This window comes from Cupressus sempervirens, chromosome 10 (assembly GCF_028749045.1).
Source record: "Cupressus sempervirens isolate cs-2001-9-10 chromosome 10, ASM2874904v1, whole genome shotgun sequence".
NCBI classification, from domain to species: Eukaryota; Viridiplantae; Streptophyta; class Pinopsida; order Cupressales; family Cupressaceae; genus Cupressus; species Cupressus sempervirens.
This window is the reverse complement of record NC_143127.1, coordinates 260,257,090-260,329,178: the sequence shown is the minus strand read 5'-3', so window position 1 is coordinate 260,329,178 and position 72,089 is coordinate 260,257,090.

The window sequence follows — 72,089 nt, the reverse complement described above, 5'->3', positions numbered from 1 at the left end:
ATTATCTTCTATAAATGTTAATTTTAATGAAGAAACTAGGGCTCTCTTGATTTTTTTTCTTTTCCTAAAAGTTGGAATGGTTTGGTAATGGTTGAGAGTATTTTTTTTTCTAGAACTAATACCCTAAAATTTGATGATGTGATTGTCTTTATTCCAAGTGAGAAAACTCATAGGAAATGCTCAGGTGGATCTACACCACGAAGTGTTTTGAACGCACAATACAGAGGAAAAATAAATGAGAGGAAATAATTTTGGAAATCATGGTAAATCAAGAGGAAGATCAAAGGCGAAGAGGTCTCAATCAAGAGGACCAAGAGATTATTGATACTCTGGGACTCTAGGGCATAAGAAAGATTGTTGGACACGAGAAAAAAATGAAGGAGACAGACAAGAAGGGAACAAGGAGGGAAATGTGGTAAGTAATAAATCCAAAGAGGTTTCTTTTCTTCTTTATTTAGAAAGTATTGATGATTCATGGGTTTTAGATTCAAGGGCTTCATTTCATACTACTCCCCATAGAGGTTATTTTCTTGATTATGTCCAAGAGGATTTTGGGCTTGTTTATTTGGGGGATAATGAACCCTATTATATTGTTGGAAAGAGAAAAAATAAGATTAAGTTGTAGAATGGAAATCATTGACTACTACAAGAGGTAAGACATGTTCCAAGTTCGAGTATGAATTGAATTTCAATGGGTCAACGTGGTGATGAGGGTTGTATAATTACTCTCAATGATAAAAATTAGAAAGTTTCAAAAGGTTCCCTTATAGTAGAAAAAAGTGTGAAAGTAGGCACCTTATATCTTTGTGCACATGAGTGAGAAAGGTATGAAATTACTTCATTCAAAGAAAGTTTTACCTGGTTTGAAATGTGTTAATATGGATTTTTGTGAAAGTTTTGTGTATGGAAAATAAAAGAGAGTTAGTTTTGTGAAAAGTGGGAAGGAAAAGAAAAATGAGAAATTAGAGCTTGTGCATACAGATGTATGGAGACCATCTCAAGTATCTTCCCTTGGTGGCTATCATTATTATGCTACATTAATTAATGATGGAAATAGAAAAGTATGGGTTTATTTCCATACACAAAAATATGATGTATTTGTAACTTTTAACAATGGAAATGCTTGGTTGAAAATAAGACTGGTAAAACGATAAAATGTCTTAGATCTAATAATAGTAGTGAATATTGCAGCAATAAGTTTGAATATTATTTTTTCACTAATGGTATTCAAAGGTAGAAAATTGTTCCAAGGACTCCACAAGAAAATGGAGTAGTTGCATGCATGAATGAGACAATAATGGAACATGCAAGGAGCACGAGGTTACATGTTGGGCTGCCCTTAAATATAAGAGTGGAGGCTATCGATATTGTTGTATATTTGATCAATAGAGGTCCCTCTACTCCTTTGGGTTGTGGTATTCCAGAGGAAGCATGGACTTCTAAGAAGGTGATTTATTCTTTTCTCTCCTTTGATTGTAAAGCATTTTCACATATAGATTCTAACAATAGAACCAAGCTAGAAGCTAAGTCAAAGAAATTTGTATTTTTTGGATATGACATTGATGAATTTGGATATAGGCTTTGGGATTTTTAAAATCATAAAATTGTAAGAAGGGATGTCATATTCAATGAGAAAGTGTTTTACAAAGATCTATTGCAATAGCATAAGAATAAATAAATTGATTATGTAGTGTTGGATGATACTCAAAAGGATGATGTTTTAGTAGTCCCTCGTGCTCCACAACAACAAATACCACACACCCCAGTGAATGTTAGATGGTCAATAAGGATAAGTAGATGTCTAGAAATATTTTCTCCCTTTTTGTATTCTATTTTAATAACAAATCTTGGTGAACTTGAATGTTATGATGAAGCTATGTAGATGGATACTAAGATTAAGTGGGAATCTCAATGACAAAATAAATGGACTCCTTGATGAAAACTCAGACTTTGGATTTATGGAAGTTACCTGCAAGTAAAAGGGTTTTATTGAAAAAATGGGCTAACAGGCTAAAAGAAGAGGATGGAGGTAAGAAAAGATTTAAAGCTGGGTTAATTGTACAAGTATTTACATAGAAAAAGGGCATTGATTTTGATGAGATATTTTCTCTTGTTGTTAAAATGACTTCTATTCGCACAATTTTAAGTATTGTGGCTACTGAAGATTTTCATTTGGAACAACTTGATCTTAAAAAAAAATTTCTTCATGGTGATTTGGTTGAAGAGATATATATGACACAACCATAGGGATTTGAGGTCAAAGGTAAGGATAATTTAGTGTGTAGAATGAAGAAAAATTTATATGGCTTGAAGTAAGTACCTCGTACCTCGACAATGACATCTTAAATTTGAAAATTTTATGCATGAACATGGATACACTAGATGTCATTCAAATCATTGTTTTTATTTAAGAGGTTGGATGATGATTGATACATTATTTTATGTTTATATGTTGATGATATGTATCACATTAAGCGTTGAAAACAATAGTTAGCACATACATTTTCTATGAAAGATTTGGGGGCAAAAAAAAAAATTAATGGTATGAAAATTTGCAAAGATAGGAAGAAAATAAAATTGACATCATCTCAGACTAATTATATTTAGAAGGTGGAGCAATGTTTCTCTATGGAGAATGCCAAAGTTGTCAACACACCTTTGCCTGGTCATTTGAAATTGACTAAGGAGATGTGTCCAAAGACACAAGAGGAGGAGGATAAGATATTCAAGGTACCTTATGCTTCAGTTATAGGGAGCTTAATGTATGCCATGGTATGTACTAGGTCAAATATTGCACATGCAGTGGGAGTTGTTAGCAGGTATATGAGTCATCCTAGGATTGAGCATTCAAATGCAGTCAAATGGATTCTTAGATATTTGAGAGAAATATCTAGTAAGTGTTTACATTTTGGGGACTCTACTACTTATTACAAGTCTATGTTGACTTAGATTTCAAAGAAAATCTTGCTACCAAGAAGAGTACTACTATTTATGTATTTACTATTGGCAGGACAACAATGAGTTGACTTTCTAGGTTGTAGAAGGTTATTACTTTATCTACTAAAGAGATAGAGTATGTTGCTACCATAAAGGCAACCAAGGAGATGGTATGGCTTCAATTCTTCATGGAAGAGTTGGGGTACCCTCAAATGGATAATTATTTATTTATAGTTAGCTAGAGTGACATTCATCTTGTGAAGAAATCTTCTCTACATTCAAAGAAGAAACATATACAATTACAATACCATTTCAATTGGTCACTTGTGGATGATGGATAATTAAATTAGTAGAAGATACATACATATTATAATCCAATAGATATGTTTATAAAGGCAGTAAAAATAGAGAAGTTGAACTCCTTTTCATCTTTGGTTGGTCTTCTAGACTGAGCATAATAAATGATCAATAGAGTCCAGGATGGTTTTACATTGCATTGGGAGCTATAGGTTTATTGGTGTTATGATCACTCTGCAAATGGGAGATTATTGTTGTGGAGTCTAATAAGTATCCAAGTGAGAGATTATTGTGATGTGGAGCCTAATTAGACTCAAAGGTTAATTTCCCCCACCTTTATTTGGTATGGTTTCCCCCCAGATTTTACTATGAGGATTTGGGGGAGCACTCACAAGATGAGATCAGGTACTATTTTTTTTTATATTGGATGACTTATTCTAGCCCTAATTTTGTAAGAAAAAAAAAATTGTATAAAATGGCTTAGGGTTAGGGATTTCATGAGGTATGATGAGATTGTAGTTTCTTGAGGTTGTATTAAGCTATAAGGGATTGTGGATTTTAATTAAGTTGTAATCATTGGATAAGAATATTAGATTCAATGTTTGGTGGACATATCCTAGGGATTGGGTGAACCACATTAAATATTTGTGTCTTGTGTTCTCTTTTGTGTGATTTATTATTTTTTGATATTGGTTATATTTGCATGTAATTTTTGTTTATGTCTCGTTAATCCTAACAACTTGATTCTAACAATTGGTATTAGAGCCTAGTTCCTTAGAAGAAGTATTACAACTTGAGAAGGATCATGATGGATGAAAGAAAATTACAAAGGAATTTTGAGGTGGCACTTGAGGACTTAGATTAAAATAATGTAGACAAGGATAAGTTGTAGAATAATCTCAAAGATTCAGAAGATTACATAAGAAGGCTTAAGCATTAGATTGATTTTTCTATAATCAAAAGAAAGGAACTCGTTGAACATATGAAAGTTGAGGCCAAGGTAGTTAAGATTGAACTATCATCAAATCTTATTAGAAAAATTCAAAAGGAAAAAGGAGTCCCTTTAACATGAATTTTAAATCACTACTCTACATATGTCCAAAGAGATCAAAGAAGGGAAATAAGTAAGGGAAAACCTTGAAGCATCCTTAAAGATCAAATCCAAATAATGTCATGAAATGTGTGCTCAACTTGGACAGGAAAAGTTGGAACTTTAAGATTGAAGATCTAACTATCAGTAATTGAAAAGGTACATGAATATTGTCAAAGGTAAACTTGTTGAAGAAAATCTACAACTTGAGAAACTCTATTCAAGCACTGACAAACTTATTGAGCAGTTGCAACAAAAGAAACCTAAAAGTAACATGACTAGAATTGGATACTATAATGTTGAAAGTTCTAAGGCAATAAAGGAAAGAGAAATGTAAGATCATATGTAGTCATCAATTCAAAATGAGGCACATAGAGAGAATAGCAGTAAGATCAAAGGAAGATGTTATGCATGCAACAAATATGGACACATGAAGAAAGATTGCAATGGTAATATTGATCCCAAACCATTTTTTGGTTGACACATGAAGAAGGATTGAAAAGGTAATATCAATCCCAAAATATTTAATAATTTTTTCAATTTTTATCTCTATGGACATTAGTCACATAATTCCAAATAAAAATCAAATCAAAGGATAAATGAGAGATCAACCCTAGAGTCAATTCTAGAAGATGTATTGGTAACAACAATGCAATATCATCAACAGTTGCCTGTTATATGTGCAAAAAATTTGGACATATTGTAGTGGATTATAGATTATAGGTCACATCAAGGTGGTCCAAGTGGAAATTTAGTTGTTACATGTTTTAAATGCAATAACCTAGGTCATACAACTAGACATTGTAGATTCAATGGTTTGTTTAACAATACAAGAACACCTAATGTTAGAAGGAACAATAGAAGGAGAAGTAATGGATATAAAAGAAAGAATATAAGAACATCAATGGTACATTTGTGAACAAATGAGTGAATAATAATGGTGAGAAGGTATGGAAAGAGAATAGTGAAAATGATTCTAGAAGAAAGGAGGAACCTTTCAATTTAATTCTTCTAGTGCCTAGTGTTGAACCCTCTACATCAACTTGATTGGCCAAGCATTCCCTTAGGGGGAGAGTTTGAGAAAAAACCTTATGAAGACTTAGGATTTGTATCACATGACCTATTTGAAAAGCTTTATGTAAGAAGGCAAATGGATTTACAGGAAGGCTAGAGAATAAGAGAGAAGACCCTACATGATTTATATACTTTGATAAAATTTAAGGAAATGAATAGAATCCTAAAAAGGGATAAGGATAAACTGAGATTGAAGATGAGGATTATCAACATCATGGATAGAAAGTATGAGGAAATTGGAGAGAAAACTTAGAGAGCCATCTCTCAAGTGTTAATGGAAATTTATTGTAAGGGTGCACATGCACCTCAAGAAAAGGGAATCACTATTAAAGATCAGATAGTGACACCTACTAAGAAAGATAAAAATGAAACTGATGGTGCTAATTAATTCTTTTTCATTGTTCAACAAATAGAATTCTTTTTTTCTAGAATATCAGTTGCATTAGATACATCTAAGGAAGAGAAAGAGAAGAATAATTTCATCAGTAACTTCATTTCTAATGAAGAAATCACAAAAATAATACTTGAAGCACAAGATATGGTTGGAGAAGAATAAGAGAAAAACAAGGAGAAGGAGAAAGAGAAGGAAGATGTTATGACTGAAGAAGAAATCATCTAAGTTCTTAATGAAGGTAAGCCTCCAGTAATCATAATTGATGAGACAATCAATGATACTAAATAGTTGGTTTATCAATCTCCCAAAGTTGATGAACTTAGTGTTCCAATTGATAAGGGAATTGCATCTAAGATGGTAGAATACATAGAATTTCTCTTGGAGACTCCCATTACTTCAAAGAAGGTTGAATTTTTTACAAGATAGAGTTGTTGTTGCACCAAAAGATTAACATTTCAATGCATGATGCAACCACTAGAACTATAGAACATAGGATACACATAACCCATGTCAACAATTTTGAAGGGGAACATTGCCGGTTAGTCCAACAATCCCCGTAGTGGTAGTGATATGGCAGCCCTGGAGAGAGGCAAAGGCATGGGATGATTCCTAAGAATAACTTGGTTATATGTTTTCCTCTCAACCACTGATTAGTCACTTGATCCATGTGATTGAGAGATTTCCTTTGATGCATGTGTGGCAGCAGTATGGCCGACCACAGGATATTTCACAGAGTATTGCACCTATGCCTGCTTCACCATGGAGGTGAGAAGGGGTGGTTAGTGAGATTAGACCCTAGGAGGTCTATTATTGATGCACATTCCATCACAATAGTTTATTTGAATTACATGGTAGTAGTTGCAAATGGAGGGATGAATCTAGAGTATTGAGAGCATTATGTGGGTCATCCCTTCCCTTGATGTACAAATCTAGTAGGGATGGTAGTGTTAGTGCAGCCAATGCAGGCACCATAGTAGCTACAATAGCAAGGTCCAAAACAAAAAACAACACATTTCTTAATTGCTCCACATTAGATGAGAGTGGATCCAAGTGATATTGGTAGTGGGTCCAAGCATAGACAAGCTTGAGGTGAGATGGGTACCTTGGGTACTATTGGCGGTGATGCATAGTGGTAGCAGGTGGAGGACCAACCTCCACAGTAGGTAGAGAATGGAATGGGCAATGAGGAGATGCATGATCAACCTACTCCTAAGCCACATGGAGGAGATATCCTCGCACAAACCCAGGATGCCCTCAGGAGATCCTAGGATTGACTCCAGGTAGCACAATGATGGTTGGGAGAGCTACAGATCCAACTTGCAATGTGGAACACATGCTTATCAAAGTAGGATCAAGAGAGCTACGAGCTATGAGAGAAGCATTAGGATGAGACACTAGTAAATTTGGACCTAATTTTTTGCCAATGTTGGTCAAAATATTAACCCAGGTTCATCGCTATTTTTCTCGTTGAAATTTTGAAAAATATTTCAATGAATGTATTCGTCAAAATTTTGACCAACCTACAATTTGGTCAAAATAGTGATGAGAAAAATAATGATGAACCTAGGTCAAAATTTTGACCAACATTGGCCAAAAATTGGGTCCAAATTTACTAGTGACACTTGGATTTAGATAACGAGAGCAGCATACTACTATGAGGCTTATGTAAGAGTAGTTCCTAAGGTTGTAGAGCAAGTGCCATGATTTTTAGAGTATGTGAGGGCATCAGAGGGTGCATACCCTCTGGCTAGAGAAGATGCTCCTCTTCCTCTTCCTCCTCCTCCACCCAAGGATGAAGGAGATGGATGTAGTTATCTCACTCTCTTTTTTCTTCCTTTTGGTTATGTATTGTTTGATGTACCAACATCTTTTTGTATCTTTTTTGAGATCAATAGTGTTGGAGTAGCACTCATTTTTGTATCAATGTACATTTGACTCCATTGGATATATATGAGCTCTCATTTTTGTACCATTGCATATGTCACACTTTGTCTCTTATGATTGTTTGTACATGAGATGTATAACTAAATATTTGATGGACAGAAATTGATTTGATTTATGAATATGTAGTGTAGATGAGATTATGAAAATGTGATTAATGAGATATGATGATATGTGGATGAATGATATGGTAATGGAAAATGTATAAGTACTAAAATATCATGCAAGATTCTCATTTGTTACTCATGACAGGTGCTATGTGAAATTTAGATGAACCAAGAAAGGATCTGAATGCTTTTGCAGTAGAGGAAACATAATACTTGGAAGAAACTAATGACCTCTCAATTAAAAAGAGATAAGAAATGTAGTGATCAAAACTATACCCTAATGCAAGTTGAGTAGGAAATGAAACCCTATAGTAGATGTAATATTCCCTAGGACTAGTTACTAAACTCATAAAATTATCATCACAGAGTGTGTAGTTAGACAAATGTCATACAATTCAAACTGACATTGAAATCATGAGAATATACATATGAAATGTTTCTTAGTTTTTTTGAGATTGAATGTAAGCATTAAGGTACCAGAAATTACTAGAACATTTGTCCCTTTTAATGTAGTAAGCAAACATAAGCATCAAAGCATGAATGCTAGGATGACCAGAATGTTTCTTGCATGAAAAAACACTAGACACATGAGAGATCCTTCTCATACTAAGTAAGTATTCTCTCTACAATAACCCTTGCGTTCATAACCTAAGACAAAAATGTGCTAAGTATACCCGTAGTGACCCATACATTCACTTAATAGGATGAGTATCAATATTATACTGTAGCATAGAGAATTCACTCAAATAGTCAAGGAGAAGAACCAACCTCACTAAAGAGTCCATATAAAATGAGTCAAGGTACACATGACCATCCAACATGAGATAAAGGCTCTTATAGTGGACACCCCTTTTATATATATGCTTCAAATTATTGGAACTAAACCATCAAGCATATATATATATATATATATATATATATATATCATGCCCCCAGTCCTTTCTTCTCTTAGTCAAAATAGACATCCTTGAGTTTCTCAAAGGGGAATGATAAAGAGAAAGAAAAATAAAAAAAGAAAATCTCATCATAGCTCAAATAGTGTCAACATTTGTATTTTAGTTTTAGTTTCAATGGATTGGTGTCAAGTGTCAATGTTCAAAACATATATGTAAGAAATCTCTTTAGTAGGAGGACAATAGTAGAAAGACTTAATTAGGACAACTGGTGATTGACATTAGAGAGAAATATTCTTTGAGAAGAATCTTAGTTAGAGACTAAGCGACAATAGTAAAACATAGTTAGGACAACTGGTGATTGACGTGAAATAGATCTTCTTTGAGAGGAATTTCTACAATAAAGTAAGTGACAATAGAAAGACACAACTAGGACAACAAGTGACTAATACAAAAGAGATCTTCTTCTGGAGGAATCTCAATAGTAAAGTAAGCAACAATAGATAGACACAGTTTAGGACAACTAGTGACTGATGCAAAAGAGATTTTCTTTGAGACCATAGGGTGTTGCCCCATAGACTATGACCAATTTCATCCATATGCATATATATAAGAACCTTGAATGTGGTTGAGACAATATGCAAGAATGAAAGCAATAAACTAAAGCAAGATAGAAACTATACAGGAGCCAAAAGATGTGTTGCAAGATATAACATTGCAAATAAGAGGCACCTATTTACCAAGTTTTCACCTTCTTGGTAGAAGTTCTATTTTTTCTACCACAATGCTTGTTTTCCAAGTTTTCATCAATGGCACTGTTCTTTTTCTTTTTTTCTATTTTCTTTTTTTGATTTTTTTAGTTTGGAATTTTTCAATTTTTTTGGTATTACCAAGGTGCCTATTACTAGGTTTACACCAAGATAACAGATTTTTGTAGGACTTTCAAATATGTACAAAGAACTTTGAAAACATGTTAGTTTTAGAACCATTTCAAATCTTCGTACTGATCGACTCTTTGGGTGATTCTCCTTCAGTTATTGAAAGTTGATAAACACTAGATCCAAATACTGAAGTGACTATGTATGGACCAAGCTAGTTAGGTTCAAACTTCCCTTTTTGTAGTCGTTGTTGTTGATTCTTGGGATTTTCTCTAAGAACAAGATCACCCACTTGAAAATCACATGGTTTGACTTTCTTATTGCAATAACTTTTAGACATTCAATTTTGATAAGCTTGAAGATGATTAAATGCCACTTGTCAATGTTCATCTAGAAATTCTAGCTCTTGTAGCCAAGATACTTGGTAATCATCATTATTAATGAGGCCTTTCAAAGAGATTCTCAAAGTAGGAATCTTGACCTTAATAGGAAGCACAACATCTTCTCAATATACCAAAGCAAAGGGTGTTGTTCCTATAGGATTTCTAATACTTATTCTATAAGCCCATAGAGATGGATTGATTTGAAGGTGCTAGTCCCTTCCAACTTTGTTTACTTTGTGATGCAAGATCTTTAGAATAGCCTTGTTGGATTCTTCCACTTTTCCATTATCCTAGGGGTAATAAATGGAAGACTAGTGCTATGTGACTTTGAATTTTGGGCACAACTCTTTGAGATCCTTGTTTTTAAACTGTCCCCCATTGTCACTAATAATGGAGGATGGTACACCATACCTACATATGATATATTTGAGGATGAATAGAGCCACATTTTTTTCAGTAGCCTTAGAAAGAGGGAATTATTCTACCCAATTTGTAAAATAATTTGTAGCTATGATGATGAACTTGTGTCCATTCGAAGAAGATGGATGAATCTGGCCCACTAGATCAAAGGGCCATTGTTGAAATGGCCAAAGTGTGATGAATGGAATTAGATCCCTAGATGGAGCATGAATTAAATTTCCATGGAGTTGGCATTGATTGTAGGACTTAGCATATTTAATTTCCTCTTTCTCCATATCTTGCCAATAGTAACCAACTCTAATAAGTTTGTCAGCTAGTGTCAAGTCATTTGAGTGATATCCACAAATGCCTTCATGTACATTGATTAATGTGCATTTTGACTCATTAGGTTCTAAACACCTAAGGAGTGTACCATCAAGACCTCTACTACAAAATTCATTAGCAATGATGACATACCATGAAGCATTTCAAATTAGGTGAAACTTTTTGTTTTTGGTTAGATCGTCCTAAATGATCTAGTCACATAGGTAAGGATAGATATCATGGTAGCAAGATGAATCATGTCCTATAATAGAACAAATCATTTGAGATTTAGGTGAATCATAAGTAGGGTAGGATAATGTCTCCACCAAGAACTCATGTTGAAAGTCATTCTCTAGTATTTGTAGCATGGAAGCAAGAGTGGTCATTGCATTAGTCACCTTGTTATCTGCTCAAGGAATCTATTAAAAATTAATATGTGCAAAGTAATTTGTCAAATCATCTACCATTCTTTTGTAAGGTTGAAAATTCTCATCGTTTGTTTGATAAACATCATTGACTTGATTGATAACTAACTAGGAGCCACCAAAGATATTAAGTTCATCTACCCTCCATTCAACTACAATTTTCATGCCATCGATTAAGGCTTCATATTATGCAATATTGTTTATATAAGGAAATATAATCTTGTACACCTTAGGTAAATAATATTTCTATGGTGTTATAAATAGAAGTCCAACAGAAAATCCTTGTTGGGTGAAAGATTCATCGAAGAACATCACCCATGTTTGATTTGTTAGCAATAAAATAGATTCATCTGGGAATTCAATACTCATTGGCACAAGACTTTGCATCAGTGATTCTACTAATTGATCATAAATTGCTTGTCGTTTGATAGCTTTCCTTTCAACATATTCAATTTCAAATTCATCAAGAACCATGACCTATTTAGCTAGCATACCTATCAAATTAGCCTTGCTAAGAAAATATTTGAGTGGATCAATCTTTGCAACCAGTCATGTAGTATGAGTGAGCATGTAGTGTCTCAATTTTTGTGAAGAAAAAATAAATGCCAAGCAAGCTTTCTCTATAATGCTATAATTCATCTTATAGGAGATCAATGTATGATTAAAATAATAAATAGCTTGTTCCTGATTGTTGTTGTCTTCTTGAGCTAGAAAAATGCCTAGGGGTGAGTAGGTTGCAAAGATATATAAAATGAGAGGCTTCCCATAAATAGGAGGCATCAAGATCGGTGGATTAGAAAGATACCATTTAATTTACATTAAACTTTGATCACAATATTTGTTCCAGTCATATTTTACACCTTTATGTAAAGTCTTAGTAAAAGGTTGAGACCTATCCACTAATTGTGAGATGAATCTGTGAATAGATTGTAGTCTTGCTTGTAATCCTCTCATTTGACTAATGTTACAAGGGGGAGGCATTCCATTATACCTTGGAACTTTTCTGGGTCCACTTCAATTCCTTTTGTAGACACAATGTAACCAAGTGTCTTTCCAGATGTAACACAAAACACACATTTCTTAGGATTTAACCTAAAACCAAATTTCTTCATACGATCTAGAATGGGTCCCAAATCTTGAAGTTGATTGTGTCCTTGTGCAATCTTAACTAAGTTATCATCAACATAGTCCTCCATCATTTTATGCATCATGTCATGGAAGATTGTTGTAACTTCTCTTTGATATGTGGTGCCAACATTCTTCAAACTAAATGACATTTCATTCCAACAAAAATTAAGCCATTCACAAGTGAATGCAAAATTCTCCTAATCTTCTAGTGTAATTTTAATTTTATTATAACCAAAAAACCATCCATGAGTGAGTGCATTTAATATCATTTTGTCATGTCCATTATCACATCAATGTTGGGTAGTGAAAAGTCATCCTTGGGATATGTTTTGTTTAAATCTCAAAAATTAGTACAAACTCGGATAGACTTGTCATGTTTTGAAACAAGGATGATGTTTGAGATCCATTCAGCATAATCAATAGCACAGATGAAACTAGCTTTCAAGAGCTTTTCTGCTTTAGCTTTAACAAGATGTGTCATATGTTGATGCATTTTCTTGAGAGATTTTTTGACAGGTGTCACCCCTGGTGTGATAGAAAAATGGTGCATTATGAAATCTTGATCTAAACCTAGCATGTCTGAGTAGGTCCATGCAAAATTGATCTTCTTTTCTCAGAAGAAAGAAACAAATTCCTCCTTCTTTACTACAAATAAGGACTATGCAAGATGCATAATATGAGGATGTTCCTAGGTTTCCAAATTGATTGGTTGTGTTGACTCTATCAACACTAATGATCTTTCCTGAAAATCACTTGGAAGTGCATCAAATATCTCATCCTTAGGCACCTCAAAGAGGTTTTCACCTTTGGATACTTCTATTTTTACTATTTTTGGTTCTGATACTACCATAATGTGGTTTTCACCATCAAAACATCTTTTCTTTTAATTGTAGGACTAAGATACTTTATGTCAATTTCAGTCACATTAACACTATGTTCACTAGTGGAAGATGTTACTAGTTCAACAACGTGTAAGAAATAGGCAAGAGTATAGTCATTTTGGAACATTGGGACTTCACTAGATGTAGCATTAGAGTTCCAACCTATTAACTTAGGATAGGTGAGCAAGAGAGAAGTGGCAAGTTGAATTGCATCCATTGTATAGTCATCAAATGTAGTACAAGTAATTTGAGGCCTAAAGCAATTTCATCCAAAGGTGTTTTGGAAGTCCTTTGAGTGGTAAGAACATTAATCAAAGACTCATTTATATTAGGAGAATAAGACTCATCTAGCCAAACCTTATATTGCCCTTCTATTTCAAGATTATTTTCATATGTGTGAAGTTGATCTACATCCTTATCAGAAGTGGCCTCTAAGAGAGAATCAAATTCATATTCTCAAGAGTATGTGCTACATCAAGTTAGATTGTAAAATTCCTCAACACTAATAGGTATCCATTCTTCACTTTCATTATCATCTTGATTTTTATAAAGTTTTTCAACAATGGTATTATGACTACACTCACCCTATTCTTGTTGAATATCAGGAGTATCAGTAGTAGTTTTAGAAGAGTCACTGTTAGGTTCAATGATACTAACACTTGGTGCAAATTCATTTGGTTCTATTAAGAATGAAGCAAGATTTGGAGGAATAGGATAAGGAAAGTTATCCTCATCATTTGAGCTTTCCACTTGAGTGTCTAACCCAATTTGTGACTCATGTTCATTAAATGAAATCTCAGATTCTAGTATGAATTTATTGATCCCAAGATGAAAGGGAACTTTCTTGAAGCCAAGGCCTATTGTGTCACAAGACCTTCTAGGTGTTTCTTTGATTGGATTAATGAGTCCTTTTTTAATTCTGTAAAGGACCATTTCCTATGTAGTTGGGGAGTTTTATCAATTTGAGACCTAGTCCATAGTTTTTTAGGAGTTATCTCATGAGGCTATTCTATGAGATCAACTCAAACTTCTTTGTATAACCATATAACAATAGCTCTATTTTCATCCTCACCCTTTAGAGGTACAATGACCTTGACAAAAGCACCATTGAATATAGTCTTAGATGATACCACAAATGGTCACTTCACTTTAGATGGTCTCCCATAATGTTGGAGAGATTCAGGAAGAGATGTCAAAGATAGAATAGGTTCAATGTGATATTTTCCCATTCTAGTTTCCTGTTAACTTGAGTCTTCTCCATTTCTTTAAGTTTGTTGACATGATTATCTATTGACTCTCTATTAGCATAGACAAAAGTGTCAACAAACTTGAGCATATTACATGTGTAATTGGTACTAGTAGGTATAGTATCTTTTGATCCTTGGAATGGAAATGTGATGCATTGATAATATGTTGAAGTTACTGCTTGCATTTCATGAATCCATGGTTGACCTAGAAGTATGTTGTATGCTAAATGAATGTCAAGGAATTGACAAATAACATCCCTTTCTACGGGATCAACTCAAAGAGGCAACAAAAGAAGACCTAGGGGTTTACATTCTAATCCATCATGTGCTTTGATTGTTATTTTACAAAGAGGGTCAATAGACTCTTCATCATAACCCAATTTTTTGAGAAAAGTAGAAGAACATATGTTAAGACTAGCTCCATTTTCTATGAGCATGGGAAAAACACATTTTTGATGTATCATGACTTCAATGTGCAACAGTTGATTATGAGGATGACTCAAAGAATTATCATCCTCTTCAAAAAAGGACAAATAATGATGTGAGGTCAAGTGACCTACCATAGATTGAAACCTATCAAGATCAATATCTTGAGGTAGGCTTGCCTCAGCGAGGGCATTGTCAAGAATTTTCCTATGAGAAGGTGAGATTTGAAGTAGTTCAAAGATTTTTTTTTCAAAATTTGTTCATTGCAATTGGTCAAGGATACTATAATTTGTAGTTGTTGAGGATGTTGTTATTTTTGTATTTTTTCTAGACAAATCAACAATAGGGTTGTCTTTATGTGGATCTACCTCGAGAGTAGAAGGTGTAGGGCCATTAAGTATTATCTTGACATGAGAATGTGTAACAACATTAGCACAGGACTGGGACTATTCATAATCATATGTAAGTGATGTAGCACGTTTTAAGACAAATGAAATTCTAGGTTTTGTGTTATCAGTTTTTCCTTTAATTGTGATAACATCACAATGTTCAAAGTCCAAACACCCAACCATGTTGATCACATTATCATCATTGGTATATGTATAGTTGAACTTGTTATTATTTTTCTATTTAGAGCTCTCTCATTTTTCATAATGCAAGAATTGACACAAAAGTCTGCACCCTTGCTTGAGGAACTACTTCTCAAGAAACCTTGTGTAACATGGAAATGACCTCCAAGTGTGGGACTTTTGCTCTAAGGTTGAATCTCTAGGGAAGGCCAGCTTCTTTACTATCAAGGTGAACCTAAACTACTTCTTGAGAGGAAAACAGAGAAGGAAACAAAAATGAATTGCCAAAAGGTAAAGGGGGGTGATGCACCAAGATAGAAATGTGGTTACAACCCTATCCCTAACTACACTACACATCAATGAAAGCGCCTGAATACACTAGTCTTGGCTCTATTCTATCTCCAACAAACCACATTCAAGTTTAGAACTGGTTGACATGCTGAAAGGAAAGGAACTTCACTATACAACAATTGCTAACAGACTTAACACAACATATGAATCAAGAAAGTGGAAAATAAACATTCACTACAATGAAAATACATGCACCAGTAAATAGAATGGCAAGAAAAGGTAAGGAACAAAGATTTCATTAATGGAAGGCAAAAGTTGCAGAGCATAATGCTGTTGCAAAATACAAACGGAGAAGAAACTAGAGAAAAAGTATTTACAACTTGCCTTTATAGATCAGTCGTAACTTAGATCTAAACTATGGAGTTCAAACCCCAACCAAAGTGCAGCTAAGTTGTAGAGAACAACAATAAATGAATATCAGAACTAAATCTGATCATGAAATATAATCTATTGTGATGAAGTGATAGGAAGGGCAAAACAAATACAGCTAGTCGTAAGAAATCAAATCCATGAGATTTAATAATTACAATCATTAATGAGGCATGAAGATGCATAAATGGCATGTAAACAAGGCCAAAGAATATCATTCAGCATTAAAGAATAGTCCTTGTAAATGTCATGGCCGCAAAAAATAAATTTGCACCATTGTCAAAAAATGCGGGATGGGATAGCACACAAGTTAACTTGCCACAAAAATACAAAGTTGACCTGCATGGAATAAATTTAATTTTCCCCCAAAAGGTGTGAATCATCAATGAAGATCTTCATTCTAGAATAGATGGTCCAGATACTGGAAAAATCTCTCTAATAGATGAATAAAACTCAACTGTAGATCCAAGATCTTCCTTTATAACCACAAATGACTGAGATGCATTCATAATATATGAAAGATGCTTCTAGATCCAATGGCCATCGTATCTTCACAAGGGGCCCCAATAATAATGTGAAAATATGACCATCATCTGATTGAAAGCATCCCAAAACAAGAAGGATCCACCATATGGCATGAAACTATTGGTAGGCATATTTCTTGAATGTTTGGTTGAAGAGGTAGCAATGATTTCACAATTTTAGAAAGAGCAGCAAAGTCATTCTCCAAAATGGAAAAATTGGTTAACCCAAAATGTTAACACCTATAGGAAACATGTGTTAACCCAAAAATCAACACATGAAGGAAAATTGAGCCAACTCGGTCAATGAAAAAGCTAAACTAGATTGATGCATGAAGGAACTGAGCCAACTTGGCTCATGAAGAGACTGAGTTAACATGAGATGTTAACCCGACCAAAAGTGTATTAACTAGCATCAAAGAATCCAACCCATTGAAGATCTCTCAGATTGATTATCAATGATGGGCTAAATAGGGGGCAAAATTGGCCAATAAACTTGGTGACTCAAAGGGGATGCTAACATAGACTAGTGGCCTTAAGAAATCCATTGGGAATAGAGTCACTACCAAGAATTGATGTGTTATCCCACCTGGAAGTTCACAAATTTTTGTAACCAGAAAAAAAAAAATCTCTAGGGAGCTTCAGAAAGCTCAGAATGACTCCATAAAAAGGAGAAAATGTGCTAGTGCACTTCTTGGAAAGAAAAAAACTCCTACTCTACTATGTACAAGTACTTACAATACAAAAAATCAAACAAAGCCATTGACTGGCTTGGTGAAGTAGCCGCCCTTCCTTACAAGTTAGTTTTTCTTCCATGTGTGTGGGTAGTTAAAAAGACCAGCAAGCATGACGAATATATTATTTCATGGAACATCTTCCTCCCAATGCTAAAAACAATGAAGCTTTCCATCACTGGGGCACCTTGTTGAGAAAGATTTACTCATTCCTCCTTGTGATATTCATCCTCATGCTCAAGTGTAAGTTTGATCGAGGGAAACTTGCTAATTTGTTGCAGAGCTAGATACCTGATGGGGCATCCTCTTGATGGTTTTAGGTCTAAGAAATCAGCCTTGATCACTTGGTTGTGCTCTACAATGGTAACATCCAACTAATTTGGAAGTGGCACCTCCTCTTCTTGGGAAGAAATAATCTCCATGTCTTCTTCACGCTGCTCATGAACTATCTCCTTAGGAGCTATTGGTATGGTGTGAATCTCCTCTTGTTGTTGTTGAAGAACATTCTCTTCATATATAGGTGATGATGAATCAATATCTATGGAAGAGAGGATAGAAAACTCATACAATAGATCATCCTCATTATCGATATCCTCCATTATAGCTTCAATGACATGCATAGGTTGAGAGGAAAACTTATGCATATTAGCATGTTCCTCCTCACAGATAAAGCTATCCTTGAGATCCTCTTTTTCATCCACCATATCATGGAAGACTATCTACTGGAAAAATTGGTTCTCTTCTTTCTCAGCTTGTAGCAGATCCTCATTTTTTAGTAAAGGCTCAAAAGCCATGATTTTTTCCTCAAGAGAAGGAACAACCTTTTCTTCTTTTCCTTCCTAACAAAGGAGGCAAGCTCTTCAAATAAGAGGATTGAATCCTCTTCCTTCTTCTCAACCACTACCTCCTTTACCTCCTCAACATGTTGCAACTCCTCCCATAGAAGCTTTATGGGATTCTTTTTACTCTCCAAAAACTCCTTATTTGGACCATCAAGAGTCCAAAATACTAGTCCACCCTTAAGTGAAATGGTGATAGGTCTGGAAGGCTCATGACCAAGCCAATTTTCTCACATAAGGAGTGGCGAAGTTACAATAGCAAAGGCTCTTGTACTAGAGGGGGCTTCTTGAAGCTTGGGATGACAAATTTTGAAGAAGGGGTTGCCTCTATTTCCCTAGTTTGAAAATGAGCCAACTATAGCCTCACTTCCTCCTCTCTTATTTTAGCAACTTGCATAGCAAGTTTCTCCTCAAAGTGTCTCTATCTATTCCTCTCTTCTTGTTGTTGGAGTTAGGTCTGGTATGCCATCTCCTCCTACTGTCTCTCTATCTCTTGTTTCCTTGCAACCTCATCAGGCCACCTATCATAGGCCAGCAATTGCTCATCTCATTCACACAACCTTTGGTCTATTCTCATACTCCCCTCTTGGAGCTTGTATTCAATTTTCCTTTCGAACTTCAACATCATATCTTCAAGCTTCTCATATGGGGATGTTGGGACTGGTGGAGAAGGGGTAGGGGACTAGGAATAACCTTTAGCATACTGGCTATAACCAACTTGGGGCTGAGATTGAAATTGGCAATATGAGGGCTAAGGACTATAATTTTCATGATATGGGGGAGGGGGAATGGTAGCTACTTTTATGAAATGGGTCCATTGTTAGAGCTTCATAAAAGCTGCAATTTCATAGAAATATTTGAAAATCACAAAAGATCAAGAATGATCTTTACATACTAGCATTGTTTCATCTTAAAACCAATATATGTGCACTATATCTACCATGGTGTTTGATTGAATGCCTCCAAAGGCTGATTTCACTAAGAATAATACCCAAATTCTCAATGCATGAAGATTGGATTAGCTTCCAACAAACCTATGTAGCTGAAATTGTTTATCCCACTGGGTGTACGAAAAAATATTGACACAAAAGTCTGCAACCTTGCTTGAGGAACTACTTCTTAGGTGACCTTATGTAACATTTAAATGACCTCCAAGTGTGGGACTTGCACTTTGAAGTCAAATCTCTGGAGAAGGTTGGCTTCCTTACTATGAGGGTGCACCTAAACTACTTCTTAAGAGGAAAAGGGAGAAGGAAATAGAAATAAATTGCAGAAAGGAAAGAGGGGTGATGCACCAAGATAGAAATGTAGTAGCAAACCTATCTATAACTGCACTACACATCAATTAAAGCACCAGAATACATTAGTCTTGGCTCTATTCTATCACTAAGAAACCACATGCAGGTTTGGAACTAGTTGAGGTGTTGAAAGGAAAGGAACTTCACTATACATCAACTACTAATAGACTTAACACAACATATGAATCAAGAAAATGGAAAAGAAACATTCACTACAAGGAAAATACATGCGCTGGTAAATAGAATGGAAAGAAAAGGTAAGGAACAAAGATTTCGTTAATGAAAGGAAAAAGTTGCAAAGCATAATTTTGTTGCAAAATACAAAGGGAGAAGAACCTAGAAAAAGTATTTACAACTTGCCTTTATAGATTAGGAAAAACTCATATCTAAACTATGGAGTTCAAACCCCAACCAAAGTGGAGTTGAGTTGCAAAGAGAAACAATAAATGAATGTTAGAACTAAATCTAATCATGAAATACAATCTGCTATGATGAAGTGACAAGAATGGTAAAACAAATACACCCAAGCATAAGAAATCAAATCCCATGAGATTTGATCATTACAATCATTAATAAGGTATGGAGATGCATAAATGGCATGCAAACAAGGCCAAAGAATGTCATTCAACATTAAAGAACAGCCCTTGTAATGTGTCATGGCCACAACAAATAAATCTGCACCACTGTAAAAAATATTGGAATGGGATAACAGCAAGTTAACCCACCACGAAAATACAGAGTTGACCCATATAGAATAAATTTGATTTTCCCCCGAAAGGTGTAAAACATCAATGAAGATCTTCATTCCGGAATAGATGTCCCAAATGCTACAAAAATCTCTCCAACATATGAATAAAACCCAATTGTAGATCCAAGATCTTCCTTTATAACCATGGACAGTTGAGATGCATTCATAATATACCAAAGATGCTTCTAGATCCAACAACCATTATATCTTCACAAGGGGCCCCAATAATGATGCAAAAATACAACCATCATCTAATTAAAAACAACCCAACACAAGAAGGATCTGTCACAGGGCATGAAACTATTGGTTGACACATTTCTTTAATGTTTGATTGAAGAGGCAGCAATGATTTCAGAAAGAGTAGAAAAGTTATTCTCCAAAATGGAAAAATTGGTTAATGTAAAGTGTTAACCCTAGTAGGAAATGTGTGTTAACCCCACAACTCAGTACGTGAAGGAAAATTGAGCCAACTCAATCAATGAACAAGCTAAAATAGCTCGGCACATGAAGGAACTAAGTCAACTTGGCTCATGAAGAGATCGAGTTAACACGAGATGTTAACTTGACCAAAAGCATGTCAACCCACATCAAAGAATCCAACACATTAAAGGTCTCTAAGATCGATTATCAATGATGAGCAGAATGGGGGAAAAATTGGCCAATAGTTCCTTAGAGAATTTGTGATCTAAATTATTGTTATGTCCACCAACAACTATTTCACCATCATCGGTTAGGTTTTGAACCTTATGACATAGGTTAATATAGTTGTTTGTTTTGTGTCCCTTTTTATAATGGTATTCACAATATGCATTTTCATTCCACCATGTAGGTTATGGATGGGGATCATAAGGATGAGAATTATCAACTAGAGTAATGATCTACTTTTGAAGTAATGTTTTATATACCACATCTAGAGGTTCATCTAGAAGTTTGTATTCATTTTTTGGTTGAGTAACTGAAGAAGATTTTTTTTGTTTTTTTCCCAAATTTTTTGTTATCCAAATTAGATTTGTCAATGGTTTTAGATGCATTGATGTTATCCATAAGATTAAAAGCCTTCTTAGAAGGTTTGGGAGTAATATTGTCTACCACTCCATCGTGTACTACCTCTTAATTTTTATTAACATACTTGGATTTATCTTTTCTAGAGGTTGATCCTTATTTGATGTCCTTGTGAAGGATTAATTCACCTTTCTTTACCATAAACTCCTATATTCAGATACCTTGTCTAATCATGTCTTTGAATGTATGTGGAACTTGAATTTGGATTTTGTACCTGAAATTAGGTAAAAGATTATCTTTTCCATAAATATATCAAGTTTTTCAATTTTTGGGATTTTACATGACTATTTGGTATACAATTATCGCCATCTTTGAAGAAACATTAGGAAAGGCTCTCCAATTTTTTTTTAATGTTACACAAATCTCGTATGTTGACTGGATATTCTATATTGTGTGAGTATTGTTGAATAAACATATTAGCAATCTCATCAAATGTTTTAATTCAAGTAGGTAATCTTGAAAACCATTTCATGGCTTGACCACCTAGACTTCATGGAAATAATCACATAAGATATGTTTGATTGTGCATGAATTCCATAGACAAAGCACCAAAATCAATCAAGTAATCCTAGCAATCAGATGTTCCTAAGTACTTTTTGTGATTGGGTAACTCAACTCCTCGAGGAAAATGAGGCATGCACAAGTCCTTATCAAAAGGAAATGGAAAAATATTGTTTCATTGATTTATCCTTGTCTCGAAAAATTTGGGCCATTTTCTCTTGCATGGCTTGAAGTTGTTTTTGTAACTTGGAGGTTTTAGTTTCCTCTTCTTGTGTGAAAATTTCTTCAACATTAAAGTGTTGAGGTAGTTTTTCTCCTTGAGAAAGTTTAAGGAAGTATTTTTCTTTCTCAGCATGAAGTAAGATTTCCATCATTTTTTGGAAGTTTTTATCATTACAACATTTCTCAATGTCTTCTAGGGGTATCTCTTCAGTATCCTCATAATCATTTATATAGGTGTAAGGATCTTTCATCTTTTCATTTCTTTGGAATTCATCTCTATTTATTTTCCTACTGCATTCACCTGTTTCATGATCTTGATCTTCCATTCTAGGAGTATGGAGATTTTTAGTCTATCTAGGTTGTATAGGTGTTTCAAATAGAAGCTCAATTGTTATGTGGTAATACATGGGTGTTGTGTCAATGTTTGGATGTTCTTGGAATAATGGATTTCAAACTTGTTGCAAGTTTATGGAGAAATATCTTTGAACACTATTTGGACCGATAGGTGAAAGAGATTGTGAGCACCTTTCATTGTATTTATACTGTATGTATAACTAGGAATAACCTCTACCAAAATTTCTACCTCTACTTCTAGTTTATCTTGGTCTATGGGGAGGAAACACGTTTCCACTCCTAGTTGCAACAATCATAGATAATGACTTAAGATAAAGTATGAACAAGGATCACACTAGAACATTGTCTAAAAGTAAATAAGTGTGTTGTATACCTAGGTATGAGTAATCAAAGACATGGCTAGAAAACCTTTAAAAATTTACTATTGTGACATGAGGTATGAAAAACACAAGAGAGTACAATAGGACAACAAAGTAAGAAGATTAGCTCATGTGTGAATCACAAGTGATCAACTAAGAAAAATGTCTGAGTTTGAGACTATTATAGAAAGAGAAATGACTTAATGTTTTTAGACAAAGATCAAATTTGGATCAAGTTTTGATGAGGGCGCTTGGAATAGCTCACTATTTTTGGACAAATCCCTATAGAATTACATGAAGAAATGACTCTGAGGTGAGTAAATGTTGTTAATCAGGAAAGGAAACACCTCTAACAGACCAATTTTGATAGTTTATGAGAAAATCCTATGCAAAGATTTAGTCTGAGCGATGCAAGGAAGTATAGAGACCTGTGCAAGGATTCAAAACAATAATTTTCTTGGCATTTTCTCTCGCAAGGATTTAGGCAGAGCTACACAAGGAAGTGATAGACTAGGTGTTTGAAAAAGAGTTAATAGTTTTATACCAAATAGGTAGATGCTTGTACGAGGATTCTTAGCTTTTTGTGTAAGGAAGTATAGTGTAACACATGAGGAAATGGAGAAATAATTTTCAAAGGTGTTTTCTTGCACAAAATTGTTCAAAAGTGTAGGCAATTAAAGAGTAGACTGACAGGTTTTGATTATACTTGAAGAGATTTTGCTAATTTTTGATAGTTTCTAGATAAATTATTGATAGTGTTTTGTAGTTTTCAATTAGATGTGGTCATCAATTTTAGTTTTGGCACCATTTTGGATTGCAAGTAGACAATTGTTTTTTAGACAAGGGATGAAAGTGGTAGTCTTAAACAATCCAACCAAGGATAAAGCAACACAGAGGGATAGGGGATTCTTGACCTTTTTTTGTTGGAATAGTTTGGACAATTTTAGATGTGAAAAAGAAACTTTTCATCACTATAACCAGAAATGGTAGAGGTAGAAAAATCTTTGTCTCACAATGTATGTGCATGTGTTCACCTCACACAACCATGTAACCCCACTAGAGGGTGCCCATGTTTTTGGTGTATTCCAAGGACACAATAACATATATGTTCAAAGGAAACCCTTGAGGTAGGGGCCAATTTCATATACCACTTTCCAGTATCTAGGTATATGCCTATGGTGAGGATCTATAGGAGAGATTATTTCCTCTCCTTCCACAAAGATTATGCTCCTTTTAGAGGTGAACTTGGTATCAACTAACTACAAAGTTGTTAATAGGTTTCCATTCATATTAATCCTTGATCTCATTGCAAGCAAGGTTAAGGCCAGTATTTCACACCAACATCTAAAAGTACACATACTTGACAAGAAAGACTTGGAGCAGTGCCTCCTAGTGCAACAAACAAAGACTTTTCTTGATATGCAATATTAGAATCAAGAATAAGAAATTAGCATGGCTTTGGAGTCTTTTTCTCTACAAAGCTTCTTTATTAGAGTGAGTTGGAATCATCGGTGTTGAGTGTGTGATCACTTGGGTCATTTGCAATGGTTGGATCTCTCTGGTAGGCCCTCTGAAGGTTGACTTAGACTATAGCTTGGATTCAAAGGTCCTAGTTTCTAATTTTTCCAAAGGGAAAAGAGTATACTCCTCTACCTCTTCACCTTACTCAAACACAAAGAACATATTCATCACCAAGCTAGCTTATCAATCCCAACTTGTCTTTTTCCAAGATTTTGATTTTCTTAAAAGGAAAAGAGCATCATCTCTACATTAAAAGCTTTGTCAGGGAGAACCACTACCTTTCTCGCCTCCCTCAGGTACCGTCTTCCAAAGGCATCTAGCTTTCTAATTTACTCTTGATCATCACTTCCAAGTAGCAAAGAGCATACTCCCTTATTCCTTTTTCTAGAACCCTATGAAGTTCACAAGCCCTATTAAACTATGTGTATGAAAAAGAATGAAAAATAGACACATTATTTGAGTAGGTATGAATTTTTTCTTTGACATGATAATATTTAACAAAATGTCCTACAATTAAACTGTTAGCAATTTATGTATGTTCATGGCAAGGTATCATTGACAATCAATCTACAAACCACTGTTAAGTTGCTTCAAAAATTAGAAATCATAAAACAAATGCTTTAGAAACAAAGATTAGATAAAAGAAATCATAAATGCAGACTTAACAATGTAAATTTTTCCTTTCCTAATGTCAAGTTTTGCATGAAACTTCATAGCTCATCGCGCAAGGATTCTCTTTGTGCCACGTGAGAAAGTACTTTCTTCATACAAGCATATGAGTTTCCATGTGAGGAAGTGTAAAACATGGTGCAAAATTCTAGTTTTCTTGCACGAGGAAGCTTCTTTCCATGCAATAATTTGTTGTTTTGTATAGACATAAAACAAAAAAAAATGTGGAAAATGAAGAAAATGAGGCCAAAACATTTTTTCTTGAGCCCCATGGTGGGTACCAAAAATGTGAGTGCTAAATATGGGCTTCTAAATCGACACACACTTCAACATGATCATTATTTGTGATTAACACCCTGAGATGAACATGGGATTGTCCATTCATTGTGTCTACACAAGGCGATCTATTGCCTTCTAACTAGATGGGGTTTTACTAGTCTATCTCAGAATTGAGAGTTCAGTAACTAGACCAAACTATTATTAAGGATTTATGAATGTAAAATGCAATCTAATTTATATTTTTAATGTTTTTTGAATGCAGAGATATAAACTAATCTAAATGAATTTCAAATTAATCTAAGACTATTGAATAGTAAATTAAACTAAATGAATGCATTTTAGCCTAAATGATGAACATGTAAAGACAAAGGAAATTCAAACACAAAAATGCTTTGAGAAAATGACTCAACAACATTTTGATACTATTCATGTGTGACCCAAAATGAGAGATTGAAGGTTTCTTTTATAGAATCTGTAATGCCTTGCCAAGGAATCCAAAGAATTTCACTAAGTTTGCCAAACAAATTTTTTTTTTAAAACATGAAAGATAAACCATTCATAACATTTGTGGAAGCAATAGTAACATCCAATTTAAAAGTAAACATAACATAACATATTACATTCTTTAAAGATCCCTTAACGTTGAATTACTTCTAATCATAACTTATTCATCTAACATTACAAAGGATACATCCAATGTTCTTAAACCATATTCAAGTGTACATTTTAGATTGCTCAATTATCCACTACACATGTTACAAGGTATGAAAAGCTTAAAAGAATAAACATCCATGTAAATAAAGTACATCATCATCCAATGTTAATCCATGATGCAATAAAATAATGAAACCACATACCATACATGATACATCATCATCATAAAGATATAAACATCCATCATAAAAGATAACCATATATCACAAACATAACTAACTAAGTGCACGGTTCCTCCCAACCGTAAATAGCATCATTAGACCATCGTGGATCCTAGCCATCCCTCTGTGCGTAACATTCCAAAGCATCGAAGAGATCATCGGCTATAAACATAGTAGGAATGTCACTCCTAAAACATCCTACTAACATGAAAAGTAAAGCATAAGATATCATCGTCTAACATATGCAATTCATCAATATAAGAACATACCAGTAAATACATCCATCATAGGGTATATCATCTACCATAATGATTCAAGAACATAATGAAGATAAATACCAACCAATAATACTCCAGCCACGGTGTCTCAATGGATCTCAAATGATAAGAGTGATAAAACACTACCACCCGACCACGTGGAACCTAAGTGGTCCACTACCACCATGCTGAGGAGATAATCTCAAGTCCCAAACAGGCTATCCAAATCACAAAGCATAAATCTCTATGAGTCCAAGAATCCTAAAAGTACACTAACTCAAAGGTTCCAATCACACAAAATTGACATCTAATTCCCAGAGGCACACAATGACATGTAGGAAACCTACTATGCAAGCGGGAAAGTGTCATCGCATTTATCTCGTACAAGTTACCCTGGCAGTTAGCTAAACTCCACGGGTCCATACAAATCTCATGCGGCCACTAGTATCCTCTCATACTAACGAGGCATACTATGGAATGCAAGGTCGCAACCATGCGTTCTCACTACTCCCATCCTAGCCTGTACAAGCGCTCAAGGCATGGGCGAGAACCAAAAAAATTATTTTTTTAGGTTCATTTAATCCCCATTTAGTGTGTAAATGTTATCACTTATTATCCAAACTTACAATGAGTTATCTTGGCAGCCACTTAGGGCCCCGGCCCCCATTGCAAGCCACTTCCCGACACTACAAGTAGATTACCTACCCTAATGCTCATGGAATCATAAATCACCACAGTTCTGTACAAGCGACTGTAAAGAAATCCAAAAGATAATCCATAAAAAGAATCATCAAATGTCCACAAAATAAACATCAAATATCCATAATAAGAATCATCAAATCACCAAGATAAGAATCATCAAATCTTCATGAGCATCCAAAAAGCATCCATAGAAAATCATGACCACAACAGTTCTCTATTGGCAACTGAAGGCATCACTGATAATCATAAGTATCCATTGGTTCTCAATAACCAAAATATATCACAATATCCATTGGTTCTCAACAAGCAACCAATAATATCTCAAAATCATTCTGATCGAAGACTCCAAAAATGGTTGAGTCAAACATGTCACAACATGACATCATCAAAAATAAATCCACATTTTAGTCCCATCATGGCGACTAGAAAATAAACCAAGGATAACTGATCAATGACTCAAAAATGATTAGCTCAAGTGTTTCATACACATACATCTCAGCTTCACACATGAAGACTGATGAACAAATACAAACATTTCATAGAGCATACGATCACATAACCATGGTTCGGCTTATAAAGATCAAGACCAAATAAGATCAACATACCAACACATCTCATAACCCCCGAGCCTTTGGTAACAACCTAAGACTGGTCATCACTAGTTAACCCAAAACCCAAAACAAGAAACATAGAGAATACACGATGCAAACACATGTTTTGGTTTTGCTAAAATCTCATAGTTGAATAATGTGTAGAGATCCATTTTCCATTTTCAAGTGTAGGGGTTTCAGTTTCCATTTTCAAGTATACTTCAAATGTCTAAGTTTCAACATTTGACCTACAAATCAACCCATTTGTTCCCCGATAGCATTATCCTTCCATTATTAAGATTTACATTCTAAGAATAACTTAAGGATAAATATTCACTAAACTGATCATCATTGACCTTTAATTAAATTGTTCTCTTTATTTGACCAAGATCCATATTACTAATTGAATAACTCTTCCTAAATGTTATTTCTACATTTCAACATTATCAAAGGATCATTATTCTTTTATAAAAGAACCAATTATCAATCCTTGAATAAGAAGAATTATAACTTAATTAAAATGATCAATTAAATCAATAGGTACACCATCCATGACCTATTAACATTCTAATAGTCTTCAATTAGAAACATAATTAAGTATTACTAAAGCTTGAGTCTTTTAAATTAATCGTTGATAATATCTAAAGTCATAATTCAAGTCATAAGACTTATCAACTTCAATATAGACAATCTACAATCTCGTTAAAAGAATTATATCTCTATTACATTTAATTATATTGACAACTCATTAATCAATTATACTTCGAATCCAAGAACTAATGTCTTTACAAAACTTTAATTGTTAAATAATCTTTTCTAGTTTAATTCTAATTGAATTAGCCATTTTTTATTAATAGCTTGTAGTTCCAACAAACATTAATAAATGATAACTATAATTAATCGATCTAGAGAAACCTTGCATAAACTTCATCAGTTAATATCTAACTAACTCTTAACACCATTAAGGTGTATCAATAATTTACATAACAAATTAAGAATAACATATTAATTCAATTCATAGCATTGTTACAATGACTCCCTAAGTTAATTCACATTTAAGTTAATTAATTAACATGTAACTCACCATTTACGATCAGATTATTATATTAATAACTCAATTAAGACTTGATGAAATATTATCAAAATTTGAAGCACTTAATGGAATTATCGATAATAATAATAATCATCGGTATCATTGTTATTCACATCAATTAACATTCCATTACAACTCGATTAATTTAATTAATCACAATTAATTAAATTAATTATATAATATCCATAACAACTTCTTAGTAATCAATTTTATTAATTAAAATAAACTATATTTAAATAAATATTTATAAATAAGAATCATTCAAATCTATACTAAATAAATTACTTTAATAATAATTTAAATCAAATTATTATTAATAATAGCATTTTACAACTGATTAATACATGTTAAATAGCATTTTCGTATTAACTAAATAAAATATATTAATATATGATAAATATATATTATTAATATAAACTATTGTGAAAACTTATTAAGACTGATTATTGCATATAACTCGTATATTACAATAATAATAAAATGTATTAAGCGATTCATTATCGCTGGCATAAAAATCATATGCGATTTTGAAATCGCTACTGCATTATGAGGCCGTGCGGCCCTGCCCTCTGACGCAGGGCCTGCGACGGCAGTCGCAGTACCTGCGTCAGCGGGTACTGGTGACCGCCGGCGCCATTAGATAAAGGCAGGTGGGGTGCGATGGGTGATAACCCCGCCACCCCAAAATATATAATCATTTTTTTAAAATATATATGTACGTATATGTATATATATATATATATATATATATATATATATATATACGCAGAGATTGTTAATCAGTTTTATATATAAATATTTATATTTATATTTATATAATTGTATGTAGATTTTATATATATTTAGAAAGAAAACATATATATATATAACTTAATTAAGAGGGGCTTTCAAATTCCTGAATTAAGAATTTTCCCTTTAAAATAATTGTTTTCCAAACATATCCATTAATTCTTCCAATAGGTTTAACTATAAATTTGAAATCATCATTCTCAATATGATTATAATTCGAACCCAAACCCGTTTAGATCTAATTTCTCCTTAATTGGATCTAGGGTTTTCTAATGTTTTCTTTGCAATCCAAATAAAACATCTAGGTTCCAATTTCAAATTGCAAATTCATTCATGGAATATAATCAGACACATATAACAACATGATGAAGACAGGAAGAGAAATAGTGCAAAGAGAATATGCGATTATCACGAGTGCACCTGGACACTGATGCTAATTTTGCCACGCCTCAGAAGTCCATAGAAAATCCTTTCCTTCTCCATCATTCGCAATCCTTCCAAGATCCAAGCCAACCGAATCCTCCAAGCGACCAGAAATGCTAGAAGGAGCATAGTAGCATGTAGGAACATATGAGCATATGAACTTCTCCAATGCTTGTAAGCTTTGAAGCTTCCATTTAGCTTTCCTTTAAGCTTCTACTTCAGTTTGTCCAAACACACTAGAAGAGCCTCTATTTAAAGGCCTCTAAGATGCATCTAGAGTATCTCTAGAGACAACTAGAAGATAAGCATGATAACCAAGCATGGGCCTTCTCCAACCTTCTAGATAATTCTTAAGGTTGTAGACACCATGTGCTCAAATAAAAATGCTAACTCTTAAGTGTAGACAACTTGTGCAAACTTAGAGTGCAAACTCCAGTGTTGTCTACATGACAACTCCCGAGAATTTGCCAACTCCTATGTGAGCAAATATTAAAATAATGCACAATCATTAATTTAATATTTACTTTTACTCTTTCCAATTTAATTTATTTATTTATTAAATCTCATGCACTAACTTTAATAATTCCACTTTTCAATCTTAATATATTTATATTTTAATCACATGAGATTTAGAATCTTTTAATAATTTCAAATATATTTTTCACTTTTAAATTTCATTTTCCAAAACTTAATTGCTAAAATATTTATTAATATTATTTAGTCATTTATTTAAAAAAATGAGCTCCAAATATATTATTATTAAAATAAATATTGTCACATTCCAAATTTAAACTTTTAACTTTTTATTTTCAAATTTAATTATTTTATTTAATTAATTTCCCAATTAATTAAATAAAATAAATATTAATTTTTCATTAAATTAAACCATTAATTAAATCTTTTAATTAGGCTTAATTAATAGAAAATACATTAAAGACTCTCAAGGTAAAAATATGAAAATCCATCATAGCCAAAATACATACAAAATCAATCCAAGGGTTTAAATCACGAATTACGTCATCCAACGTATTCGGAGGGTACTCAACTTAGATACTTGTCCTAATTTTTCAATTAGAACAAATGGCTTAAAGGGTTGGGATTTGGACTTGAGAATTTATCTCCCCTCTCTTATCATTGAGATAATGTGATAGGGTACGCTCATCCTGGCAATTCAGGGAAGTCGATACCCGATACCTACAGCCTGCATAGAAACCACGCATGTACAAGCACAATATATACTAAACTAAACAAACAATGGTAGGAAGTGGTGCATCGTGTAGATCCCGACTAGCAGGTGACTACGACTCCCTTCCTTAACCACATCAGACACACCATACAAAAGCAAACACGCACACCATACACATGCAAGTATGGGGTAAGTATCCATAATAAACACATATGATAATAAATCATCTAACTAATCATCATTAATAACTGAAAGCAATGTAATAATCATCATCAACAATTGCGAACAATAACCATCATACATACATGAAATGTAGAGTTTAAGTAATCTCATCACATAATAAACTGAATCCATAGCACAAAATCTGATAATCTCAAAAGAATGTCGCTAACCAACAACATGAAACTAGCTCTAAAAGAGTTCAGCAATGATAAAAAAGTGAACTAGGGGCAGGCACTACAGAATCTTGGAACAGATCGACGGTCAAAATTAATATGAGTATATGGTCCAAATCAAAGGTGAGATTCAGTCCTCCATTTTTGATGGAGTTGAATGAGATGACATAAGAGATAACCTTGATCCATTCAAATATGTGGTCATAATTATTTTTCTAATCGATTAAATAATCAATTTCAACAATTATGAGCACATGTTTGATTTAATCAATATTTTTAATTCCTTTTTCATATGAGATGAATTGGGAAAGAATATTGATCCATTTAAACATGACATCATAATTGGATTTTCTAATTAATTAAATAATTAGTTTCAATAATCATGATATATATATATTTAATTAAACCAATGTATTTTAATTACTTTTTTATGTGCATTAGCTAAAGAGGTTGGATTTAATTTATTTAAAGTACTTAGGAATTATAATTTAATTAATTAAATTATGAGATTACTTTAGCTAATTTCAATCAATATTTCTAAGAATTAAATAAAGTATGTGATTAATATAGATTAGTGATTTTCTGCATTTGACACTTAGGTCGAGTAAAGAAGATAAGAATAAAAAATGCCTAGTACAATAGGACTTAGTTGATTAACAAATAGATGTTGTGAGATTGATGCACTGAAATTGGTTCAAAATGTCAATGTGCCAATTTTGGGGTATTACATTAAGTAGAGCACTAGATAGTTTGGGCAAGTTATTGTTTGTTCCTTATATTTTTGAAGGCAATTAAGATGTAGATAATTTGGATAAAGTAATCAAGAATTCTAATACTAATTTTTATGTAGGAACATCTTGGGTGTAAGGACAATCTTGCATTACCCAAATATATGTTTGATTTGTCTTTCATATGGTCTATCCCAGTGCAGAGTTACTATTTTTGTTGGCTTACTATTTTTAGTAAGTTGGTTGTTTGAGCTTAGAATATTTTGATTTCATCCCTAAAGGTTCATTTTGGATATATTTGTTGGTATCTCTAACCATTTTTGTCTATTAGTGTCAACCACTTATTCATTTATAAGGTAGAGTTAGGCAGTCATTACTACAACTAGGTCACTCTATATAGGTCGAGTCATGTACACAAGTAAGTATGTGCCTAGCTCTATAGGAGTCGAGTAAGTTTTTGGGTCATAGAGTATTTTTGTATATTGACTGATCTCATTAGTGACTGAGCAAGTTTTTGAGAACACAAGTGTCGAGTTACTTAGTAAAGGCTGAGCAATAACAATGTCAAGCATCAAGAAACAATAAGGGCCGAGCTATGCAGAGTTAACATGAAAGTAAAAAATGGGACAGATTTTTAGGAAAAATGATTATAAGATGACTTGGAAGGGACATTTAATTTTTGGATAGGTTGTTCTAGAAAATTTAATACTTTTAGAGGTTGTTACAGGACATGTACACATTGTGGATCATATATACCTATGTTATGTGTTCGGTGATTAGGATGAAGAGGTAATACATGGAACCATCTAGAAAAATCTTCACAAAACTCTTTATATAGTGATGATCTTAACCTAGATCGCATGCTATTAGAGAAGGAGATGAAAAGATTTTATGTGTGAACATGAAGCTATAGACAAAAATATGATTGAGATCAGATTAGAAGTCATTAAAGGGTTATGTTATCATCTAACAGACTGAGTGACCTAGTCATTATAGTGAAGTGAAAGGGAAAGACAAGCATATCAAATCAGAGGAGAGGATTAGTTAGCAAGGAGAAGACTCAAAATCAGCTTACAAAGAAAACTGAGTATCAAGTACTAAATTAGTTTTAACAGACTTGAATCAGGGTAAATCTCTTAACATGTCTTTATAAATCTCCTAACAGATTCTTTACTTTGTTGTAAGTGTTAAATCCTCTAACAAGGTGAGACTAGAAATTTCTCAAGCTTTTAATAGGGTAGACCCCTCATAGAGTATATCATATTTTATGGTAAAATATTGTAACCTTAATTAGTTAACTTTATTATTACAGCAATGAATATTTTTGGGTGTCATCCTCACCCCAATTTTACCTTCACCTTGGAGGGTTTTTGGGTAACAAATATTGTTTTATGTGTTTTACTTTAATGCATGTGATTGATCAAATTTAGATATTACAACATATTTACCATACTATTTTTACATGCACAAGTTATTGATATATGTCGATGAATCTGAGAAAAGTTTAAGTATTTGAGATTCGGATTCACCCCCCACCCATCTTAGTATCTAGTTTATCTTGTTTACTCCTCCATCAATCAACAATTGGTATTAGAGCGTTGGTTTTGTAAAAGAAGTTTAAAGGATTGGAGATCAGATCTTGGATATTGAGGCTTTCAAATTAGATAAGACTACTGAGAATTAGTTGATTGACATTCAACTCACACTGCAGAAACTTGAGAAGGAAAGACAAGGTTTGAAGGATTCCCTAAAAAGGAGAAAGGAAATTGCCATCCAAATAAAACAATACTCTTATGAAGAAGTTGAAACTAAAAGACTATTTGAACCAATCAATACAAATAAAAAAGCATCTACTGATCTACTTGTCAAGAATAAAATCCTGAATGAAGAAATAAGAGGAATGAGAAGAGAACATGGAATTCAATCAGTAAGACTATGTGAAGTAACTGAACAAAAGAATAAAGTTGAAGAAGACAAGACTATGGTTGAAGAAGACAAAAGGGTAATGGATATCAAACTTGAAGAAAGGATATCATATGTACAAAATCTCACAAACACTCAACTAGACATGATGAATCAACTCATGCTTACAAATCAGGAATTGAATCACACAGATGTGGAAATTGCAAATATGAAATCATAGAATGACATATTGAAGAATGAATTAGAAAATGAGATGGAATCTATGTGTTGGTGCTCAAAATTGTGTTCTCATTTTGAGTGTCTTTTCAAATTTTTTAGTCAATTTAAGCCCTTTAAATGCCCATAAATGAGATTGTACCCGGTTATACTTTTGAGCCACATAAGGTGTTTAATGTTTCTAACACCTTTCATTTAGTGTGTCTACCTATTCCATAAATTTAAATCATCATTCTGAGTCATTTCGTGAAGTCCCATTTTGAGAAATTGTCAAATCTGCATTTTCACCTAAGTGTCAAACCACAACAGGAGGCTGTGTTTGCAAGTGAATATCTCACACCCAAAAATGTGTCACAACCCACCACTTTGGGAGTGTTTAGTGTCCATACAAAGAACCTATGTTTTAGATTTTGAGTCGTTTTGAATTCATTTGACTAGGTTTTGAATCCCTCAAAGTTGGTCAGTTATTGTTTTCATGCTTTTGCAATTAATTCTAAAATTTGGGGAGCCCTGTTTGATGAGTTATAATTTTGACCCGATTAACCAAAATTTTGAAATTCCTTTTGCATTACATTGTAGACGTTAGAGACTTGTTATGTTTCAAGTTTTAGCTCATGAAGAATCCATTTGATTAGTTTTCAAATGCGATTCCAAACACAACTTCTATCTTTTTACTAGTGTCAGTATTTACAAATTGATTAGTACCCCTGTTCGTGGTGTTATAACTCTAAATCCGTGATTGGTGAGATTGAAAATATTGTACCACTATGTTGTCTACTGAAAATACTAAAAGTGTGCCAGTTTTCAAGCCTTGACACATCGATATGCACACTTTTCCAAGTTAATCCCATTTGCAAAAATTGATTTCCTGCCATTGTTTCCAGTCTGCAATTCCAAGTAGCCAACTTTGACCGTTTTCCATTTGCACCCAATTATTCATCATGAGCCCAACTCTTTGATCCATACTCACCTCGTGAAATAAACCAACGCTCCAATTTTTATAACTCCAAGTGTCTGTATACCCAATTTTCAAAGCCAAATCCAAACCCAATTTATGGTTTTCTAACTTGTTTTCTTGTAGGTAATTCTAAGAGGTCAACTTTGACAGTGAATATCTGTTGACCTTGAATTCATCATGAGATGAAATTCGACATGGTATAAGTATACAGAACAAAGATTCAGTATGCCAGATTTCAGAGCTCGGTTAGGTGTTTAAGTCAATTTTTAAGGTTAGTCAACAGACCTCCTGACATGAAATTCATAGTTTGCAAAATAAAGGTAAAATTAGTTTTGAATGATTGTTCAGAAGGTCAAATGTGTTTTGAATCAGTATGAGGTAGCCAGTGGATCAATTTGATGGTTTAGTTGTTCGGAAACAAAAATTTTTTAGCCGCACCCACTTTGGGGCCCGACTAATTTCACCAGGCTGATGAAAATTTGTGCAAGTCAAAGATTTAAAGAGGAGATGGTATGATTGTAATCATTACAATGCTTCACCATGCGCATTATCATCATTGGAATTCAATAAATGCAAGGGAAGTTGCTTTGTATGAAATCACGAGTACATCATCAACAAAACAAATAACTCTTATGCATGAAGAGGTAGTGACTTATGAAAAAGCTCCAAGCAATAGAAGAAGCTAGATGCACAGGGAAGGTATTAAGAAATCCACTTAATGACCACAAGAAGTGGATCACTGGACTTGCTTGAGAACTTGTACATATGCAAGCCCCTTGTCGCCAATTTGCCAGCTCAAGTAAAGATGGAGATGTTCGTGTTTGGGATACATCCTTAAGGAGGTGTGCGATGGCTCTCACTGGTCATACACTTGATGTGGCTTCTGTAAAGTGGGGTGGTGATGGGATCATTTATTCTAGTTCACAAGATTGCGCAATCAAAGTTTGGGATGGTTGTAATGGGAAGCTGGTCCACGAGTTGAAGGGACATAGACACTGGGTTAATACTCTTTCTTTGAGCACAAAATATGCACTTTGAACTGGACCCTATGACCATATAGGCAAATGAGGAGCCGAGCATTGAAAGTTCCAAGCAAACAAAAAACCAACGCAAGAGAGGAGATCCCATTTATTATTACATCTTTCACATTTCCTCATTTGTTTACTTATCATTTACCTTTACTGGAAGGTTTTTAATCTATCTAATGCATGGATGGAAAATTAAAGGAAAAGGCAATCTTAGTGAGAAAGAAAAGGGCAATCACACCAAAGAGTTGCATAGAATATAAAAAATTTAATTGGCAAACATCAAAAGCCATAACATTGAAAGATAAATCGACATTTGAAAGAAGCAGAGCAAGAGCCCACGCATCAATGCAAGAACAAAGGAAAATGTAGGCATGGGTAAAGGAAACAATGTATAAAGGTCTTGTAAAGCTTGTGTTGGTTGATCCAGCTGCTGCAGGCCAATCTTTGATCTGCTATGGCCTCATTTCCTTCAATATTGTGTCTCCCAAGAGGATGGTGGACTCCAGCTCAAGTTAAGTGCTTGTGTTTAAATCTGCAAGGAAAAACATTGGAGGATGCCAATGTTTTGAAGCCTCATAAATAATAGAGGCCAGTCTATGTTAATACACAAGATGCCATTAGCAACAAAGCATACACATTGAGACAGAGCAAAAGGGCCACAGCATGGCATATCACAAAAGTTCAATGTGAAAAGAAAAAGAAGTCGTAGCCAGCAAGACACAACTCACCCAAGCACAGAGTAGTCCATAGCTAATGAAGAGGAGACGACATGTATAAATGATTCAACGCAGTCAAAGGTAGTTCAAAAAGACACTCACGACAGAGAGATTGGCCAAAGACCTGCAGTAACCAAATGGATCATTTGAAACCAATGGATGCAAAGGGAGCTATAGTTTCCAGACTAAGAAGGCATTACCCATGAGCAATGCAAGCAAAGGACACCCACGTTAAATAGAGCAACCGGCAACCAAAAAAAAAGAGCATTCATGCAATTAAAGGGAAATCAAAGAACAACATAAAAGTTGTAGCCATTAGAAGGAGCTCCACACAGGGGCAAACAAGAAGACAGCCCATGTTAATATAGCAGACAATGCATGAAAAAGAAGTAGCACCATGCATTGAAGAGAGCTCCAAAGTTTTTAAATAGGGAACTAGCATTGTTAAAGAGGATCCACGCAAAGCTTAGGTACTCATGAGAGCAGATACAATGTACAATAGGGCAATTCAAAAAGACTAAGCCACAGCAGAAAGGATGGGTAGAAGACATTTGAAGCCGCCAAGAGCAAGTAAAAATGCAGATCAAAGCACTACACACACAAGAAAATAAAATAAAAATAATCCACGCAAGCATGTCAAACCCGCAGTCACCGCTAAAGAGGAAGCATAAATAGCCAAATTAAAGAACTTGCAACAAGAAGAAGCCACTAGTCGATAGGAGGAAACATTTGATCTTCCACCTTGAGCAAAGGAGTTCAAATACGTTTGAATTGCCTAATCCCACATTCAGTGAACAGGGATTTCATTTTCTTTTTAAATACTAAGACACAAGAATGCTTAGTTTTTCAAGGATAGTGGGCTTTTCAAGGTAGAGATAGAGGGGCCGGTAGGGCTAAGATTAAAGTTTTGACTTGCACGTGGAAAGGCCAAGTGTATGAGTGAAAGCAAATTTGACAAGCTTTCCAGTGCTATGATCACCTCGTACGGTCAGGAAACAAATTTTACAGTCTCACAGTGCTACACTTGGGGTCGGAAGAATGTAAAGAGGCCTAGATCATAAGAGTGGAGGATAAATTTTTAGAGGTCCCAATGCTATGGGAAAGGCTTCACCGTGAGAGCATAAAGGGTAGCATTCAGCTAGGGTCATAAATGGAAATTTGAAGGGGCTCAGTCTTATGCTGAGGTTGTAAAGACATAAAGCGAAGTCCAAACGTAAGAGCATTAAGAAAATTTCATATGCTCACGTTTTCACGAGAAATAAGAATAATGTAATTAAAGGGATTTAATTAATTAATTAATTAATATTTCAAATAGATGGTCCAATGAAAGATGGACATATGGTGATGGTAGGAGGAATAAGGAGAATCGAAAATAAAATGAAATTCAAAGATTTCCATGATTGATAATTAAAAATGAAAAATTTGAATCATTTTGAAATTTTATATAGTTCTAACTATATAATTTTAAAAAAAATTCATTTTTAAAGCTCTGCCACAGTTTAGGACCTGATTTTTCAAACTGCTACTAGGGGGCATTTTTTGTCCAAAATAGGCCTTATAATATACTATCAGAACCGAGAGAAAATGAATTTTTCAAATTTGGGATCAGATTTTGCACAACAATTCATCAGTTTAGTCTATAAGTAGTTTTGTGTTTTTTGGGGTATTCTCAGTGGAATGAGAAAAATTCATCATGAAGCTTTGGGATCATATAAAAGGTAGATATGAAGCCTTTTTGAAGTCTAGATGTGAAGAAAATTGATTCTAAAGGGTTTTCTTGGCTTTTAGAAGTAAATTTTTAATTGATTTTCATTTTTACCATGAGTAAAAATCAGGAACGAAATTAGTTATCTACTCAATCAGATATTTCGATATTCTATGTTTTTGGAGGCAAAACTGATTGAAGATTTGATATGCAAGTTGAGGGGAAAGATTAAAAAGATGTTTTTGACCTATTGAGAAGGTTTTCCAAGTAGAGAGATGTCATGTTCAGATCAGATCTAGGAATAAACTCTTCTCCTATATCTTTCTTTCTCTCATCTATTGTGAGGGTTCCAATTTTTGTCACTGAGAAACTAGTTGGTTCCAGTTTTTTGGAGAAAATATTGCTCATTACTATGATACCAGGGTTTTCGTTCCAGTCTTGATGCATTCCCAATACTGAGACACCATTTTTTTAGCAATTATCTTGTATGAAAAACATTAGGAATGCTAATACAAATATTTTAGATATGTTAGGTTTTTTCATGTTTTTCATTTCATGCATATGAATGTATTGTTCCAAGGAAATTAATACAAAGAACAACGGGTTGAGTTTCAGTTGAATCTTGTCTCCTTTAGCAGTGATCTTCAATGTTTTATAATCTTTGATAGAGAGCTTAGGTTGTAGTTGCAGTCCCTTAAGGATGTATGTTATTTCATTGTTGCCTATAACTCAAAGGGTTATGTAAATGCTTCAGGGAAATCAACAGGGTTGTAAGTTTACTGATGGGGATATCATGTAAGAATGAGGTTTAGATTGAGCATAGATGTCTATATACAAGTAAAATGGATAGATCAAGTATCTGAATATATGAATATGTCTTAGGTACCATATGTATGCATTTGATTCATGGAATTGCCCAATGGTTAAGGCACTGATCAGTTACAGGATCATTAGGTCCTACTGTTGCATATATGAGGTTTTGTTGAATCAACATTATTAATCAAATGTGTTTTCCCCTTTCATGTTGAAGGACCTAAATGTGATGCCCTCACTCAGCTTATGAATTTCATAGATTTGCATTTAGCTACTGTAGATATATGTTATTTCATGAGTTATTAAGAGATATAAGGGTTAATATCTACTTTCATAGATTCATGTATATGTTTTGCACTAGTACCATATATCAAAATCTTAGGGTTAAGCCACCTAGGTCTCATAGAGCCTGAAGTGAAGAAGGGTCATGCCTTATAGTTGACCCAGTGTTTGAAATGGCATGTTAAAGATGGCAGTTAGCTACCCCTAGATGTGTCATCTTCTCATTGGGGTAATTGAAAACCCTCCAACATTTTCAAACACCAACACTATGGAAAGATTCTACAAACCAAAGGAAGCAATAAAGTACTTTGAAGAACTTATGAAGTAATCAAGTTGTTCTAACGAGTTAGGACATTCTTGTAGTGAGAAAGGATAATCATCCAGGAATGGAGAAATTAGAAATGCAAAGGCAAAGGACAAACCAATATGCTATCACTATGGAAAACTTGGTCATACTGCAAATATCTGTAGAAGAAAATATGGTATGCAAAATATTAAACCTAAGTTTACTGGTTACTATTTTTACTACAAGAAAAAGGACATTAGATACAAGAGTGTAGGTCAAGACTAAGGAATACACCTCCTACACCTAGATTTAAAGGTTACTGCTATAACTATTAGAAATTGGGCATAGAGAATTTGAATGCAGATCAGAAACAAAACCCTATTGGTCAAATCAGAGAAAGAAGAATTATGCACCTAATAATACATGTTCCAAGTGTCACAAGTTTGGACATCAAAGAAAGAATTGCAGGACTCAAGTACATTCAAAAGATTACACAAAGAATAAAGGCAAAGGCAAAGTGGACATTGAACAAGTGAGGAATTAAATGACCTAGAAATGAAAAAAGAAAATTAAAGATGGAAATAGTGGAGCTAATGAAGCTGAGGTCACCCAATCCAATGGAGAAGGTGATCATGTCATCTCAAACTAAGAGAGGTATGCATGGAGAAATATACTTAATTAATATATCATACATCAGTTCCTTACATGATAATGTGCCAAAAGTTCATGTCTTCATATACAAGATGCATAATAATAGAATTACAAAAGGTTGTTGAGTATGAGAAAATTGTTTATGTTGATCGAGCATTGCAACATGGACCAAGCATTTCAAGAATGATAGAGACCTCATGACATGGAAGAGACTGAGTTGTAGACCTAATTGAGAGGCATCAGTATCAACTGAGATAGCTGGCTTCCACTCACCTAAGTACACAACATTAATGGAGACCCTAATTGATTAGGAATAAGATATATAATGAATTTCAAAGATATTATTTCATACCTTGCATTCAGATTTTTGGGAGCACAGAGTGATTTAGTGATTTAAGAAACCCATAGAGATTTCAAGATCGAAAGAGTGTCAACCAGTGACAAGAATCCAAAAAAGGAAGAGCTTCAAACCTTATCTACTATAATGAAAAATTCATCAACTATTTCAATAAGTCAAGAGGTTAGTAAAATTCAACTCGTGAAGAGTGACACATGTCCTCCACCTAAGTTTCATGATATTCCAGATATTTCTATAAAAGGAAAGTCTATGGGTGCACTATCTTTGATACCACCTAAGGTCATTATGATCCATGATGTCAAAAGTTGTTATATATGCAAAATCTAAGAAGTGGGAGATTATGAAATAAGAGAAGCTTATGAGAAGCTATATAATGCAGGAATCTTGAAGGACAAATTTCAAATTGTTGAAAGGAAAGGGTTAACTTGTGCCCTAACATTTCCAAAAGAATTTAAAGTCAAATGCATAAAATTTAATTTGAGAAAAACTCATGACATGAAGTATTGGTTACAAAATGGACCAATGGATATCATAAAGAAAATGATACAAAGGGTTACAGGTTATCCAATCCTAGACAAGAAGAAGACCATGTGATGTTTGAGTCATGAAGAAATTGATGCTAACACTTGAACCAAGTGGAATGGACATGTTTTATCCATTACAAGCATTTCTAATCCACTAATTGAATTTTTAGTGAGAATTATTGCTCACAAAATCTATCAATCTGGTAGACTGAATAGTGTACCTTGTGCGATTGTGGATCAAGCATGGAAAATTGTGATGAAACATCATGAGTATGATCTTTCTAAGATATGAAAGTTACAACTTGCAAAGAATCTATCATTATTAAGAAAAGCAAATAATTCAATGTGTAAGTTCAAATCCCTCATTATTTGTATTTTCTTTTATATCTAGAAGTATTTTCTAGGTATTGGAAATTTTGTATAGGAGCAAGACAAACTAGTGACAAGACAAATAAATGAGTATATTATTCAATTGGGAGACACCTTTAAAAATGCAATGAATTCTTATTTTGATGAATTCTAGCTAAAGATGAAGAGAAGAATGAGAATTCTAGAAGAATTGGTCACACAATATTATAGTGACATATGTTTTCTCATTGACATGGATAATACTTTCATACAAAAAATTAAGTTTAGGAAGGAATTTTTACAAAGCTTTGAATATGAGATAGATAGTGATGTTGTAAATGCACTACTCAAAGAAGAGATAGATGTTGAGGCTAAACCTTTTGGAAGATACGAGGAAGCCAAAGCAATGATAAGTGTGAATATCAAGATAGCTTCCAAGGAAAAGAAAAGGAAGAAAATGATTGAAGACCTAGAATCTAAGCTGGGCATTTTAGGAAAGGGAAAAGAAACACTAAAATTGACACAAGTTCTTGGTGAAGATGAAGAACAAGACAATGGTGATGAGGAAGATGAAGTAGAATAAGGTAAATACCTAGTTGTTTTCATGCCACCAAGCAAGAAGACTCGAGGAATATAGAAGAAGCAGGCATTGACATCTCCACCAAAAATTAAGCCAAGGACCAGCGTAGCTACTAATTCCAAGAAAATTGAAAAGTAGAAAGTAGCAAAGTCTATTGGCCTAGTACCCCCAAAACTAGAAGAAGGAGATTTTTTAGAGGGCCACCTAAGAAAAAACAAAAATCTATTAATGAGGTATGTTCAGACATAAAGAGTTCCCTAGGATTATCTAGTTTTAAATGTGTAAAATATGATACACTAGATAATAATGAAAAGAATAAAATTGAGGAGGCTATGATAGAAATGATGTCAAATTTCAAGCTAGCCCCTAGAGAAATTGAGAGATAGATACCCAAAGATATGTATGAGAAACTGAAAGAAATATGTGAACAGACAGAGTAGGTAGAGAAATTGATAAAGATTGAAGCATTAGTCAGAGTTATGCTTGATCTATCCAAAGATCAAAAGGACACATTTTTGGAGTAGCATAGGAACAGATTTGTTCCAAAATATAGAACATTTTTTTATATTAATAAATAAGGAGGAAGTTATACGATAGAAAAGTGAGTTTCTATGGAAGAGAATTTTTGGACTACCTAAAAAGAAGGTAGAGACTGTAAATATTGACGATAAATACAGTAGTGGAGAATGCTTAGGTGTGTCAAGTCCAAAAGGTAGCATGTCTCCTATACATGTTGACACCCCTGACACTCCATAAGATGAGTAGTCAGGGCTCACAAATGAAAAGGAAGATGGTGAAGACAAAGAAACAAATGAAAATGATAAGAATATTTTAGCACCTCATATTGAGGAAGACAAAGAATCAAATAAAGCTGAACAGAGTGAAACTATTGTTGTCTTGAGCACAGATGCCCAAGAAAGGATGAGTGGTGTCACTCCTTCACCAACTCACAGAATAGTGCCAAGAAGCAACATTCCCTCACCTAGAAGAAAGAGGAAACAAATAAAATATGTTTCACCAGATATTGAGGTTAGTCTAGATAAATCATTGAGATGCCATAATTGGATCAGCCAAATCTCACCTTGGAGAAAAATATTTTCTACAAGAAATTTTGGCAAAGAAGAAGAGACAAGAAGAGCTTAGGAGGGAGCACAAACATAAATAGGTATTATATGACGTAAAGCATATATTTGTTGATTCTTTGAGATTTGTAATTTTGAAGAAGATGTACCAATCATAAACTAGCTTGTAAATATAATTGATCAAGTGAATGGTGGAGTTATGGAATCAAATGTGACATTAATGGATCCATCAATAGAAGATTTGAAGCCAAGGTTGTGGAAAAAGTCTCCATAACTATTGCTGAACATAAAGTGCAATTACAAGAGAAAGAACAGATTATGATTGAGTTACTACAAAAGGTACAACATTTGTACACAATTTTGTCAAACATGCGAAGGTTTATACATAATATTCAAGCACAAATAAATAAGACTCAGACTGAGATGAAGAGATCTAACAACATTATTTTGGAGTCAATAGGATCAAGCATTGATCACTATAATAATCCACTAAACACTCAAGGTACATTGGTTGAGCTTTAGGTAGTTGATAGCAACACGAGATCCAAAATGATCTCTATTCAAGAAATGCAAAGAGAATTAAAAATAGCTCAAGATCTTATCATAGAAGATCATAATCTTTCAGTAGCTAATAGTTTAATTGATTTAGCTGCAAGATTACGGTTACAAAATAATGTTTTAGAGGTAACAAGAATTATATGAGATCATGCACTATCCATGATTACCAAAATTCACAAGGAATTAATTAAAAACATATGGATTAATTCCACCAATTCAACCCCAACAGTAGTGACATATAGTGTTCAAAAACAAGGGGGAAACATAATGTGTAGAGGGAAAGAGATATGAAGGTGGGCAAAGAGAATTTAAGAGAGACAGAGTAATGTGATGTGATAAAGATGAAAAAGAAATGTAAAATAAGATGTACAATGTACAAATTTGAATAAGGTTGAAATGGTTTTTTTATTCATTTTTGGTATAGTTTTTGCATTGTTCATAAGTCATATGACTTAGGGGAAGAGTTCATTATTAGATTGTATTGTAAAAATGTAAATATGACAAAGTATTTTTTCCACTAATGTTAGAGGAGGAGATTGTTGGTATCTCTAACCATTGTTTTCTATTAGTATCAACCACTTAGTCATTTACAAGGCAGAGTCAGACAGTCATCACTGCAACTGAGTCACTCTATATAGGCCAAGTCATGTACATAAGTAAGTATGTACCTATCTCTATAGGCGCCGAGTAAGTTTTTGGGTCACAAAGTTTTTTTTAATATGGATTGTGCTCATCAGTGACCAAGAAATTTTTTGAGAACACAAGTGTCAATTTACTTAGTATGTAATAAGCACAATGAAGCTTGAACAACAACAATGTTGAGCAAGGTCGAGCTACATAGAGTTAACATTAAAGTTAGGAATGGAACAAAGTTTTAGGAAAAATGATTATCAAGCCAACTTGGAAGGGATATTTAATTTTTGAAGAGGTTGTTATAGAATATTTAATACTTTCAAGGGTTGTTACAAAATATTTACACATTGTGGATCATAGATCCCTATGTTGTTTGTTTAACAATTAGGATAAAGAGGCAATACATTGAACCATCTAGAAAATACTTCACAAAACTCTTTATATAGAGATGATCTTAACCTAGATTGCATGCTAGTAGAGAAGGAGATGAAAAGTCTTTATGTGCAAACATGAAGCTATAGACAAAAAAGGATTGAGATTAGATTAGAAATCATTGAAGGGTTTTGTTATCATCTAATATATCAAGTGACCTAGTCATTGCAGTGAAGTGAAAGGGAAAGACAAGCATATCAAATTAGAGGAGAGGATCAGTTAGCAAGGAGAAGACTTGAAATCATCTTTCATAGAAAACCATGAGTCATGTATAGAATCAGTTATAATAGACTTGAATCATGGTAAATCTCTTAACAGAGTGGTCTTAACAGATCTTTGTAAATTTCCTAACATATTTTTTTACTTTTTTGTAAGTGTTAAATCTTGTAACAAGGTGAGACCTAGCAATCTCTTAATTTTTTAACAAGGTAGACCCCTCATAGGGTAGATCACATTTTATGTCCATACATTGTAACCTTAACTGGTTAACTTTATTATTGTAGTAGTGAAGATTTGTGGGTATCATCTCCACCCTAGTTTTACCTTCACCTTGGAGGGTTTCTAGAACTACTACATTTGGACCCAAATTATGATATCAGGTCATTGTAATTGTGATTTCTAACCATTTCCCTAGTGATAGGACCATGAATTGGCTCCAATTAGATGGGCGTCAGAGTTTTGCTATCGTAAATTGTGATGGCAAGGTGATCCATCGTAATGGTGATAGTTGACACTATCACAACTTGGAATAGAAAGGGAAAATAGTTCATGTTCATGATGTCTCAATTGCAATAATAGGCCATCAAAATTTTGATGATTTTAATCTTCCAGACATTCATCACAATTTTGATGTTGATGTGAGAGTTGTGTTAAAGAAGTGATGTTCATTTGTCAGGACTGGCCATTGTAATTGCAATGTTATTGCAATGGTCATGTTGTGCAAGTGATGATTATCCATTAGAATGTCTATCACAATTATGACTACTACTCAAATTATTAAAAAAAATTATGGCTTCTAAGACATGTCTCAAAGAATTCTTCATATGACACATATTGTGGCATTTATGTCAACACATATTGTGGCCTTTATTTCAATCGAAATGCCTCATTTCTATCTTTTATTGTAGAAAAGCAACATGGTTAAAAGCATTGCTACTTATGGGACACCTAATTCACAATTTATGTAAATCACCCAAAAAATGATCCCACCTATGGAGAATTTGTACGCAAACTATCAACATTGACCAATTTTAGTTTTTAGAATCTTCTAATTAAAATCATAGGTTCTCCATATGTTTGTGTTAGCTATCTTCAATACACGTTTGTCTATAAAGTGTCTTCATATTTTTATAACATGCATTGATTTACTGAAGTTTGATTAGTTCCTTCAATTCTTAGTTCTCAAATATTTTGCATAAATGCATCTCATGTTTCCAATACATCTTCTCAAACCCAAGCATATACCAAAGCACAAAATCAATATCGAGGTGCTTCATCTACCTCATCATTGAGGCCCTTCTTCAACTTAACTACCATCTCTAATCATGCAGGTCCTTCATGGAGCTAAATGACACAAATGAATTGTGGGAAAGGCACATTCTTAGATGTTCTAAGAAACAAGGAAGTGACATCAATTATTTATTGAAAATGAGAGACTTTCTTGCCATCCAGGTGATTGACATCTTAAATAAAAATTATTGGTATCTCTAACCACTATTTTCTATTAGTGTCAATCAATTAGTCATTTACAAGGCAAAGTCAAATGATCAACACTGCAACTAAGCTACTCTACATAGGTCGAGTCATGTGCATAAGATAGTATGTACCAAGTAATAGTATAGAAGTCGAGTAAGTAAGGTCACAATGCAATTTTTTATATGGACCAAGCTCATTTAGTGACCAAGCAAGTCATTAAAGAATGAGTGAAATTATAAGTACTAATTGATATAGTATGTACTAAGTACAATATATGTTGAACACCAGGAAGTTAATAAAGGTCGAGCAACAATAATGCCAAGCACTAGTAATAGTAGAGGTTGAGTAATGCAAAGTCTACATAAAAGACAGGAATGGAATAAAGTTTTAGGCAAAATGACTGTAAGGCTGACTGGGAAGGGTTATTTAAGTTTTGTAGAGGTTTTTATAGAACATTTAATACTTGTAGAGATTTTTTCAAAACATTTACATGACCTAGATCACATATCCCTATGTATATGTTCAACAATTAGGATGAAGAGGCAAAACATAGAACCATCTAGAAGACTCTTCATAGAATCTTTATATAATGATGATCTTAACATAGATCATGAGAGATCATATGCGTGCATGTTAAGATCAGAGATGAGAATATTAGAAGTCATTTAAAGGGTTTTGTTATCATCTAACAGAGTAAGTGGCCTATTCATAAGCAGTGAAAGTGAAAGTGGAAATGAAATACAAGAGTTATCATATCAAAGGAAGAGGGTTAGTTAGAAAGGAGAAGACTCAAAATCAACTTGCAAAGAAAATTGAGAGTCAAGCACTGAGTCAATTTTAATAGACTTGAATTAAGGTAAATCTCTTAATAGAGTGGTCATAACAGATCTTTGTAAATCTCCTCATAGAATCCTTACTTAGTTGTAAGTGTCAAATCCTCTAACAAGGTGAAACCTAACAATTTCTTAACTCTTTAACATGACAAACTCCTCACAAGGTAGATAATATATTATGGTCAAACATTGTAACCTTGACTGGTTAACTTCATTACTGTAGTAGTGAATATTTGTGGGTGTCATATTCCTACCCCAATTTTACCTTCACCTTGGAGGGTTTATGGGTAACAAATATTGTGTTATGTGTTATTACTTTCATGCATGTGATTGAATTGATTTACATGTTACAACAAGTTTACATTTATAGATTTTCATGCATAATTTATTATTGGATGTGGATGAATATGTGAAAAGGTAAAAATTGTTATAGATTTTGATTCACCCCCCTCTCAATATCTAGTTTACTCCATAAATCAACAATTTGTATCAGATCACTGGTTCTCTAAAAGAAGCTCAAAGGCTTGGATATTAGGTCTTGGAATATGGATACTTTCAAATTGGACATTACTATTGACAAGTAGGTGATTAGCATCCAACTCACACTGCAAAAACTAGAGCCGAAAGGACAAAATCTAAAGGATTCCCTAAAAAGGAGAAATAAAACTATCATCTAGATAAAGAAATACTCTTATGAAGAAGTTGAAATAGAAGGACTATTTGAACTAATCAATACCAATTTCAAAGCATCTATTGAACTACTTAAAAAGAAAAACTCCTCAATGAAGAGATAAGGGCACTAAAAAGAGAACTTGGAATTAAATCAATGAGACTATGTGAAGTGGCTAAATAAAGAAAGAAAGTTGAAGAAGACAGAACTATGGAAAAAGATGACAAGAGGGTAATGGCTACAAGACTAGAAGAAAGAATATCATATCTACAAAAACTCATGAATACACAAATAGATTTGATTAATCAACTAATGATTGTAAATCAAGAACTGAGTCACAAGGATATGGATATTGCAAATATAAATCACACAATGAGATACTAAGGAATGAACTAAAGAATGAGAAGTAATCTAAGGAAAAATTCAAAAAACCAAAGGAAGAAATGAAGTACTTTGAAGAACTTACATAGTCATCAAACTGTTCTAATGGATCGGACATTGATGCACTGAGAAAGGAGAATCATCCAAGAATAGAGAAATGAGAAATTCAAAGCCAAAAGACAAACCAACATACTATCACTATGGAAAAATTGGTCATACTACCAATATCTAGAAAAGAAAACATGGTATTCAAAATCAAAACCTAAGTTTATGGGGTACTATTTTTACTACAAGAAACAAGGACATCAAATACATGAGTGTAGGTCAAAATTGAGAAATACACCTACTAAAACTAGATTTGAAGGATATTGGTATAACTATCAAAAATATGGACATAGATAATTTGAATCTAGATCAGAGACAAAACCCTATAGGCCAAATCAAAGAAATAATTATGCACCTAAAAATACATGTTCCAAATGTCATAAGTTTGGACATCAAAGAAAGAATTGTAGGACCCAAATACATTCAGGAAATTAGACAAAGGACAAAGGAAAAGGCAAAATAGACATTGAGAAAGTGAGGAATAAAATGAACCAGACATGAATAAAGAAAACATAAGATGGAGTTAATAGAGCTAATGGAGTTGAGGTCACCCAATCTAATAGAGAAGGTGATCATGTCATCTCTAACTAAGAAAAAAGAGATATCTATGGAACTATATACTTAAATGATATATCATACATCAGTTCCTTACATGAATATGTGGAAATGTTCATATCTACATGTGAAAGATGAAAGAGAACAAAGTTTGTGAAAGGTTGTCTAGTATCAGTAAATAGTCTGTGTTGACCAAGCATCGCAACATAGACCGAGCACTCCAATAGAGACCAAAGGCTATGGAAGAGACCAAGTTGTTATGCTAGCTAACTTCCACTCAATGAAAGACACAACATTAATGGTGAACTCAATTGACCAAAATATGAGGTATATAGCATATTTAAAATACATTACTTCATATCTTGCATCCAAAATCTTGAAGATCTTTGAGTGACTAAGAAATCAACTGATTAAATGATTTCAAGAAACTAACAGAGATATCAAGAAGCAAATTAAACAAGAAGTTTGAAAGAAGGGCATGATCAAGTGTTAAGTATCTAGAGAAGGAAGAACATCAAACCCTAGTTACGATGATGTCAACTTCATCAAGCACTAGAATGATCCAAAAGGTAAGAAAAATTAAATTGGTGAAGAGTGGCACCTATCCTCCACCTAATTTTTCTATTATTCCAAAAATTGTTGTTAAAGGAGACTCAATGGGTGTGTTATCGTTGATACCACCTAATATTATTATGATCCATGATGTTAGAAGTTGCTACATCTACAAAATTAGAGAAGGTTGAGACTATGAAATCAAAGAAGCATATGAGAAGCTATGTGATGAAGGAACCTTAAATAATGGGTTTAAGATTATTGAGGGGAAAGGGTTAACTTGAGGCCTAGAATTTATGAGAAATCTTAGAATGGAATGGATCAAAGTTTTTTTAAGAAGAGTTCATGACATGAAGTACTGGCTACAAGATGGACCAATTGAAATCATGAAGAAAATGGTACATAGGGTTATTGGTTATCCAACTCTAGATAGGGAGAAAACCATGTGATGCTTGAGCCAAGGAGAAGTTGAGGCTAACACAGGAGTCAAGTGGAATGGATGAGGTCTATCCATTACAAGAATTTTTGGTCCACTTATAGAATTTTTAGTGAGAGTGATTGCTCACAAATTCTATCAATTGAGTCGATTGAATAGTGTGGCATGCATGGTTGTGGACCAAGAGTGGAAGATTGTGTTGAAAGATCATGAGTATGATCTTGTTGAGCTACAAATGTTACAATTGGAAAAAAGAATATCAATAAGAAAGGAACATAATTCAATGTGTAAGTTTGGTTCCCTAATTGTTTGTACATTCTTTTATATTTAGAAGTATTTTCTTGGCATAGAAAATGTTGTATGGGAACAAGATAAACCAATAACAAGGAAAATCAATGAGTTTATTATTCAATTGGGAGACAATTTTGATAATGCAATGAATAAATATTTTTATGAATTCAAGATAAGAATTAGAAGGAGAATGAGAATTCTAGAGCAATTGGTCACAAAATACTACAGTGACATTTATTTTCTTATTGATACAGACAACGCATTTGTGAAAGCAATAAAGCAAAGGAAGGCATGGCTAAAAAGTTTTTGATATGAAATAGAAAGTGATGATGTTAGTGAAAACATTGATGCATTATTTAAAAAAACATATATGCCATGACAGAACCATTTGGAAGATATGAACAAGAAAAGGCAAGGATAACAGCGAACATTCACTACCAAAGATCAAAGATCAAAGAATAGAACAACACCTCCACTACTAATTAAGCCAAGGACCAGGGTAGATGCTATTGTTGAGGAGTTTGTGAAGCTAAAAGTAGCAGAGACTACCGAGTCAAGTGAACCTCAAACTAGGAGAAGGGGATTGGTTAGAGGACCACCTATCAGGTAGATCAAGACTATTGAAGACGTATTTGACAACCTAAGAAGATTTGTAGGTTTATCTAGTTTCAAACATGTGAAATATGATATACTAGATAATGATGATATAAATAAAGTTGAAGAAGTTATGGTAGAAATGATTGTAAATCAAAAACTAGCTCCTAGTGCAATTGAGAAGAAGATACCCAAGGATCTATATGTTATATTAGAGAGAAGATGGTAGCAGGTTCAAGTAATAAAATATCAAATAAGAACTGACACACTAGTCAAAATTATGCCTGATCTATCTCAAGAACAAAAGGAGACATTTTTGAAACAACATAGGAGTAGATTTGCTCCTAAATATAAAATGTTTTTTATACTACAAAATAAAGAGGAAGCTATACGGCAGTAGAGTGAATTGTTGTGGAAAAGAATTTTTGGGCTTACAACAAAGAAGGTAGAAACTATAAATATTGATGGTGAGCATAGTAGTGGATAAAGCTTAGGTGTCCTTAGTCCACAAGACAACATCTCTCCTATACATGTTGACACCCCTGACACTCCAAAAGCTGAGAAGTCAAGGCTTACATATGAAGAAGAAGATGGTGAAGATAGAAAAGCTAATAAAAAATGATAATACTATTTCAGCACCTCAAATTTAGGAAAACAAAGAATTAAATATGGTCGAAACAAGTTTTACTATTGTTATCTTGAGCGCAAGTGCACAAGAGAGACCAAATAGTGACTCCCTCTCACCTACTCCTAAGGAAATGTCAAGTAGCAACACCCCTTCACCAAAAAGGAAGAGAAAATAAATAAAGGACATTTCACCAAATAGTGAAATTAGTTTGGATGAACATGTTGAGATTCCATAATTTGATCTATCAAATCTCACCTTGCAACAAAATTTTGTTCTACAAGAAATTTTGAAGAAGAAAAAGAGGTAAGAAGAACTAAGGAGAGAGCTCAAACAACAACAAACATTACAACATGTCAAACATAATTTTGTTGTTACTTTTGACATACAGGATGTAAATGAAGAGATATCTATCACTGATCAACTTGTACGTATCATTGCTCAAGTGAGTGCTAAAAATTTTGAATCCTATGATAAGCTAATGGATTGGTCAGAAAGAAGAGTTGAGACCAAGGTTATGGACAAGGTTTTCATAACTATAGCTGAGAAAAAAGTGCTATTACAAGAAAAAGAACAAGTAATGATGAATCTTATATAGAGGATACAACATGAATATACAATATTTTTAGATGTGCCAAGACTCATAGATACTATTCAGGAATAGGTAGATAAATTCATGCTAAGATGAAGTCAACCAATAGTGTCATCTCAGAGTCAGCATTATCTTGCATAGATCATTACAATATTTTATTGAATGCTCAAGGCAAAATGGCTGAGCTTTAGGAATTCCACAATTCCATGAGATCCAAATTGATCTCAATTCAAGCAATGTTGATACCTCATTTGGAGGTCATGTAGAGAGAACTAGAAATGACCTAGGATCTTATCATAGAATATCATAACTTATCAGTGGCTAAGAGTTTAATTGATTTAGCTGCAAGATTACAACTGTAGAATATAATTTTGGAGGTAGCAAGAACCAAATGGAATCATGCACAAGCCACAATTACTAGAGTTAATAAGGAATTCATCGAAACATATGGATTTCTTCAACTCTTTCAACCCCGGTAGCAATGAAATAAAGTGTTAAAAAATAAGGGCAAAATGTACACAAGGGAGATATGTATATATAAGGAGTATCATGTACAAATAATGAATAAAGGCTATAATGACTTTTTGTATTCATTTTTCACAAGTCATAAGACTTAGGGGGAGAGATCATTTTTGTATTGATATGACAAAGTGTAAATATGACAAAGTTTTTTTTCCCACTAATGTCAAATGGGGAGATTGTTGGTATCTCTAACCATTGTTGTCTATTAGTGTTAATCACTTAGTCATTTACAAGGTAGAGTGAAACGGTCACCACTATGACTAAGCTACTCTACATAGGTTGAGTCATGTACATACGATAGTATGTACCAAGTAATTGTATAGAAGTTGAGTAATCATGATCATAAAGAAATTTTCTATATGGACTGGGCTCATTCAACAATCGAATAAGTCATCAATGACTGAGTGAAATTCCAAGTATATAAGTTATGAGTGATATAGTATGTGTTGACCACAATATATGTCTAGCATCAAAAATTTAATAAAAGCTGAGAAACAACAATGTTGAGCACTAGTAATAGTAGAGGTGGAGAAATGCAAAGTCTACATAAAAGTTAGGAATGGAATAGAGTTTTAGGAAAAATAATTATGGCCAACTTGGAAGGATTATTTAACTTTTGAAGAGGTTTTTATAGAACATTTAATACTTGTAGATATTTTTGAAGAACATTTACATGATGTGGATCACATATCCCTGTGTGTATGTTCAATGATCAAAATGAAGAGGAAAAACATGGAACCATCTAGAAGACTCTTCATGGAATCTTTATATAGCGATGATCTTAACTTAGATCATAAGAGATCATGTGCATACATGTGAAGATAAAAAGTCATTCAAAGGGTTATGTTATCATTTAACAGATCTTGTGACCTATTCATAAGTAGTGAAAGTGAAAGTGGAAGGGAAAGACAAGATTTATCAGATCAAAGGAAGAGGATCAGTTAGAAAGGAGAAGACTCAGAATTAGCTTGCAAAGCAAACTAAGAGTTAGGTACTAAGTTAGTTTTAACAAACTTTAATCAAGGTAAATCTCTTAATAGATTGGTCTGAATAGATCTTTGTAAATCTCCTAACAAAGTCCTTACTTAATTGTAAGTGTCAAATCTTCTACCAAGATGAAACCTAACCATTTCTTTAGTCTTTAACAGGACAAACTACTTATAGGGTCGATCATATGTTATGGTCAAACATTGTAACCTTAACTGGTTAACTTTATTAGTATAGTAGTGACAATTTTTGGGTGTCTTCCCCACCCCAATTTTACCTTCATCTTGGATAGTTTATGGATAAAAAATATTGTGTTATGTGTTATTACTTTCATGCATGTGATTGAATTGATTTACATGTTATAGAAAATTTACATTTATATATTTGTATGCATAATTTATTATTGGATGTGGATGAATCTGTGAAAAGGTATGGATTGTTACGTATTGTAACTCATCCCCACCCCCTAGTATCTAGTTTAATCCTCTATAAATCAACAAAAATATCAAAAATTTAAATAACTTTGGAGAATTATTCTACAAGAGCTTGTAGGGGGTTGTACAAGCTCGTGACTCCAACAAATAGTTGGGCACCAGCTCTACAACCTTTAATATTCACTTACAACAGTCTAAAAGAATCTAAAATCAAGACTTAAAATGGAAGCCATATAGATTTTCTATTGATTAGAGTGTCAAACATGGTCATTTGGTGGATGTACTAAGTTTCTAGTCGAGTTTTGGTCAACATTTGTGGTAGGTGTTCCTCACTATCACTATTTGAGTATTATTATGCATTGTATATGGAATCAAATCTGAGTATTCATGTAATCCATATTTTTGGCATTATCAAAACATTGAAATATAATATAAGTCTATTATTCCAAAAGCATATTGAGTTCCCCTAAATATGAATGTTATTATCATTATTAATCTAGTTGATGCAATATAGTATTTGTAATATTTGGTTTAATGTGATATTCATTTATAACTACAATAAAAAATTTAAACATGGCACAAACCTTGGAAGACCTATAAATCATAACAGTTAGAATCAATGGCTCGAATGTCATGTCCCCTTTCCTTGGTCTAACTTCGGTAAATCAAATGAAGCTATAGATTTTCACTATGCTCTTCACTTATTCACCTTTAGATTCATTGACCCCTATAGGTGGAATATTATTTGACAGACTCACAAATTCCTTGGAAATAGACAATAACTTGTTTACAAACAAATTTTAAGAGCATATTGGATGTTTCTCTGTTGAGGAGAAAATCTTGATTGAGGAGGAGAATATAGATTATCATACTATGATAAATACAACTCGAAAAGGATTTAGCTCATTGACTAAGAAAAATGTTCTCAATACCAAGAATTTTTTGACAGACTTAGCAACACATAATTCACTCATAACTACTCCTCCAACTGGAAGTTTCTTTAGAAGGATTGTCACTAGCTCCATAGAAAAAACACCAGATTTATTAAAAGAGAAAGCTTTGGCTAGCCCCAAATTCAATTCTACAAATCTTGGAGGGCAGGATTTTGTAAAGGAAAATCTAAGTGAGTTACAAAATAGATATGGTTCATCAGTCATAATGAAGGATTCAAAAAATACCCAATGTAAGAATCGGTAGTAGTTTTGCAAGCCAAATTTCACCAACCAACATATTATGCATTCAGTATATTTAATGTATTGAACAAAACATATTTTCTATTATTTTTTGACTTCTCTCAGTGTAGTAGGGATTCCTTTGAATCACTTACATGCCCTTATTTGAAATCATTTTCTCATTTAGCTTTGAACTTCGTGTGATAGTGTTGTCCTGCAACAATGCCTTATCACCGTTTTTCAATTTTGTTTAAACTGTCACTTCATTTTTTGACTATAAAAATCACAATTTTTCTCATTATTTGGCTATCCTTCTCCCCTCCTGCTCACAATTTTCCATGACTCATGATTGTGATAACAACGTTATTACTATTCATACATTAATATTAGATGTTTAAAAGGAATAAGAAAACTTCTTTATAGAAAAATGTTAGTACCTGATCTAGAATGGGAATACCAACAACAGTTTTACCAATCTTCTATAGCTTTTTCCAATAAAGGAAACATGTATGTACCTGATACATACACTATTTTTTGTGGAAATTAGTAGCTTATGAGGTGAAGCTAATTAATTATTTTGTAGCTTTCCAGTCAAGGACTAGTTGAGGACTCTAACATACTGGAAAAATTTGTCAATAAATATAAATCAAATTTAAAGTAACACATATTCACATTACATTAACTTATAAAAACATAGAATAAAAGTCTAACAAATCACATCTTATACATGCCTAATTCATTATTGTCTAATGTTTGAGTGGGTGTTATATTTTAAAACCATTTTTATTTTCTAGATGACCTAGAACAGCAAGTAGAAAAATAAAAAAATAAACAATCCACGTGCTTTATTTGTTCAAAAACAACAATATGGTGGATCAACATATCAAGAAATATAATTCCATTGCAGTGAATTGTTCTTTTAAATTTATTATTTGTAGATAGCTTTTTTTTCGAAAAAAAAAATTTACTTGCAAGATGAGAATTATATTTATTACATTAGCTAATTTTAGCTCATCCCATGTTTTCATAACATAGCAAAAACATTTATGCATGAGAAGAACATATTTGGCTACTTGACAAGGGAAAATAAATTTTAAAAAATAAAGAGTACAGGGAGAAAAAACTTACTTTCAATATAAGAATAAGTTGAAGAGGGCACTCATGGAAATGCTACCCCATTATCATATACTAGGTACATGCAAATGAGGTGGAAGCATGCAAAATAACACATAAAGATATACCTATTTCATATGGTTAGCTCTCAATCTTTTTAATGGAGGATTCTATATTATCAAATAATATAATGTCAAATTGGAAGAAAAAATAAAAATTAGTGACACTTCCATTGTTATTCAATAAACTATTGAAAAACAAATCTTTGATACAATCTAATACATGAACAATTGCAATATTCACTTTCATTATTTTGGCTAATAGAATCATCTCTCTTGATATTTACAACCCATCACAAAAAAAAAATCTCTATGAATATCCAAAAATTGTTAGACTCACATAATATCATTCCAATGGAGGAATTAACAAGAAGCCTTTTACCAACCTCACACTAAGTTAATATTTCTGCAGTAAAGCACCTTTAAAGATATTTTATTTGGTTAATGATTGTTCAAACTTCTCACAACAAATGGATCAAACCAGTTCCCATGTAAAGAATTCTCTTATATGTCTAGAAATCCATCCAATCAAAATAGAAAATTGATACTATGATGTTGAATTTTACAATAATAGATAGTTCCAAGAAAACCATTGAATAAAAATGCGTATGAAACTGGTGTTACAATATAGTGAACATACATAAGAGTGATCATACAACAAACTACCACATTAGTGTGCCTACTTCTAAAAAATGTTTTGCAAAGATTGAGATGGAAAAAATAATGAATATATTACAATAGAATATAGGCTGATATCCACAATCAACTCAGTATCCTTCAATTAGACTGAAAATAGGAGCACATATAAAGTGGGAGAATGCCTTACTTGAAACAACTATTACTTCACTCTTGCATGAAAACACATCATCTTACAAAAAGCAAAATGAAGATATATGACTTGAGGATGAAATAGAAAAGAATTAGAAAGGAATTAAAAACCAATGGATCTACATAAAGCCATTATTTTTTAAATGCACATCTACTTTCAAATAAAACTAACAAAACTTAGGTGATAATGCACACAAGACAAAGCTAGATCATGACTAAATTTTAGATAAGATTGGGATAGAAGGGCTACATTTCTATTTCTTTGCTACATAAAAACTTCTCTAGGAAGGGCTCACATAAAGCACAAGGACCAATACAACCATTTTACCATCTCTTCCAAGTCATTTTTCCTTACCTACAATAATTTAGATATAAAAGGTTAGCTAGTAAAATAGGCTGGTCTAGAGATGCAATCCATTATTTTTTATTAAATATGTTTACTCACATAGAACAAACCATCTACTTCATATTCTATTTCAAATTCCTCTCCAACCATTAAGTTTAGCTGCAAGTGCAATATCAACCAACAAAGAGTTAAAACAACGCTTGATCACATGTGTCCATTTCAAAATACAAACCCATAACAATATCATATCTTTAAAGACAAACAAAGATACTCATGTGGGAGTCTAACTAGTGATATTGGGATGATGAAATCATTGAAAGGTTTCTTAGTCTACTTTGTCCAAGTATAGACTTATTCTCTTGGTCAAGTGTAGTAGACATACATTAATGTTCCTTTCAATGTCCAAAGCTCATTCTTAACTATTATGTTTGCAATATTTAAAATTAAAGAAACATCATATTAACAAAAGATTGTCCTCAAACAAGTACTAATCTAGAATTCACTTCTAGTTTCTCGAATAGAAAGGCACAATGCAAACCAAGAAAGTAATCTCAAGCTCCATAAAAGTAACCAAACAAAGTCGTATGGTCAATTTCTCATTATAAATTGCATAAATAAGCCTAATAAATATGGGATAATTCATCACTAAGAGCTTTCTTATGCATTTCAATTAAAATGGAGTATATGGTAAAATCTATTTCATTCTACATGTTTATGCAAAGCAAGAAACCTATTTTACTATGTCCCTACAAAGAAAAAATCTAGTATCAACTTGTAAAACTTTGGAGTGAGCCACCAGAAGGTGATCTAGAAACATATGATCACCTATTTCAACCTGGAATATGAAGAAAACAATATTCTTAAATGATATGTGTGATAAAATATTCATATTCATGTGGGCACGTTTGATAACACATAACAAAAAAAGGTTCTAGACCTAAAAAAGTGACATCATTTTTCCATCTTCTCGTGCATGTCATTTTTTTGTTACATCCAAAATAAGATTATGACACTCTAAATTTAGAATGCATGTCTCATTGCATTCTATATGCATGGAAATAGGTGGAGCTAAAAAAAATGATATTTACATTTATTTAATAGGTCTATTAAGGTTTTAAATTTATAGACCATCATGAACATTAGAACTCTATCTGCTATGGCCGAGAGAATGTCCTTAGCAAGCTAGCACATAGAAAGTCTTGATTTTCTTGCATGTTGAGAACATTACCCTTACCTATAAGAGCCAAAGTTACAATGATCGTGATGGTCTATAACTGAGAATACCTAATTAAAGACCTTTAAAAAAAATACAAACCTATTGGGTTTTTCAGCTCCACCTGATGTCATACACATATGAATTGAGATTGCATATTGAACTATGGCCTCCTTCTACACTGCCTAAAACTAAGAGATTCACACAGTTAGTTGTCATGAAATCATAGGTTAATGATGAGCCTCACTTGGTTTTGAGAATATTTTAATATTCTCTACTAATCAGGGTCAAACATGTGAAGGTGGAAGCTCATTTGGCCCCACCCCCCAACATTTAAATTCCTCGTTAACATCTAAAATATTTAAGAAAGGATAAATCTTTAAAGTACCTAGAAGTTGGGCTACTCTTAGGGGAAGTCCATCTTCATTTATCATGAGTAATTCATCACGATTCTTTAGTGTTCTAGCACATCTAACATGGGTGCATCCAGGAATGTCCTCATCATCTCCTACATAAAAGGAGTCCAATTTTACAAAATTCCCCCTAAGAAATAATTGTTCAAGTGAAATAAACACATGAAAAATGAGAGAGAAAAAGAGGAACTAATTACCAATAGGTTTTGCCAATGCATTTCTAGCCATTCTACTTGTTGAGTGAGTTTTATTGTTTTATTATTTAGATTCTAGAATATGTATGCAGCTGGATCAATTTTTATGTTGTGCTAAGATGTAATAAGCACCTTAAAAAGACCACTCTATATATATATACATACATGCATACATAGATACACACATATATGTTTTCATGTATGTATATATACATACATACATACATATATATATATATATGTGTGTGTGTGTGTGTGTGTATATGTATATATGTATATATGTATATATGTATATATGTATATATGTACATACATACATATACAGAGATCACAAGGGCATGACAATGAAATGCAGAGATCAAAAGGGCACAAAAATGAAATCCTAGACCTGCACTCATCTCCACCAATGTTCAAAGCTCTCCATCCTCTTTCATGCTTAGCTCTTCACAATTGATCAAAGAAAATAGGGAATGATTAATGTCGTATTTTTTGGTTTTTATTTTATTGTTTTATAATCCATAATCCACAATCCACAAGATGTCTCTATCTATATACATACATACATATATATACAAACATATGTTAATCTCATATTGGTTTTGACAAGTGAGTGTCTCTACACTTTAGTCATTTACTTAGTTCATGTTGAACAAGTAACATATGTTGAGCACAACATATAAGTTAGACCATGTCGAGTAAATAGTGAATGCCAAGTCACTCATATGTCGAGTCACTCAAGTGTTGAGTAGATAGTATGTGTTGAGTAATTTAGGAGTTGAGCAAGCAGTGTATGTCGAGTTATTCAATTATTGAGTGATAGCATTGAACTCATAGTTAGTGCCAAGCACTAGGGACTTCAGATGCTGAGTAACACAGTTTTGACATAGTTGTTTGTATTGGCACAAACTACTATGTAAACAATTTTTGAGCCAACTTAAGGATTGAATTATGATCTTTTGTTGATAAGGACAAATTTAAGTGGGAATCCATATGTGTTACATGCACCCAATTAGGTAAAGGGAAGGTTTAAGCAAAAATATGGATGAATCATAGCCATTGATTCATATCTAACCCTAAGTCACCTAGGTCTTCTTAAGGAGGACAAACCCTAAACTTTTTATGAATGATTAGACAAAGAGAAGGAGAGTTTGCATGCGCAAATAGGACATTCATGGTGACCAAGGTATTATGATCTAAATTACATTGCAAAATTAGTTAAAGAAGAATAGAGGAAGGAAATAGTGAACTATAGAGAGACATCTGATCAAGAAGGATCAAGTACACAATAGTATAGAGGTGATCGGACATCAAGCAACATAGTGCTAATCACAAAATCATTGTTGAGACATTCAAATAGGTGAATCTATTAAATCTCTTAACAAATTAGTCCTAATAGGCTATATTGAAACCCTCTAACAAGGTGCTTACTTAATTGTGAGTTGAAATCCTTTAACCAAGCACACTTCTAATAGGGTGTTGAAATCCTTTAACAAGGTAAGACCTAACAATCTTTGTAAGCCTTTAACAGGGAAAACCTTTCACAGGGTAGATCATGTTTCATGATCAAACATTGTAACCATTATTGGATGCACTTTATTACTATAGTAGTGAAGATTTGTGGGTGTCATCTCCACACAAGTTTTGCCTTCTCCTTGGAGGGCTTCTGGGTAATCATATCTTGTGTCATATATGTGTGAATGCTTACTTGTTTACATACTTTAGATGTATATGATTTACATGGTATTTCAGTTTACTTATTAATTTGTGAGATAGATGTGTGGTAAATGATTTTATGGGTAAAGTTTGAAGCATTGATTCACCCCCTACCTCTCAGAGTATACCTTTCCTATTGTAATTCCAACAATATATACATATACATATGTATATGTATGTATATACATACATACATACATATATATACATACATATATATACATATATACATACATATTATACATACATACATATATATACATACATATATACATACATACATATACACATAAATATATACATACATTTTTATATGCAATTTTATCACCTTGGAAAACTGTATTTGATCATGCTAGCTAGGAACAACTATTTGTTCATTTTATTGTACCTAATCTAATGATAGTTCTATAGGAATTTGTAATCAACTCTACTAATCAACAAATAGACCAATTTAACTGGGTTATGGCTTGTCTCTTTCCAAAAATATCTACTATGATATGTTTTTGTAAAATTTCTTGCGAATTTACCCATTTTTCTTAGTATGCATTATTTCAATGCAAGATCTTGAGGTAAGTCACTTAGCATGGGTTGAGTGAGTTTTATTGTTTTATTATTTTGATTCTAGAATATGTATGTAGTTGGATCAGTTTTTCTATTGTGCTAAGATACAATAAGCACCTTAAAAAAGATGTCTCTGTATATATACATATACACATATATAGACACACACATGTGTGTGTATGTGTGTGTGTGTGTGTGTGTGTGTGTGTGTATATATATATATATATATATATGTATATATATATATATATGTATATATACATACATGTATGTATATATATACATATGTGTATGTATATATATATACATATGTGTATGTATATATATATACATATGTGTATGTATATATATATACATATACATGTATGTATATATATATATATACATGTATGTATATATATAAATATGTATATATATACATATGTATATATATATATGTATATATATATATAGATATATGTATATGTATATGTATATATGTGTGTGTGTGTGTGTATACATACATACATACATATATATACACATACGTACATACATATCTTCATCTATCGTAGCAATGCAACTCCCTTTTCATGTTGATTACTTATTTAAACTATCTTTCTCTCATTGATAAGTTTTGATAGTGGAAGAGAACTAATTATCTTATTTGTTGATGAGAACCAATAGACATTATTGTCTAGCTTAGGAACATAAAGAGAAGATATGGGTGCAATGAAGGAAATATCATAATTTGTGTTTCATTTATGCCTCTTCATTTTGATTTTTTTCAAGGGAAGCCTATCAATGCTAATAGAAAACAATAATGCACTTTCTAAGAATTTACAATTGTTCAACAAAATTAATATTTTATAAGAAAATGTACCTAAAGAATTGTTAGCTTAGAAGCAAGAACATGGTGTTGAAATAGTATAGAAAGTGCTTGACATGAGAGGTCCACAAGTGAGGTTGTTGACCAATCTTGAAAACTTGAATGCTGAAATGAAATCTATTGAAGATAAAATACCTATGCTAGAGTTACAACACAATGTGAATTTGATTATAGATATGGTAGAGACAGATATTTAAATTTTGATCAAAATTTAAGGCACAAGAGAGTCTGTGGAAATATACCAAAAGGAGAAGGAGCATCTTTAGAAAGAGATTGCATGATAGAAAAAACAACTAGAAAACATAGAGGATATTAAGGGAGCACTAGATAGAATCTAGGAAAGTGTTGCGGTAGGTACAATTTGACATTGGAATCACTTGTAGGTGTCTTTGAGAATTTACAATCCAAATATCGAAAGGACTACAAGTTGTGTAATTTGTCATATATTGCATCTGTATTTGCTTTTCCATTTCTTATAAGAGTGTTTCAAGGTTGGGAACCACTTCAAAATCATTTACATGGTTTAGAGGCAATGTCCTTGTGATAGAGGCTTTTGCAAGGTAATGAGCCTTGTGATTATGGCATTTATACAGAAGGAGAACTTGCTTCTTCAATTCCTTACACTCAACTCTTCATTGAAGTCATTCTTCTAGTAGCAAGATTAGTTGTTAAAAATTTTTGGGAGCCAAGGGACCTTGAACCTATGCTACATTTTTTGGAGACATGGGAGAAGTTACTGTCAGTTTCAATACCTCATAATATTCTAGATCATATAGTGGTGCCCAAATTAATAACAATAGTAGATACTTGGGATCATCATAGGGAGATTGTGCCAATACATGCATGGTTATATCCTTGACTTCCATTGTTGGGTCAGCATATGGAGCCTCTATATCTAACTATTTTTTATAAGTTGTAGAATGTGCTTCATTCTTAGCATGCAAGTGATGCATTTGCATATGCAATTTTATCACCTTGGAAAATTGTATTTGATCCTACTAGCTAGGAACAATTGATTGTTCATTTTATTGTACCTAATCTAATAATAGTTATTTTTGAATATGTAATCAACCCAACTTATTAGCAACTAGACCAATTTAACTAGGTTATGGATTGTTTCTTTCTAAAAATATCTACTATGATATGTTTTTGTAAAATTTCTTGCGAACTCTAGCCATTTTTTCTGGTCTACATTATTTGTGTGTAGGATTTCGAGGTAAGTCGCTTAGCACGGGTTGAATGAGTTTTATTGTTTTATTATTTAGATTCTAGAATATGTATGCAGGTGGATCAATATTTATATTGTGCTAAGATGTAATAAGCACCAAAAAAAATATCTCTCTGTATATATACATACATACATACATAAACACACACATGTATGTATATGTATGTATATATATACATACATATACATAAAGATAAGATTCTCTATATATACATACATAGACACACACACATGGTGTGTATATATATAGACACATACATATATATATATATATATATATATATATATATATATATATATATATATACATATACAAATACATAAAGAGAAGCTTCTCTAATAACTTGCTAGGGGAAATATAAAGAGATACATTTTTAAAAGGAAAAGAAAAGAGCATTTACATAGGTACATCATCTCCCCTTCGAGAAAATCATAGAGCAAGGGCATGTCACGGCAATAAAATTGTTGAGCAAGGACACATAGATTATAAGGGCACAACAACGAAATGTAGAGATCATAAGGGCCCTGAAATGAAATGCAGTAATCACAAGGGCATGAAAAAAAAATCTTAGATCTCTACTAATCTCCACCAAGGGCATGACAATTAAATACAATGATCACAAGGGCATGACAATGAAATCTCTACCAAAATTCAAAGCTCAGAACTCTCCACCCTTGTTCGGAGCTCTCCACCCCCTTTCATGCACAATTCTCCACAGTTGATCAAAACAAATGGGGAATGATTAATGTCATGTTTTATTATTTTTAGTTTATAATCATGTCGAATTCATAATTACAATGCCAATGTTGGTATTGCAATGATGTTAGGGATAATTGCAAAAAAAACATTAAAATCACTAACAAATTACACTACCATCACAAATTGTCATTGCAATTTGACCCTAAATATTGTAATGTGGGTAAAAAATACTATTTTATGTGTTTTACTTTAATGCATGTGATTGATCAGATTTTAGATGTTATAGCATATTGACATTACTAGTTTTACATGCACAAGTTATTAATAGATGTAAATGAATCTGAGAACATTTTAAGTGTTTAAGATTCTAATTCACCCCCCACCCCACCCTTAGTATCTAATTTATCTTTTTTACTCTTCCATCAATCAAAAATATTAGCCTACCTATTTGGAATTTCAAGTCTATTTTTGAAGTTATTTAATTTTTTTGGTATTGGCAATAGGGTATAAAAACTTTGAACTTAGTTTTGAAGGCTTTAGAAGCTCCAAAAGGGGTCAAACCTCAATTGATTGGATCTTGCATGAATTATTTTTTGTATAGATGTTTGTGGTAGTTCTTAAATGGGTTAAGATAGTCAATAGGAGAACTTGGTGATGAGTTATGGTCTTTGAAATTTGTGCCACCTAAATTTGAGTGAAAATAAAATTCCTTCAAGATTTATTCTGAGTTCCAAAAGGTTTTGGGCATTACTATCATATAATAAATTATGAAAAAAAAATTGGGGTTGGCCTCAAGGTTTAGGGTTAAATTTCTAGAACCTTCTTTGCTGGTGGAAATTTGCCTATATAAAAAAAAGCCCACAAAGGTTGTCTAGGATAGCCTTAGGATGTTCGTTATGGCTCTACTAAAATATTGGAAGGAAAATTCCCATGTGGTTTTGCATGTATTATTATTTTTATTTGTAATTCCATACTTTTGGAGACAATAAGAAGCCAATTTTTTGGTGTTTGTATCTTGTAATTATTCCTTTATTTTAGTTATGTGTTTGAGTTATTACGAGGAGTACCCTTTATCGAGTGGTATCAAAACAAGAATTCTTAAGTGTGTAGATAGATCACTAACTATGAGCTAGTTTTCAATATGACCATGGTTGTGGGATTTAGTGATAAGCACAAATATGCTTCCCCAAAGGAATCATGGTAGGAGAGTTGGAGGTGTGATGAAAGAGGGTTTTAGAGCCCTCTAAAGACAAGTGCAAGCATTGCAAGAGGAGATTCATCTAAGAATGTATATTGGTAAGAGATGACAGTGAGGATGAAATGTAAAATGAAGGGAAACTTGAGCATGAAGGAGTATAAGTGGCTAGGGATCCCAAGGAGGGTAGGTTTTATAGAACTATTCCAAAATTAGAAAAAGACACAAGATTGATGTCCCCACATTTTTAGAGAATGTGTACTTGAAGGAGTTGATCGATTGAATGAAGGACCTAGAAGAATATTTTTAGTGTTAATAAATCAAAGATCCTAAGAGGGTAAAATTTTTGAAGGCCAAGTTGAAAGGACATGTGAAAATATAGTGGCAAGAGATTCAGCTAGAACAAAATAGAAGAGGAAAGGATAAAATCACAAGATGGAATCAAATGGTGGAAAATTTGAAGAGACAATTCATTCCTTTCAATTGAGAGATTGATCTAATGAATAAAATGCAATGGTTGAAGAAAGTATGAAGATTTATTCAGGAGTATACAAAATAGTTCTATCAAGCTCTCATTAGAAGAGATCATGAGGAAGATAGCAATGAGAAAATTATTTGTTACCTTAATGGTTTGAGCCAGGAATTTAGGAGGAGTTGAGTCCAATTAAAATGACCAATATTGAAGAGCCATATTTAGTTTTCCTTGAGGATTGAAGAAAATACAAACAAAAGGGTAGGCTATTATTTAGGGTAAACATTAAGAAAGCCGCCTCCAAAAAAAGATATAAAATATTGGCGAATCTTTCATTATTTTGAAAAAACAAAATTATTTCTATTGATGAATCTCTCAATTTTTTATTCTAAATATGATTAATATTGGCGATTATTTTTGAATCATAATTTTTTTTGTATAAAATATTGACAAATCTCAATAATAATAGGAAGTTAATTAATCACCATGGAATATTACAAATAAAAATTGAATTTTTTTTACCTCATCAAATATTATGAGAATCATTACATATACTTTAAATCAATAGAGAAAAATAAATATGGGTGATATATCCCTAAAGTAACTAATAATTATGACAATAATTGGTCAATTCAATTCAATTTCTCCAATAATTTATTATATTTAGGTAACTCAAACCTATTGTAACGAATATTCAGGCAAATATTTGAGTTTAAATTTTTTAATAAAATAAATTATTGAGCAATTTTAAATATTCTAGAACTAAATTTTATAAAACTATGGTGATTTAGGTTGTATCAAATCTTAAATTATTAGCCAAATTACTAGCCAAAAAATTCTAAAATTAGCCAAACTACGAATATTAGCCACTAAATTATACCCTACTATTATTGCACATGTAGAAGAAGAAGCCTAGATAGAGCACTCAAATAATGCTAAGAGGGGAGAAACTCTTATTGTTAAGAGGACCTCGATAAATGAAGAGTTTGTTCCACACTAGGTGTTGAAGAAGGAGATTGTTGAAAATAGATTGATACAAGTATGATAAATATGTTTTAATCATTTTTTTGTCATTGATGTCAAACCTACTAATTGATGGTAAGACAACTACTTATATGATTTAAGTAGTATCACTTATTTGATTAATGAAGAGGATTTGATCAAAAGATGTAATAATAGAACCTAGAGGAAAGGTTGAGTTACGTTATGTAAAGGAGTACAAGAATCAAATAAGACAATGATAAAATGGTGTATTGCTAGTCTGCTTAAGGTTGCAAAAGTTGGTTACACTAAGAAAGTTTAGGAGCAAGTTAAACAAAATTTGTCTCTAAAGCTTGACCGAGTGGATAGTAGGAGCCAAGAAAAGTCAGTGCAAGCTGAGTAAAAAATTAGTTGGAGTTGAGTAAAAGTCTATTCTAGAGTGCACCAAGCAAAATAGTGGATGCTAAGTAAAGTTTAGTTGATGTCGAGCACCAATAAACTTTAGTTCATGCCGAGTGATTTTTAGTGGATGCTAAGCAATGCAATTTGTGCCAAGAATTAGAAGCAAGTTAATGTTGAGTGGCTATATTATTTGAAAGATCATGAATTTGATGGATCTAAGCTAACAAGTTTGTTTTTTTGGGTTATGTGAACCAGATGGAAGATAATATTGATGAGCTAGTGGCATAGAATTCATGGTAAACCATTTTGAGGCAAATTCAAAGAGGACTAAAGAAGTTTCTAGAAGTGATATGGAATGAGGGGTAGATTCATTGAATCCTACCTAATTTATCCTAACCCTAAATTGGACAATGGAGAATGAACAACAAAATATCTTAATTTTCTATTTATAGGGATGACTGGTTAGAAGCAAGGGTTATCATGTCAAAGAACCTAAGGAAGACAAGGAGTCAAGGGTTTTACTTCATCAAGTGACCTAAGTGAAGAAGTATGCATTGGCATGTTTAGCAAGAAGGCTTAAGGGTATGAATGCTTAAAGGGTGAACAAGCTATCAGAGCTCAAATGTGTGAAAGCGAATCAGAATGGAGGAACTAAAACAAAGATTTGTAATCTGCAAATAGAGTTGTAAGTTGTTGAGGAACTAAAATAGAGATCTGTAATTTGCAAATAGATCAATATAAGTATAATAAATATAACCAATATCAAAAAATAATAAATCACATAGAAGAGAACACAAGACACCAAGACTTAACTTGGTTCACCCAATCCCTAGGCTACATCCAAGTCCAATATTATTATTATCCAGTGATTAGAATCTACAATCCCTTATAGCTCAATACCATTCCAAGAAGCTACAATATCACCATACATTATGAAATCCCTAACCCTAAGCCATTTTATATGAGATTTTTTTGCTTGCAAAATTAGTGCTAGAATAAGTTGTCTAGTAGAAAAATAGTAGTCGACACCCTTTACAACAGTAGAATCATTTTTTGCTTCAAGGGGATTGCCTCTAAAAATTTTCGCATGGACATTGCCACCAAAAATCCATGGGGGGGTGTTGCCCCCAAAAACTCTCACAGGGGTGTTGCCCCAAAAAAACCTTGTAGGGGAATTTCCCCTCAACCCCACCCTATACTATGACATGGAGCACACCTAGGGTGCTACCCAAGAATATTGTAAGGGGCATTGCCCCCAAACCCCCATAGAAATAGTTTGGGAGAAAACCACACCGAATAAACTTTTGAGTATGATTAGGCTCCACTTCACAATAATCTTCCACTTAGAGACTAAACAGAGTCCACAAAAATAACCTCCCACTTGGAGACTGATCGTAGCACCGTTATATCTATATTCCACTTTTATTTTATCACGTTCTATCTAGAAGGCCAACCAAAGCTAAAAAGGAGTTCAACTTCTCCCTTATTATTGCCTTGGTAGACATATCTATTCAATTGTCATCTATATGGGTCTTGTCTAGTTTTAACTATCCATCATCTAAAACTAATTGAATGAAATGGTATCATAACATTATGTGTTTTATCTTTGAATGCACCTCAGGATTCTTCACAAGATGAATGGAACTCTAACTATTTGTAAACAAATAATTATCCCTTTGAGGGTGTCCCAATTCTTCTAGGAAGAATCAAAGCCATATCATCTCCTTGGTTGCCTTTGTAGCAGCAACATACTCTACCTATGTAGTGGATAAAAAATTCACCTTCTATAATTGAGAAACCTAGCTCACTGCAACCCTACCAATAGTAAATACATAACCTATAGTACTTTTCCTAGTAACAATATCCCCTACCAAATCTGAGTCAACATAGCCCTATAAATCAGTAGTAGAGCCACCAAAATGTAAACACTTACTAGATGTTCCTCTCAAATATTTGAGAATCCATTTAACTACATTCCAATGCTCAAGCCCTGGATGACTCATATACCTACTAACAATTCCCACTACATGTGCAATATCTAGCCTAGTGCATACCATAACATACATCAAGCTTCCTACAACTAAAGCATAAGGTACTTTGGACATCTTATCGTCCTCATCTTTGGATACATTTGCTTAGTCAATTTCAAATGACCAAGTAAAGGTGTGGTGATAGCTTTTGTATTCTCCATAGAGAAACATTGCAACACCTTCTCAATATAATCAACCTGAGATAATGTCAATTTTTTGTTATTCCTATTTCTACAAATTTTCATACCAAGGATTTGTTTTTCTGCCCCTAAATCTGTCATAGAAAATCAATGTGCTAACTTACCTTTAACCCTTTAATGTGATCCATGTTAGACCCATCTGCAAAAATATCATCTACATGTAAACATAAAATAATGTAGTCGTTATCATGTAACCTCTTAAAATAAACACAATGATTTGAAGGTTGCCTCTTGTATCCATGCTTATGAATACAATTGTCAAATTTTAGATACATGCCAAGATGTTTTTTTTAAGCCATATAAACTTTTATGTAATCTTCACACTAAGTTCTCCTTACCTTTGACCTCAAATCCTTGTGGTTTTACCATATATATTTTTTCATCCAAATTACGATGAAGAAAGATAGTTTTAACATCAAGCTGCTCCAAATGAAAATCTTTACTAGCCAGAATACTTAATACAATACGAATAGAAGTCATTTTAACAACAAGATTAAAAATATCATTAAAATCAATGCCCTTTTTCTGTACAAATCCTTTCACCACTAACCTAGGTTTAAATCTTTTCTTACCTCCATCCTCTTCTTTCAACCTATAAACCCATTTGTCCTATAAATATCTTTTACCTATAGGCAACTTGCATAAATCTCAAGTCTTGTTTTTCAGCAAAGAGTCCATTTCTTCCTTCATTGTAGGCTCCCACTAAATCTTTGTATCCACCTACACATCTTCTTCATAACATTTAGGTTCACCAGCATCAGTTAGTAAAATAGTGTACAATTAAGGAGAAAATCTTTCTAGAGGTCTACTTAGCCTTGTTGACTATTTAACATTCACTGAGGTGTGTAGTATTTATTATTGTGGTTGTTGTAGAACATGAGGAATTATTGTAACATCATCTTTTGGAGTATCATCCAACACTACATAATCATTTTCTTTCTTGTCATGTTGTTGCAATAGATCTTTGTACAACACTTTCTCATTTAATATGACATCCCTACTTCTTATAATTTTATGATTTTCAAAATCCCAAATCAAATAACCAAATTCATTAATGTCATATCCAAAAAATACATTCTTTGACTTTGCTTCCAGCTTGGTTCTATTTTCATAATCAATATGTGAAAATGCTTCATAACCAAAAGTTCTAAGAAAAGAATAACTCACCTTCTTACTAGTCCATTCTTCTTCTAGAATACCACAACCCAAAGGAGTAGAGGGACCTTTATTGATCAAATATACAATAGTATTGACATCCTCTACCTACATATTTAAGGGCTACCTAGCATGCAACCTCATGCTACCATTATTATCATGTTCATGCATTCAGTGACTCCATTTTCCTATGGAGTCCTTGGAATAATTTTTTTTTCTGTGAATACTATTAGTGGAGCACTAACATTCAAATTCATGACTACAATATGCACCACCATTATCAGATCTCAGACATTTTATCTTTTTACTAGTCTCATTCTCAAACAAACATTTCCATTTCTTAAAAGTTAAAAATACATTAGATTTATGTCTAAGGAAATAAACACATACTTTTCTAGTTGCATCATCAATGAATATAACATAATAATGAGATCCACCAAGGGAAGATGCCTGATCTAGTCCGTCCACATACATCTATATGCACAAGCTCTAATTTCTCATTTTCTTTTCCTTCCCACTCTTCACAAAACTCACTCTCTTTTGTTTTTCATTTACATAACTTTCACAAAAATTAATATTTACACATTTTAGACCTGGTAAAAAAAATTTTGAATGAAAAAATT